Source organism: Heterodontus francisci, chromosome 16, assembly GCF_036365525.1.
Source record: "Heterodontus francisci isolate sHetFra1 chromosome 16, sHetFra1.hap1, whole genome shotgun sequence".
Classification (NCBI taxonomy): domain Eukaryota; kingdom Metazoa; phylum Chordata; class Chondrichthyes; order Heterodontiformes; family Heterodontidae; genus Heterodontus; species Heterodontus francisci.
Window position 1 is genome coordinate 91,991,054 of NC_090386.1, and position 72,089 is coordinate 92,063,142.

A 72,089-nucleotide genomic window follows, 5' to 3' on the forward strand; every position below is an offset into this window, starting at 1 on the left:
AATTATATTCAGAAAAACAGGGTTGTTAGCAGGAACATGGGTCCTCTGAAAATGGTAATGGTGATATTGTCAATGAAAATAAGGAAATGGCAGACATGCTGAATAATTACTTTGCGTTAGTATTTACAGTGGAGGATGAGGTCAGCATGCCAGAAATCCCAAGAAATCAGGGAGAGAGACTCTCCAAAATTAACATAAGCAAAATAACCATAATGAAGAAAATAATGGCACTAAAGAGTGACAAATTCCTTAGATGGTTTCCATCCCAGGGTTTTAAAGGAAGTAGGTGAGAACATTGCAGATGCCGTAGCTGTAATCTTCCAAAGTTCTCTCAATTCGGGAACCGTTCCTTTAGAGTGGAAAATTGCACATGCTACTCCAATATTTAAGAAGGATGAGAGGGAAAGTAGAAAATTATAGACCTGTTAGTCCAACATCTTTTGTCAGCAAATTGCTAGTCTATAATTAAGGATAGGGTGGCTGAACATCTTGAAAATGTTCAGCTGATCAGCTGACCAGCGGGAACCAGGATGGATTGTAAAGGGTAGATGATGCCTAATGAATCTGATTGAATTTTTTGAAGAGGTGACTAACGTAGAGAACAGGGGAATGTCTATGGATGGTATTTATATGGACTTCCAGAATTTGATAAAGTCCTTCACAAGAGACTATTAGTTAAAGCTGAAGCTCATGGAATTGAAGGCAAATTATTGACCTGGTTAGGAAATTGACGAGTGGCAGGAGACAGAGAGTAGGGATAATGGGCCGGTTCTCTAATTGGCAGGATGTGACCAGTGGTGTCCTGCAAGGATCTGTGTTGGGGACTCAACTATTCACTGTATTAATTGATGGCTTAGATGATGGGATAGAAAGCCACATATTCAAATTTGCTGATGGCAGAAAGATAGGCGTCATTGTAAGCATAAAATGACAAAGAGATATTGATAAATTAAGTGAATGTGCAAAACTGGCAAATGGATTTCAATGCAGGCAAAAGTGAGGTTATCCATTTAGAACTAAAAAAGATAAAACAGAGTACTTTCTAAATAGTGAAAAGTTAGAAACAGTGGAGGTCCAAAGAGACTTGGGGAGTCCAGCTACGTAGATCATTAAAATGTCATGAACAGGTACAGAAAATAAATTTAAAAAAGGCTTATGGAATGCTGGCCTTTATATCCAGACGACTAGTATAGAAAGGGGTAAAAGTTATGCTTCAGCTATACAAAGCCCTGGTTAGAGCATTTCTGGGCACTATACCTTAGGAAGAATGTGTTGGTCTTGGAGGGAATGCAACTTAGATTTACAAGAATGATACCTGGACCCCAAGGGTTAAATTACAAGTAGAGATTATGCAAACTAGGGTTGTAGTCCTGGAATTTAGAGGGCTAAGGGGTGAATTGATCAAAGTGTTCAGAATATTAAGGGAACAGATACCATAGACAGAGATAAATTATTTCTGCTGGTTGGAGAGTCCAGGACTTGGGGGCACAGTCTGAAAATTGGAGCCAGACCTTTCAGGAGTGAAATTAGGAAACACTTCTATATACAAAGGGTGGTAGAAATTTGGAACTCTCTTCTGCAAATAACAATTGGTGCTAGATCAATTGTTAATTTTAAACCTGAGATTAATAGAGCTTTGTTAACCAAAGGTATTAAGGGGATATGGGGCAAAGGTGGGTATTTGGAGTTAGGTCACAGATCAGCTATGATCTCATTGAATGGTGGAACAGGCTTGAGGGGCTGAATGGCCTCCTCCTGTTCCTATGTAGAATAAGGACTGCTACTTATACTTTCAGTAGTCTACAGTAAGGACCAACAGCCAGTGATCTAGAACAAGAACCAATGCCCACACTGTCATCAATGTCAAGCAAGAGGCACGGTATCATATTGGCTATGTTACTAGATTAGGGGCCTGGACTAACGATCCAAAGATGTGAGTTCAAATCCCAACATGGCAGTTAGGGAATTTAAATTCAATGAATTAAATTAATCTGGATTTAAGAAGCTAGTATCAGTAATGGTGACCAAGAAACTATTGGATTATTGGAAAAATCCATCTAGTTCACTAATGTCCTTTCTCAGTATGCCCTATATGTAGCTCCAAGCACACAGCTATGTGGTTGGTTCTTAACTGCTCTCTAAAATATCCCGGCAAACTGTTCTGTTGTATGGAACTGCTGTAAGAATGTATAATAAAAGAAAAGCCAGACAGACCACCCGGCTTAGATCTAGACATTGGATTTGGATATAACAAGCGCAGCTGGTGCATGGGAGCACCACCACCTGCAAGTTCCCCTCCAAGCCACACACCATCTTGACTTGAAACTTTATCACCATTCCTACACCACATGGACTGCAGTGGTTCATGAAGGCAGCTCACCACCACCTTCTCAAGGGTAATTAGAGATGGGCAATAAATGCTGGCCTTACCAGCGATGCCCAAATTCATGAATGAATAAAAGAAATACCCAGTCGACCCTCCATTGACATCTGGGGGCTTATGCCAAAATTGGGAGAGCTGTACAACAGATTAATCAAGCAACAGCTTGACATAGTCGTACTCACTGAATCATACCTTATAGCCAATGTCCCAGACTCTTCCATCATCACCCCTGAGTCTGTTCTGTCCCACCAGCAGGACCAGATTCACCAGAGGTGGTTGCACAGTGGCATACAGTAGGGAAGGAGTGGCCCTGGGTTCCCTCAACATTGGCTCTGGACCCCATGACGTCTCATGGCATCAGGTCAAACATAGGCAAGGTTACCATTTACCGCCCTCGCCCAGCTGTTGAATCAGTACTCTCCATGTTGAAGCACTGAGGGTAACAAGCGCACAGAATGTACCTTAGGTGGGAGGACTTCAAGGCCCAACACCAAGTAGCTTGTTAGCACTGCTACTAACTGTGCTGACTGAGTCCTGAAGAGCCCTGCCAGACTGGGCCTGTGGTAGGTGTTGAAACAACCTAGACAAAAGAAAAACCCTGTAGACTTTGTCCTCATCAATCTTCCTGTCACGGACACATCTGTCCATGACAGTATTGGTAGGAGTTACCAGGGCACAGACCTTGTGGTGATGAAGTCCCATCTTCATACTGAGGACACCCTCCGTCATGTTGAGTGGCACTACCACCATGCTAAATGGGATGGATTCAGAACAGATCTAGCAGCTCAAAACTGGGTATTCATGAGGTGCTGTGGGCCATCGGCAGCAGCAGAATTGTGTTCAACCACAATCTATACCTCATGGTCTGGCATATCCCTCATCCTACCATTACTATCATGCCACAGGACCAACCCTGGTTCAATGAAGAGTGTAGGAGAACGCCAAGAGCAGTGCCAGGCATACCTATGAATGAGGTATCAACCTGGTGAAGTTACAACACAGGACAATATGCATGCTAAACAGAGGAAGATGCATGCAAGAAACAGAGCTAAGCGATCCTACAACCAACAGATCAGGTGAAGGCTCTGCAGTTCTGCCACATCCAGTTGTGAATGGTGGTGGACAATTAAACACAAATGGAAGGAGGAGGCTACAAAAAAAACATCTCCATTATCAATGATAGGGGAGCCCAGCAAGTCAGTGCAAAAGACCAGAAGTGCTGAGTGGATGATCCATCTTGGCCTCCTCTTGAAGTCTTCATCAGTTGCAGTGCTGAAGATTTGTGCTCCAGAACTAGCCATGCCCTTAGCCAAGCTGTTCCGGTACAGCTCAACATTGGTATCTACCTGACAAAGTGGAGAAATGCCCAGATACGTCCTGTCCACAAAAAGCAAGAGAATATCGAGGGCCGAAGGGCCTGTACTGCACTGTAATGTTCTATAAATCCAATCAGCCAATTACCGTCACATCATCTTTCTCTCTACCTTCAGAAAAATTGATGGAAGCAGCACTTACTCAGCAATAGCTTGCTCACTGATGTGCAGTTTAGGTTCCACAAGACCGCTCAGCTCCTGACCTCATTACAGCCTTGGTCCAAACATGGACAGAAGAGCCGAATTTCAGTGATGAGGTGAGATTAACTGCAGTATTTGATTGAATGTGACATCAAGCAGCCCTAGTAAAATTGAAGTCAATGGGAATCAGGGGGAAAGCCCACCACTGGTTGGAGTTATACCTAGCGGAAAGGAAGATAGTTGTGGCTGTTGCAAGCCGATCATTTCAGTCCCAGGACATCGCTGCAGGAGTTCCTCAAGGTAGGTCCTAGGCCCAACCATCTTCAGCTGCTTCATCAATGACCTTCTCTCCAACAGAAGGTCAGAAGTGGAGATGTTCACTGATTGCACAATGTTCAGCACTATTTGCACCTCGTCAAATACTGAAGCAGTCCGTGCCCTCATGCAGCAAGACCTGGACAACATCCAGGCTTGGGCTGATAAGTGGCAAGTAACATTCGCGCCACACAAGTGCCAGGCAATGACCATCTCCACTGGGTGGCACAGTGGCGCAGTGGTTAGCACCACAGCCTCACAGCTCCAGGGACCCGGGTTCAATTCTGGGTACTGCCTGTGCGGAGTTTGCAAGTTCTCCCTGTGACCATGTGGGTTTTCGTCGGATGCTCCGGTTTCCTCCCACAGCCAAAGACTTGCAGGTGATAGGTAAATTGGCCATCGTAAATTGCCCCTAGTGTAGGTAGGTGGTAGGGAATATGGGATTACTGTAGGGTTAGTATAAATGGGTGGTTGTTGGTCGGCACAGACTCGGTGGGCTGAAGGGCTTGTTTCAGTGCTGTATCTCTAAATAAAAAAATAAATAAAATAAAAGAGAATCTAACCACCTCCCCTTGACATTCAATGGCATTACCATTGCTGAATCCCCCACTATCAACATCCTGGAGGTTAACATTGACCAGAAACTGAACTGGATCAACCCATAAATACTATGGTTACAAGAGCAGGTCAGAGGCTGGGAATTCTGTGGCGAGTAACCTATTTCCTGACTCCCCAAAGCCTGTCCACCATCTACAAGGCACAAGTCAGGAGTGTGATGGAATGCTCTCCATTTGCCTGGATGAATGAAGCTCGACACCATCCAGTAGAAGAGTGAGGTGATGCATTTTGGGGGGACTAACAAGGCAAGGGAATATACAATGGATGGTAGGACCCTAGGAAGCATAGAGGGACGGAGGGACCTTGGTGTACTTATCCAAAGATCACTGAAGGCAACAGCACAGGTAGATAAGATGGTTAGGAAGGCATATGGGATCCTTGCCTTTATTAGCTAAGGCATTGAATATAAGAGTAGGGAGTTTATGATGGAGCTATATAAAACGCTAGTTAGGTCACAGCTGGAGTACTGTGTGCAGTTCTGGGCACCACACGATAGGGAGGATTTGATTGCACTGGAGAGGGTGCAGAGGAGACTCATGAGGATGTTGCCTGGGCTGGAGTATTTCACCTATGAAGAGAGACTGAAAAGGCTGTTTTCCTTAGAGCAGAGAAGGCTGAGGGGGAACATGATTGAGGTTTACAAAATTATGAGGGGCGTTGATAGGTTGGATAGGAAGAAACTTTTTCCCTTAGCGGAGGGGTCAATAATCAGGGAGCATAGATTTAAGTCAGGAGCAGGAAGTTTAGAGGTGATTTGAGGAAAAAAATTTTCACTCAGAGGGTGGTTGGAATCTGGAACGCAATGCCTGAAGCGGTGATACAGGCAGGAACCCTCACATCATTTAAGAAGTATTTAGATGAGCACTTGAAATGCCATAGCATACAAGACTAGAGGCCAAGTACTGGAAAATGGGATTAGAATAGATAGGTGCTTGATGGCCAGCACAGACATGATGGGGCAAAGGGTCTGTTTCTGTGCTGTATAACTCTATGACTCTATGACTCCATGACGAAGCAACTTGCTTGATTGGCACCCCATGCACAACCTTAAACATTCACTTCCTCCACCACTGATGCACAGTGGTAGCAGTCTGTACCATCTCTCTGCAGCAACTCACCAAGTTTCCTTCGGTGGCAAACCCGCAATCCCTACCAACTTCAAGAATAAGGGCAGCAGACGCATGGGAACATCACCACCTGCAAGTTCCCCTCCAAGCCACACACCATCCTGACTTGGATCTATATCTCCGTCCCTTTGCTGTCACTGGGTCAAAATCCTGGATCTCCCTCACTAACAGCAGTGTGGGAGTACCTTAACCCCAAGGACTGCAGCGGTTTAAGAAGCCACCACCTTCTCACAGGCAATTAGAGATGGGCAATAAATGATGGTCTTGCCAGCAATGGCCACATCCCATTACTGAATAAAGAACAAATGCTCACACTGTTAATGATGTAGATGAAGAAGATAATTGGACAAATATTTGAGGAGGAGCATTTTGCAGGGCTGTGGGATAAAGAGTGGGGCAGTGGGACTAATTGGATAGCTTTTTCAAAGAGCCAATACTGACATGATGGACCAAATTGCTTCCCTTCCTCCTGTCTGATTCTGATTGTATAAATTCCCCTCCCCATCCACCCACACACCTGTGGTTATGGCCAACACTATCAGGAGGTAATGTGTGGCCACCTCTGATCACTTCCTTGTCTCCCACATCTTTCAGATTTCTCTGTCTGTCCAAAACCCCACTCCTCACCCTCTGGCTGGGGGAATTCCACTCACTAGCAGTCTCACCAGAACCTTCTAACTCCAAACTCTTCCTCCTGCATGGGACTCCATCTGAAATATCTTTGCCTCCCCGATCGTTCTACTCAACAATTGTCTTGCTTCTACTTTCACTACCCTCTCAATTCCCACCAAATCCCTAGTTTCACAGTTTCCAATGGTGCAGGCAATGTTGGGAGACCCATCAAATCTGCCTTAGGTTATACTGTGTCCCCCTCTCTGCAGCTGAAGCTGGGTCTGTCTCACTGTTATACACAACGTGACACTAAGAATTATGAAATTAATGCAGAATTTGGCAGGTACAAAACAAAGTTGCTCATACATAATCAATGATTGAAATAAGAAGCAGGAAAAGCAAAATAAAATGCAGAGGAATTCTGTATAAAAAAAATTGTTTGCATTCTACAAAACTGGAGCAGTGGTTATTTAATATACGATAATTATTATCATAGCTACATTATGAAATGCAATATGTAAACACATCTTGTTTACTTTTGTTTCATGAATACATTTGGTGTTCACGTCCAATATAATGCAAATCTTATCAGCTTCCACCCAGATTAGTCTCATTTATGTAAACTGCACAGTAGCCAGAAAAAGTGAAATCTCAAAAGTCTGGAAATCCGTTCACCTATTCGTTTAGCCCACAAGAAATCCTTACACCTCCAACTTCCTAACTCTTCCTTCTGCATCCTCACCTCCAACACCGACTGCCAGCAACCTAATGGAGTTTTTTGTCTCCAAACCAAGGCTCAGTGCTAAGTTCTTTCAACTTTCTCCTCTCCCCCAGCTCTCTTATCCTTGGCCTTTCAAACCTCTCCCCGCCTCCAACCCTGAATCTTACCATGCTGATTGCTTCTCCCACATCACTCCTCCAGCAATCATCAGAGTGATCTCCATAGGTCCCATTACCTGCATTGACCCCCTTCACCCCAGATTCTGTCCTCAGTCAGTGCTTACTGACTGTTAATGACTGATTAACAAAGCCAGTGTTGCTACATCATTAATCTCTCCATAAAGTCTTCCTCAGTCTTTCCTTTCTCTCAAGCTGAATAAGACAGTGTGGAACAGCAACTTTACGGAGAACACCAGATTGCGAGTATACGAAGCCTGTGTCCTCAGTGCACTCCTTTACAGTAGTGAGACCTGGACAACATATGCTAGGCAGGAGGAAGGGCTGAACAGTTTCCACCTTTGCTGTCTTAGACGTATCCTCGCATCTCTTGGTGGGACAAGGTTGTGGAGTATGCTAATTCCATCAGCATACACTCATGACTAAGCCAACAATGTCTGCAATGGCTCAGCTACGTTCATCAGGTGGATGACGGCCATAAATCCAAAGACCTTCTGTACAGTGAACTGGCCAATGGGTCACAACCTGTTGGACATCCATACTTCCACTACAAGGACACCTGCAAGCGAGATATAAAGATAATGGAGATGGACACAGATAACTGGGAGACAGCTGCCTGTGGCCGAGGTCTCTGGAAGCTGTGGGGAGAAACGGAGAACTGGGCCCAGAGAAAAAGAGGCCGGTGAATCCTGCGCCTTCTCAACCCACTGCCTTCACCTGCAGCAAGTGTGAACAAAGAAGAAAGAACAAAGAAAATTACAGCACAGGAACAGGCCCTTCGGCCCTCCAAGCCTGCGCCGATCCAGATCCTCTATCTAAACATGTCGCCTATTTTCTAAGGGTCTGTATCTCTTTTCTTCCTGCCCATTCATGTATCTGTCTAGATACATCTTAAAAGACGCCATCGTGCCCGCATCTACCACCTCCGCTGGCAACGCGTTCCAGGCACCCACCACCCTCTGCGTAAAGAACTTTCCACGCATATCCCCCCTAAACTTTTCCCCTTTCACTTTGAACTCGTGTCCTCTAGTAATTGAATCCCCCACTCTGGGAAAAAGCCTCTTGCTATCCACCCTGTCTATACCTCTCATGATTTTGTACACCTCAATCAGGTCCCCCCTCAACCTCCGTCTTTCTAATGAAAATAATCCTAATCTACTCAACCTCTCTTCATAGCTAGCGCCCTCCATACCAGGCAACATCCTGGTGAACCTCCTCTGCACCCTCTCCAAAGCATCCACATCCTTTTGGTAATGTGGCGACCAGAACTGCACGCAGTATTCCAAATGTGGCCGAACCAAAGTCCAATACAACTGTAACATGACCTGCCAACTCTTGTACTCAATACCCCGTCCGATGAAGGAAAGCATGCCGTATGCCTTCTTGACCACTCTATTGACCTGCGTTGCCACCTTCAGGGAACAGTGGACCTGAACACCCAAATCTCTCTGGACATCAATTTTCCCCAGGACTTTTCCATTTACTGTATAGATCACTCTTGAATTGGATCTTCCAAAATGCATCACCTCGCATTTGCCCTGATTGAACTCCATCTGCCATTTCTCTGCCCAACTCTCCAATCTATCTATATTCTGCTGTATTCTCTGACAGTCCCCTTCACTATCTGCTACTCCACCAATCTTAGTGTCGTCTGCAAACTTGCTAATCAGTCCACCTATACTTTCCTCCAAATCATTAATGTATATCACAAACAACAGTGGTCCCAGCACGGATCCCTGTGGAACACCACTGGTCACACGTCTCCATTTTGAGAAACTCCCTTCTACTGCTACTCTCTGTCTCCTGTTGCCCAGCCAGTTCTTTATCCATCTAGCTAGTACACCTTGGACCCCATGCGCCTTCACTTTCTCCATCAGCCTGCCATGGGGAACCTTATCAAGTGCCTTACTGAAGTCCATGTATATGACATCGACAGCCCTTCCCTCATCAATCAACTTTGTCACTTCCTCAAAGAATTCTATTAAGTTGGTAAGACATGACCTTCCCTGCACAAAACCATGTTGCCTATCACTGATAAGCCCATTTTCTTCCAAATGGGAATAGATCCTATCCCTCAGTATCTTCTCCGGCAGCTTCCCTACCACTGATGTCAGGCTCACCGGTCTATAATTACCTGGATTATCCCTGCTACCCTTCTTAAACAAGGGGACAACATTAGCAATTCTCCAGTCCTCCGGGACCTCACCCGTGTTTAAGGATGCTGCAAAGATATCTGTTAAGGCCCCAGCTATTTCCTCTCTCGCTTCCCTCAGTAACCTGGGATAGATCCCATCCGGACCTGGGGACTTGTCCACCTTAATGCCCTTTAGAATACCCAACACTTCCTCCCTCCTTATGCCGACTTGACCTAGAGTAATCAAACATCTGTTCCTAACCTCAACATCCGTCATGTCCCTCTCCTCGGTGAATACCGATGCAAAGTACTCGTTTAGAATCTCACCCATTTTCTCTGACTCCAAGCATAAAATTCCATTTTGTCCTTTAGTGGGCCAATCCTTTCTCTAGTTACCCTCTTTCTCCTTATATATGAATAAAAGGCTTTGGGATTTTCTTTAACCCTGTTTGCTAAAGATATTTCATGACCCCTTTTAGCCCTCTTAATTCCTCGTTTCAGATTGGTCCTACATTCCCGATATTTTTTCAAAGCTTCGTCTTTCATCAGCCGCCTAGACCTTATGTATGCTTCCTTTTTCCTCTTAGCTAGTCTCACAATTTCACCTGTCATCCATGGTTCCCTAATCTTGCCATTTCTATCCCTCATTTTCACAGGAACACGTCTCTCCTGCACGCTAATCAACCTCTCTTTAAAAGCCTCCCACATATCAGATGTGGATTTACCTTCAAACAGCTGCTCCCAATCTACATTCCCCAGCTCCTGCTGAATTTTGGTATAGTTGGCCTTCCCTCAATTTAGCACTCTTCCTTGAGGACCACTCTCGTCTTTGTCCATGAGTATTTTAAAGCTTACGGAATTGTGATCACTATTCCCAAAGTAGTCCCCTACTGAAACTTCAACCACCTGGCCGGGCTCGTTCCCCAACACCAGGTCCAGTATGGCCCCTTCCCGAGTTGGACTATTTACATACTGCTCTAGAAAACCCTCCTGGATGCTCCTTACAAATTCTGCTCCATCTAGACCTCTAACACTAAGTGAATCCCAGTCAATGTTGGGAAAATTAAAATCTCCTATCACCACCACCCTGTTGCTCCTACATCTTTCCATAATCTGTTTACATATTTGTACCTCTATCTCACGCTCGCTGTTGGGAGGCCTGTAGTACAGCCCCAACATTGTTACCGCACCCGTCCTATTTCTGAGTTCAGTCCATATTGCCTCACAGCTCGAGTCCTCCATAGTGCCCTCCTTCAGCACAGCTGTGATATCCTCTTTGACCAGTAATGCAACTCCTCCACCCCTTTTACCTCCCTCTCTATCCCGCCTGAAGCATCGATATCCTGGGATATTTAGTTGCCAATCATGCCCTTCCCTCAACCAAGTCTCAGTAATAGCAATAACATCATACTCCCAGGTACTAATCCAAGCCCTAAGTTCATCTGCCTTACCTACTACACTTCTTGCATTAAAACAAATGCACCTCAGACCACCAGTCCCTTTACATTCATCATCTGCTCCCTGCCTCCTCTTCCCCTTAGTCACACTGACTTCATTGTCAGTGACAGAGACTGCCATGCCAGAGTGGGGCTCCTGAACCACACCAGGCAATGTTTAACACAGAGTTCACCACCAAGGTGCAAACCATCGTCTCACAAGATGGACGGCTGCCAGTGTTCCTCCCCCCTTCAAAACTGCATCATTAGTCGCTCCATGATGTCATCCGCAATCCTTCCTTTCTCTCAAACTCTTACCCCTTCTCCAAGAAGGAATTTGCATTTATATGGCGCCTTTCCAACCTTATGATGTCCCAAAGCGTTTTACATCCAATGACTTACTTTTGAAGGGTAGTTACTGTTGTAATACAGAAAATGCAAGCAGCCAATTTGTGCACAGCAAGCTCCCACAAACATTAATGATCAGATGTTCTGTTTTTCAGTAATGTCGGTTGAGTGATAAATATTGGCTGGGACACCAGGGAGAACTCCCCTGCACTTCTTTGGATCGTGCCTTGGGATCATTCACTTCCTCCTGAGAGGGCAGGTGGAATCTCAGTTTGATGTCACATTTGAAAGATTCGCTGAAGTGTCTCTTCTGCCTTTCTCAAGTCCTTGACTGTGTTGTGATCACCAAATGTTAACTTGCCCTTTCTACATCACTTCACTCTGGTTTCTGTCCACACACAACACTAAAACCATCTGGGTAAAAGTCACTAACAGTATCCCTCTCGGCTGCAATGAACTATTTGATGCAAAAACTCCAAGAAACCACAGCAGGTGGAGGTTTCCAATGAGAGGAATGACCTACTGGATACCTATTGAAAGGAATACAAGGGTTGCTAGAGTTTGGGAGGAGTTCAAGTTAGGACAGGATGCAGATGTTGCAGATGTCTGTTACCTTCCCTCCAAAATCCATGTTAAAGATGCTATATTAAATGCAAATTGTTATGGATTGACATTCTTTTGAACTGGGGCAGGAGGGCTCTTTTTATTAATCCAAAAAAAAAGCAAATTAAATTTGGTTACGATTTCAATTCCTTGCTAATAAACCCAACCGGTCAAGAATTTTGTTTCCATTTAAACAAACCCAAGTTTCACCTTGCCAGTTGGGAGACGTGAAGGATGTGGCGTTTGTAATGAACCTCTCATTGCTCTCATACTGTCGGTCGGATTGTGGAGATTAAGCCTATATATTATTTAGCAGGGATATATTGCACCCAAACAGCTTTGGACAGGCTGACTGCTCAACATCAGCAAGTAATTAAAGAGATTTTTCTCTCTCTCTCTCTCGCAGTGTTGTTGAAATTCTCTCGCCGATTGCTAAGAGCAGGTTTAGAACGATGGCCAGCACCTGCCCCCTGGACGCAATCTGAGTGTGAAATATTTTTACTGGAAGTGATTCAAAGTTTGGAAGTTTTTAAGAGAGAGGGCGCTGGGTAGGATTACGCATTTGTGCCTCTTGGATGAGGGATTTAAACAGGACTGAGTCACCCCCTGGGCTGGAAAAAGCAGTAAGAAGAAAGCCTGGCAAAAGAGAACCTGCTTCTTTCCCTCCGTGCCCCTGTCTCTCTCTCTCTCTCTGCTTTCTTCACTGGCTGATAGATCTGGGATTATCTGTAATCAGCCGAGTCCACTATGGGACAGTTTGATAAAGTTCGGAGGAAAGTTTTGGAGAAGTTTGTCTGGAAGTTTTGGGAGTCGTTCCATTCTGAGCTTGGAGTTGATCTGGAAGGAATAGTGCCCGGTGAGTTGGGAGCATGGAACTATTGAGGAGCTTCGCCCTCCTGATCTGCAGTCTGAGCTGCTTCGGCTACCTGCCCCGATCCCACACCGCCGCCCTGCTCCCTCACTCCGCCAGCACCGGCAAGAGCCACTCGGGGCTCCGCCAGGGGCTCCTGCCCTCCGGGACAGGCAGAAAGCACCCCACCGGCAAGGGCCAGAGCCCCGGAGCTGGCAGATGGAGCCCAGGGGCTGGCAGAGGGACCCCCGGAGCTGGCAGAGGGACCCCCGGCGTTAAATCAGGAATGTCTGTGAACGGGAAGGGGAACCGCAGGGCTGGAGAGGGCAAGAAAGCCGAGGGAGGAGCGGCCAGCAGTCTGAGAAGATCCAGGAAGACTGGGAGCCCCCAGGTGACTCCTCACGATTACATGCTGTTCCTGTACAAGACCCTGTCAGTGGCAGAGCGGAGAGGCTTCAACAGCAGCTTGCGGCAAGCGGCAGGACTGGCCAACACTATCACCAGCTTCGTGGATAAAGGAGAAGGTGAGAATGAAACTGGACTTTGTCCACAGGGGAGAGGGAGAGGGACAAGAGAACGAGGGGGAGGGACAGGAGAGAGGGAGAGGGACAAGGGAGAGGAAGAGGGACAAGGGAGAGGAAGAGGGACAAGAGAGAGAGGGAGAGAGGAAGAGGGAGAGGGACAGGAGAGAGGAAGAGGGAGAGGGACAAGAAAGGGAGAGGAAGAGGGAGAGGGACGAGAGAGAGAGGGGAGAGGGAGAGAGGGACAAGAGAGAGAGGGAGGGAGAGGGACAAGGGAGAAGGAGAGAGGGACAGGGACAAGGGAGAGAGGGACAGGGACAAGAGAGAGAGGGAGAGAGACGAGGGAGAGGGACAGGAGCGAGGGAGAGGGACAAGAGGGAGAGGGACAAGAGAGAGAGGGAGAGAGACGAAGGAGAGGGACAAGGGAGAGAGGGAGAGGAAGAGGGAGAGGGACAAGAGAGAGAGAGGGAGAGGGGAGAGGGAGAGAGGGACAAGAGAGAGAGGGAGGGAGAGGGACAAGGGAGAGGGAGAGAGGGACAGGGACAAGGGAGAGAGGGACAGGGACAAGAGAGAGAGGGAGAGGGACAGGAGCGAGGGAGAGGAAGAGGGAGAGGGACAAGAGAGAGAGGGAGAGGGAGAGGGACAAGAGAGAGAGGGAGAGAGACGAAGGAGAGGGACAAGAGAGAGGGAGAGGGACAAGGGAGAGAGGGAGAGGGAGAGGAAGAGGGAGAGGGACAAGAGAGAGAGGAAGAGGGAGAGGGACGAGGGAGAGGGACAAGAGAGAGAGGGAGGGAGAGGGACAAGGGAGAGGGACAAGGGAGAGAGGGACAGGGACGGGAGAGGGAGAGAGGGAGAGGGACAAGGGCGAGGGAGAGGGACAAGGGGGAGAGGGAGAGAGACGAGGGAGAGGGAGAGGGAGAGGGACAGGAGAGAGGGAGAGGGACAAGAGAGAGAGGGACAGGAGAGAGGGAGAGGGACAAGAGAGAGAGGGAGAGAGACGAAGGAGAGGGACAAGAGAGAGGGAGAGGGACAAGGGAGAGAGGGAGAGGGAGAGGGACAAGAGAGGGACAAGAGAGAGAGGGAGAGGGACAAGAGAGAGAGGGAGAGGGACAAGGGAGAGGGACAAGAGAGAGAGGAAGGGAGAGGGACAAGAGAGAGAGGAAGGGAGAGGGAGAGAGGGACAGGGACAAGGGAGAGAGGGACAGGGACAAGGGCGAGGGAGAGGGACAAGGGAGAGAGGGAGCGGGAGAGAGACGAGGGAGAGGGAGAGGGACGAGAGGGAGAGGGACAAGAGGGAGAGGGACAGGAGAGAGGGAGAGGGACAAGAGGGAGAGAGACGAGGGAGAGGGACAAGAGAGAGAGGGAGAGGAAGAGGGAGAGGGACAAGAGAGAGAGGGAGAGACGAGGGAGAGAGAGGGACAAGAGGGAGAGAGGGACAAGAGGGAGAGAGGGACAAGAGGGAGAGAGGGACAAGGGAGAGAGGGATGAGGGAGAGGGAGAGAGGGAGAGGGACAAGGGCGAGGGAGAGGGACAAGGGAGAGAGGGACCGGGGGAGAGGGACAAGGGAGAGAGGGACAAGGGACAAGGGAGAGAGGGACAAGGGAGAGAGGGACAAGGGGGAGAGGGACAAGGGACAAGGGGGAGAGGGACAAGGGACAAGGGGGAGAGGGACAAGGGGGAGGGAGGGAGAAGGGAGGGGGAGGGAGGGAGAAGGGAGGGGGAGGGAGGGAGAAGGGAGGGGGAGAGAGGGACAAGGGAGGGGGAGAGAGGGACAAGGGAGAGGGAGAGAGGGACAAGGGAGAGGGAGAGAGGGACAAGGGAGAGGGAGAGAGGGAGAGGTGAGAGGGAGAGAGACAAGAGAGAGGGAGAGAGACAAGAGAGAGGGAGAGGGACAAGAGAGAGGGAGAGGGACAAGAGAGAGGGAGAGAGAGAGAGAGAGGGAGAGGGACAGGGGAGAGGGGCAGAGGGAGAGGGACAGGGGAGAGAGAGGGAGAGGCACAAGGGAAAGGGAGAGGGGGAGGGGGAGAGGGACAAGGGAAAGGGAGAGGGACATGGGTGAGGGAGAGAGGGAGAGGGATAGGGGAGAGGGACAAGGGAGCGATACAGGGAGAGGGAGGGAGAGGGACAAGGAAGAGGGAGAGGTACAGGGGAGAGGGACGAGGGACAGGGAGAGGGACAGGGGAGAGGGAGAGGGACAGGGGAGAGGGAGAGGGACGGGGAGAAGGAGAGGGAGAGGGACAGGGGAGAGGGAGAGGGACAGGGGAGAAGGAGAGGGAGAGGGACAGGGGAGAAGGAGAGGGACAGGGGAGAAGGAGAAGGAGAGGGACAGGGGAGAAGGAGAGGGACAGGGGAGAAGGAGAGGGACAGGGGGACAGGGGAGAAGGAGAAAGCAGGGTGAGAGAGAGGGACAGGAGAGAGAGAGGGAGAGGTAGAGGGACAGGGGAGAGGGAGAGGGCAGGGAGAGGGACAAGGACAGGGGAGAGGGAGAGGGCAGGGAGAGGGAGAAGGACAGGGAGAGAGAGAGGGACTGTGGAGTGACAGGGAGAGGGAAAGGGGACAGGGGAGAGGGAATGGGGACAGGAGATACACAGTCCAGCTCCGTGCAAATCCACAGGCATAGTGACACATTCCGACCCACATCGCCACATCCTGTCCCTTAATTTCCCTTTCGCCTTTTCAATCTGGCTGTTTACTTTCACACCAAAAGCCTCTTTTTTTGCAAGGGAGGGAGATGTTTTGAGATAAACACACACACACACACACACACTCAGCATCAGATTTCCACCCGGAATATAAAGATTCAGGAGTGTCTGAGGCAGGTAAGGAGCTGGCATTAGACTGGAACCTGGAGTCCAGCTGGCTTTTTGTCACATCCAAATTTTAACATTGGCTCCTGACTTACAGTCAGTTGTGTGGGAAGCTATTAATAGATAGAGGCACTGTCTAGAGAATTCCAACAGGTAATGAGTTACCTTTAGTGATTAAAGCACATTACTGCGGATGCTGGAAATGTGAAATAAAAACAAAAAATGCTGGAAATACTCAGCAGGTCTGTGGAGAGAGAAATAGTTATTGTTTCAGGCCAATGAGTTGAAGTTCTGATGAAAGGCCACAGACCTGAAACGTTAACTCTGTTTCTCTCTCCACAGATGCTGCCAGACTTGCTGAGTGTTTCCTGTTTATGTATCATTAGTGATAAGTTCTGTTTATTTTTCACTCTACTCCTTTCACTAACTTATTGAAAGAATTTGGAGAGTTTGATCAGGATAGTAATTGCAGCATGCTTAGAGCTAAAAGTTGATTTTAGACCCATGGTTCCCACTGCTCCCCACCACTTTTCTCACTTCATGTCTGGGTTTGTTGTAGACTAACTGACAGAGACTGATTGCTGTGATTAATCAAAAACTCCAATATCATTGTCTAATTGGAGAGCAGAATGGTAGAAGGAAAACTAATTGTTCTTGCTTATTTTTAGAGCAACATTTCCTCTATGACCAAGCTTTTTGACACCTGTCCTATCTCTTCATGTGACTTAGTGTCAAATTTTATTTGATAAGGTTTCAGTGAATGGACTTGGGACGTTCTAGTATGTTAAAGGCACTATATAAATGCACATTGTTGTTTTCTGAAAATATATGCCCAATTTTCTGAGTGGTTCCTTGTTTGCCCATGACCCCCAACCTGCCAAATGTCTAGTTCAGTGTAACAAATTCCCCCATAACAAACCCACCCAGTTATCAGTGTCTGAGTTACTCCTTATGTAATAGAAACCAGGGTCCCGGACAATCTGCTGCCACTTCAGATTCTGCTTGCCTGTATCTTTGAGAATCTATCAGCATCTCAGCTTTATAAAATGTTCATTAACTGATCAGCAATTAGGAACTCACAGAGCAAAGTGTTACTTTACAAAGCTGAGCCTCTACAGAAAGAACACCCACGATAACCAGCACTGACAATACTTGAGTTTGTTTAGTGTAAATCTTAAGTAAAAAGTAAATTGCATGACACCTTTCCTTTATACCTATTCAAATTTCTAAAGAAATGGGAACATATTTAAAATAAATATATTTATATATTAAATATATTTGAAACAAACATGTGAAAACTTAAGTATACAAATGCTCAACTGAATGTGTTATTTTTGCTTTGATTTTCAGTAAAGTGATTTTTTGTTGATGGGGCAGATGATGCATATCACTGGGCTAGGAATATCAGACAGCAAGGAAGGAGTAAGGGACAGGAATTCTCTCTTGGGATACGAGGCTTGACTGTCTCACCTGTAGCTTGTGGGTGGCGGTGAGCGAGAGGGTTAGGGCGAAGGTGGAGTGAGGGCAAGGTTGCAGGTGGGGGTGAGTGGGGTCAGGGATGAGAGTGGGATGAGGGTGGCGTTGGAGGTGAGCGTGAGGAAGGGATGAGGGTGGGGTGGGGTTAAGGTGAGGGGCTGAGTTGTGAGCGTGTGTATGTGAGTGTGTGTGGGTGAGTGAGGATGGGGGTGAGGTTGAGGGAGAGGGTGGGGCCAGAGTGAAGGTGGGGTGGGTCGGAGTTGAGGTTGCAGTGATCGGGGGTAAGGGTGGGGGGTCAGTGTGAGGGCAGATTTGGGGTCGGAATTGAGGTAGGGATTTCGTGAGTGGGTGAGTGTGAGGGTGGGTTTGGGATGAGGGTGAGGCCTAGACTGTGAGATTAGACAGAAGGATGAAAAGACGATTGAGGGAGGAATGAGTTGAAGATGTGAAGCTTCCTTTAGGAAATGATGAACATCTCTCCCGCTCTTTATCTCTCTCTCCTTTCATCTGTTCACTGGTTTCCCCATTTCCTTACCCTTGTTTTCTTCTGATAATGAGATAGGAAATTAGACAAGGAATTGGAATGCACTGTGCATGCGTGGAAAGACCTGTTGCCATGTCGATGCATAGACTTGTTTAGGCATGTGTCAGATTAGGTCTCCAGACACCACATGATTTGAACAGAGATAAGGTTGGATAAGGCACAGTGTTGACATGGGGTGAGCTGTATTATAAGGCCACTTTCATGGAAAATACTGTGTACCTCATCTTCCTCTTCAAGATGTAACATAAAACCTATCCCTTTGACAAAGCTTTTGGCCATCGGTCCTAATATCTCCTTATGTGGCTCAATGTCAAATTTTTTTCTGATAATCAATCCTTTGAAGCATCTTGGGACATTTTATACGTTAAAGGTGCTATATAACTGCAAGTTGTTGTCTGTTGCTGAATATTATCCAAGACTAGGACCAGAAGCCCATGTAATAAGAATGGAATTTGATTTATTTTGGCCCTGTGAGAAAATGATCTCCATTCTTGGGATTGCCAGTCCAATCATAGGCCAGGGTTTCAGTTTCATCGACAAAAAAACTAGACCTTTTTAGGAATGTCACCTCTGAGACAGCAGCAAGAATCCTGAACCGTGTGTAATGAAAACAGCATTCCAGGGAGGTCTCTTTAAAGCCTGCGATTTATAGGGTGCTAGCTTTCTAGGTCAGGGGAAAGAAGATTGATCAACAGTGAGCCTGCAAGAGTGGGACATTTTGCTTGGATTATTTTATCTGGTCAGGACACAGCAGGGGACAGTGGGGATGGTGAGTGAGGACACGCCCCACATGGTTGAAGAGTTCGCTGTTTCGGCTCGCATGTTGAGGAATGGGCACTTCGGTGAAGTGGCAGAGGGCAGCTGGCACGTGTGAACCTCCACTCCAGAACTGGTCAGCTCCTTCAGTGGAAGCAGGGAGATAATTAGAACAGATTTGCAGACTGTAACTAAAATAAATGTAAAACCACTTACTAAAATCATTAGACAATGAGACAATTTTAAACCAAATGTGTCAGATGTGTGTCTTCACCTGGACTTTTTGACGGGTTTTTAGGCTTTGTCTTATTCAAAGTTGGACCTTTGTACATTATGATAAATGTATACTTCCTCATACAAAGTTCAACAGACAGTTCAGCTTTAATGCCCCTACTCTGAATAATAACTGAAGTTCTGTAAATTTTTAATACAATCAATAATTTTAGGATTTTTCTTCAGTACTTTTCCTGTCCAATCTTCTTCGCTTCTTTTCTGGACACATTAACTCATCCTGGAGCAATGGCTGCTTCATATTATTTCCCAAGTGGATAATCAATACATTTTAGTCTAGAGAGTGCGTTTGTGTATGTGTGTGGGGGCTGGTGGTGGTTGCCTGGTTTCCTGTGACCGGCACCAGTGGTCCACCTGATCCTGTTCTCATTTGATGTCGGCCACCATGCATTTTCCAGCAAGGGTCAGTCATTGGGTAGGACTCCTGGTTGAAATTTCACTTCCTAATCACAGGAGTTAAAGTCAGTTGTGGTGCCTCTACAGCCAGCTTGAGTGAGAACAACTGACAGAGCTTCTGATCCAGAATGGAACCTGCCTCTTCCTGCTCCGTGTTTCCTTGCTACTACTTCATGCGGAGTATTTACCTGACGCAGTATTCCCAACTCGGAAAAGGGCAGGCAGTCAGGAAGGTTGAGTTTGTCAGGGATAAAAGATTCTGAAATCTTACAGTAGTTTTGGCCCCCTCCTGTGGCCTTATTTATTCTCAGATTTTAAGAGACCTCAATTAACCTTGGAGGTTTGGTAAAGCTTCCTGTGGTGTGTTGTGTCTTGTGATCCAGGTCTAGCGTGCCCAACAGACACATCACACCACAGGATAGACAGTGGGCACAACACAGGTCAAGTAAAAGCAAAATACGGCAGATGCTGGAAATCTGCAACAAAAACAAAAAGTACTGGAAATACTCGGCAGGTCTGGCAGCATCTGTGGGGAGAGAAGCAGAGTTAACGTTTCAGGTCTGTGATCTCACTGATGAAAGATCACAGACCTGAAACGTTAACTTTTCCTCTCTCTCCACAGTTTGGGCAGCGCAGTGGCTAACACCGCAGTCTCACAGCTCTGGCAACCCAGGTTTGACTCTGGGTACTGCCTGTGTGGAGTTTGCAAGTTCTCCCTGTGACCGGGTGCTCTGGTTTCCTCCCACGGCCAAAGACTTGCAGGTTGATAGGTAAATTGGCCATTATAAATTGCCCCCAGTGTAGGTCGGTGGTAGGAGAATTGTGGGGATGTGGTAGGGAATATGGGATTAATGTAGGATTAGTATAAAATGGGTGGTTGATGGTTGGCACAGACTCAGTGGGCCGAAGGGCCTGTTTCAATGCTGTATCTCTAAATAAGTAAAATAAATAAGATGCTGCCAGACCTGCTGAGTATTTCCAGCACTTTTTGGTTTTGCAACATAGGTCAAATTGGTACACTGTTCAACATTTTAAATTCTTTTAGTCCAATGCAGTGGTAACTTTCTCAATGTAGCATCTAATCTTCTGTTCAAATCTTGGACAGTCAGGGTGCCAACTTAATGTCCGATATCATGTATCTGTTTGCCCAAAGCCACTGCTGGTGAGATCAGTGAGATCACAATGCAGCACTGGAAAATATAACCAACTGCAAAAAAGGAACCCGAAACCTATACGTAACCTGCCTTTTCTCTTTACAGATGCTGACTGATTTGCTGCATAGTCTGTTTACCTTTTTAAATTCATGGCAGTAATGAGGTCAAAGGTGGGCAGTTCACATACGTCTTAGCACATCAGGGTTTGTTTTAACGCTTAGCTATATCACTTGCCTAAGTGAATGCTGGTGGCGGAAGTAATCAACAGTATAATCATGACCTTTTCTTCAATTATTTCCCAACTTTAGCCCTTTCATTATGAAAGAAAGAGCATCATGAGGGTAATATTTTGATTGCTGCTAACATGCTATGCATTGCTTCCTCTCTTTGTCTGTTGACACTGTGCATTTGTTATAAAACTGCCCTGAGGTTTTTGTCACTGTTGCTGCACATCTCGGCCACTAGAAGGAGCTCAAGACCCTTCACCTGGATCATAGAGCAGAAGGATGTGATGATGCAATTAGTAGGGTGATTACACCATGGATTAGCCAATTAGCATTGGACAATCTTCACTTTGTACCAGTGACCCAGGAGCAAGGTCTTCCAAGCATGGCATTCTGGAAACTGAGCAAGTATCACCTGGCTGAAGTAATATTGACCCTTCCTCCTCCGTGGGCTCAGTTTGGAAAGGTTCCGCAGAGGAAACAACACAGCCAGGTAGAGCAGAACCTGGTGGCCCCAGGTTTAGTGGTTGAGGCTTCATCATAAAGCAGTAATGAGGAATGTACTAGCTATCAGTATCTATCTGTAAATGAAGAACTAAAGAAGTAGGGAATAAGGAATGACTGATTAATCCATTCAGTCCATTCATTCAACAATTCATACGCAATTTGTTCAGCATTCATTTTATTTCTTGAGGGGAAATCCTGCAAAATTTCTCCCTGATCCCAAAGGTAGTCAAGAAAAACCCCTAAATATTTTAACTAAACTCCAACTGACATTATCCAGACCTGACTAGTTGCTTTTTATAGATTATATGTTCATGGCCCCAAAAAGAACAGGAGCCAACATTCCTTCATCATTTGATTATCTTAGCCCAGAGCGCTTCATTATTCTATACATAATGTACATTGGAGTCCCAGTTCTCTTTGACTGTTATTTAGAATATTGTTCTTATACTCTGCTCTGAATTATCACCTTTATACTCTACCGTAACAGCACTCAAATATCTTTTTCTGTCTCCAAACAATATCATTCCAATTTAACTTTGTGTATCCTCAAGGTGTGACGACTGTGATCCCGCAGGTGGCTCTCTCAGAGCTGCCCGTGCTCCATGTGTAAGCCAAGAGGGTGAGAGTTGGCAGGCTGAATTCAGACAGAAGTGTCACTGCTGAGTATAGGCCTGACGAATGGATATTCATACATAAGCCCTTCCCAGCCGGAGAAATCAGGGGTCAGAAACCTGGCTAGTTTCTCCCTCGACTGTGTAGCCCAGGAGTAATCATTAACTCTAGTAAGTAAGCATTAATGGACTGGGGCAATGGTTAGGGGCTGGGTAGCAGTTAGGGATTGGGTGGCAGCTAACTGCTACACCCTGTCTTAACCTTGCATAGCTGAACATGACTTTAAATGGTATGAAGGATGTCCTAACACCAACCCTGCTATTTAAAGGGATCATGAACTTCTTACAGGTTGGTTACTGGATTGTTCCTTCTGGCTGCTGGTGCATTTTTGGAGCTTTCCTATGCTTGGACTATTAGCCCAGCTGAGGGCAGCCACCTCAGTAAAGCTGGTGACTGAGCCTGCAACGGAAGGAGGCCATTTGGCCCATCGAGTCTCTGCTGGCTCTTTTGAAGTGCAACTTAGTTAGTCCCCTCCCCCTGCTCTTTCTCCATATCCCTGCAATTCTTTCTCTTTGAAGTATTTATGCAATTCTCCTTTGAAAGCCACTATTAAATCTATATCCACCACCCTATCAGACAGTGTATTCCAAATCCCATTTATTCTTTGCGTAAAAATGTTTTTTCTTGTCGCCCTTTGCGTCTTTTGCCAACCACCTTAAGTCTGTGCTTCCCTGGTTATCCACCCTTTAGCCATTGGAAATTTTGCTCCCAACATTAAGCTTGAATATTGGGATGATGGGATTATGAATTTACTTGATTGTGTGCGACAGTCCCTTTTACTTATCATTGGTTGTATTTTTAACTGTTGCGAACAATGATTTATTTTATAGACCAATGGACATACATTAGAATAATAATGAATGGCTTGACTTAATAATGAGGTTGCCATGGTTCAGACAGTTTCTCTAAGGTTCCTTCTCATGGCTTATGACATCATTTGAACCCAGGGATAAATTGACAGCTCCATTAGTCACTTTCCACTATCCAGAATGCTTTGTATATTTTAAGTGCTGGCACAGAGCTGAAACTCATTTTCCTCTTTAGGAAATGCATTCATCTTTTCTTTTGTGTAATATTTCTCAAGAAAAACCCCAAAAAGTTCTGGTAGGTCAATGCTGAATCTGGTAAATTGGACGTAGATCTATACAATCCTATGAGCCAGCTGAGGAAAGACTCCCTCTGCCTTAGGTATTGTGCCCTGCCCCTGAATCCTACCCATCTTCTGTAACCTGTGGTGTTTTTTATGGCGGGGGGGGGGGAGGGAGTGTCTCAGAATGCCTTCTTCCAATCATCTCCATCTCTCTCCAGTCAGCAGTGACTCATTACAGCTGCCAATAGCCCCCTTAGCTACCTTGGCCAAATGGCTATTTCTCATGTGTGGCATTAGACATGGACTGACGGTGTGCTATTCCACTCTGGAGCTCTTCAAAGTCAATCCTTACTGTGCCATTAGTTGATATTCACCCTTTGCATGCTTCTGGCAGGTGCCATTCACTAGTGGTGGGGACTGGAGATTTTGGGAGCTATTTTGTGTCTGCCATGAGCAAATGTTGGATTTTCCTGTGGATGGGACAAAACCATGGTGTCTGCAGTTATTAGAATCAACCTGAATTCAAAATCTAATCACTATCCGAGCAGTTACTCCCGTAAATTATTGCTGTTTCTTGTTGAAAAGGGATGGAAGAGCTAAGTAATACAGTGAATTAATACAGTAGAACTGGCGGTGGAGGGGGATAATGGACTCTGACCTTAAATCTAACCCAGATTGAAGGTGATGACTTTGGCGTGGTCACTCTACCCAGTCCTTAATAGATGCAAGTACACAGCATGAAACTGAGGACAAACTGACAATCTCATTCAGATGATGACAACTATTGAACGGTTTCTATGTGAAGAATGAAATGTCACACTTTGGTGCTAGGGTTGGAGGTATCTTGTTTGGGCAGAGGGGAGGACCTTTTATAGAATGATGCAGCACAGAAGAAGACCACTCGGCCCACCGTGCCTGCTCTGGCTCTTTGAAAGTGCTATCCAATTAGTCCCACTCCCCCCTCTCTTTCACTATCACCCTGTATTTTTCTCCCCTTCAAGTATTTCTCCAATTCCCTTTTGAAAGCCACTACTGAATCTGCTTCCACTGCCCTTTCAGGCAGCGCATTCCAGATCATAACAACTTGCTGCATTAAAAAAAATGTTTCTTCATGTCACCTCTGGTTCTTTTGCCAGTCGCTTTAAATCTGTGTCCTCTGGTTACTGACCCATCTGCTACTGGAAACAGTCTCTCCTTATTTACTCTATTAAAACTGTGATTTTGAACACCTCTATTGAATCTCCTCTTAACCTTCCGTACTCTAAGCAGAGCAACCCCAGCTTCTCTAGTCTCTCCAGAGAACACAATACTCCAGCTGGGGCCTAATTTACAAAGGTTTGACATAAGTTCCTTACTTTTATACTCAATTCCTCTATTAATAAAGCCAAGGACTTCATATGGTTTTTTTTAACTGCTTTCTCAACTTATCCTGCCACCTTCAAAGATTTGTGCCCACAAATTGCCCGGTCTCTGTTTCTGCACACCCTTTAAAATTAGATCAATTATTTCATATTGCCTCCCGTTCTTCTTCCTGCCAAAATGTATCACTTCACATTTCTCTACGTTAAATTTCATTTGCCATGTGCCTGCCCATGTCATCAGCCTGTGTTGACCTGAGGTCTGGTACTATCCTCCTTATTGTTTAGTACATTTCTTAGTTTTGTCTGATCTGGAAATTTTGAAATTAAGCCCTCCATTTTCAAGTCATTAATGTATATTAAAAAGAGCAGTGGTTCTAACACTGACCCCTGGGGAACACCACTGTAAACCTCCCTCAAGTCTGAAAAACAACCGTTCACCACTACTCTCTGCTTCCTGTCCCTTGGCCAATTTTGTATCCATGCTGCCACGGTTCCTTTAATCCTGTGGGCTTTAATTTTGTTAAAAAATTTACAATGTGGTACTTTGCAAACACCTTTGGAAAGTCCATATACACATCAACTGCACCACCCTCATCAACCCTCTCTGTTACTCCATCAAGGAGCTTGATCAATTCAGTCAAACACAATTTGCCCTTTAACATATCGAGGTTGACTTTCGATTTATGAACCCAGATTTTTCCAAATGCCAATGAATTTGGTTCTGGATTATTGTCTCTAAAAGTCTCCTCACCAGCGACGTTAGGCTGACTGGCCTGAAGCTGTTGGGTTTATCCCTCTCCCCCCTTTTTAAACAGGGGTGTAAAATTTACCATCCTCCAGTCCTCTGGCACCAGCCCCATATCCAAGGAGGATTGGCAGATTATGGCCAGAGTCTCTGGAATTTCCACTCTTACTTTCCTCTGTAATCTAGGATGAGTCCCAACTGAACTGGGTAGCTTTTCTATTTTGAAAACTGCCCACCTTTTTAGTGTATCTCTATATTTTTATCCTATCTGATATCGCTACTGCTCCCTTTACTGCTAGCATTGGCAGAATCCACTTCACTAGTGAAGGCAGATCCATTTAATAGCTCAGCTATACCCTCTGCCTCGATGAGGAGATTTCCTTTCTGGTGCCTAATTGGCCCTGCCCTTCCTTTGACTACCCTTTTACTATTTTCTTTGCATCTCATCCATAGTTGCAAGCATAAAGATGAAAAAGGACGGCAAAGGGCCAGCTAATTCATCAAACCTGCTCTATTGAATATTTAACCTGTCTCGCTAATGCCTCTCCTCTCAACCAACACCTCCCCCTGCCCACTCCCGAACCCACCTACCACTGGTGGGAAATAAGCACTTCCTGGCATCTCTCTTAACTCTTTGCTTCTTTATGCTGATTCCCCCTACTTCTCCTTTGCTATCCTACTTCTCTACTGTACCAACCCGGAAAGAATCTATTCCCTTCCTGACAGAATGTGACGTTAACTCTGGGTGTTCAGATGGAAAGGTCCTTATTCAGATGAAACGTTAAACTGAGGCCCCAACTGCCCTCTTTGGTGAATGTGAAAGGTTCCATGGCACTATTTTGGAGAAGAGCAGTGGAGCTCTCCCTGGTGTCCTGGCCAATATTTATCCCTCAACCAACATTAATAAAATGATAGAAAACCTGGTCACTATCGCATTACTGTGTTGTGGGAGCTTGCTGTGAACAAATTGGCTGTCGCGCTTACTACATTACAACAGAGTTTACACTTCCAAAGTACTTCATTGGCTGTAAAGGACTTTGGAACGTTCTGAGGAACATAGGAATAGGAGGAGGACATCTGGACCTTCAATCCTGTTCTACCATTCAAGAGATCATGGCTGATCTGTGACCTAGCTCTGAGATCATGAGAGGCACTATATAAATGCAAGTCTTTCTTTCTTGAATTTACTCAGTAGTAGCATTCCTCACCCTGATGAGGGCGAAAAATCACCAAAAAGATAAACTGGAGAAAAAAGAAGCCTGAAAACCGGGAATTGCATTGTGCGAGATTACTGTATGGACGCTGAGAGATAAATTTCTGTCTTCACCACTTTGGTGGGGGGTGGGGGGAATCTCATGGTCATCCTCTTGTTGTGGAGTAGCTGATTTTCACTCAATGTCCAGGCGATCTACTCCCAACCGATTACGCCCAGGTGGAAGAGGAAAATTTACCCCTTAATGTGTATCAAATTCCTCTATCTTGGTAGAAGCATTAATCCATTTACTGCAAAACAGTTCAGCATTCATTTGGTGAGATTGCACCTTGTAATTTCCAGGAAAATATAACATTCCATAAAACAGATACAATGAACTGCTATTACACCACTGGCACAGCAAGACTTTGAAAGGCAGCACAAGCATTGAGGGGTCTTCAATAACCCTTTAAATGGAGATTGTAAGTAGGGACAAATGATATCATCATCACCAATGGCACTTATATCATCAGTAAAGTCTAATGGGGAGGGAGGGTTGAGCCGTTAACAAGAAACTGGGTGTTACGCTGTTTAAGTATTAGATTTTTAGTTTTCAGGATAGACTTCAAGAGATATGGATAGATGATACTTCTAACAAAAGCATGTGAATTTAGTTTGCGGGAATACAACCAAATCTAATACCCAGCCCCATCACTCCCTGGCTTTGCCCCTCTCTAGGGGATAGTGGCAGGACTGTGCAAATCGTACGGAGCCCCCAAGAGGACACAGTGAAAGGAACTACGCAATGGTGATAGCTGATTCCTGATCATTTTGCCCAACATTACCTGTTGCAAAGAGGGCTTGTTACAATTGTGTGTGTGCAGATTTGACTCCAGATTACAGAGGTGGTATTTAGTATCATCCTCTAATTAAATAAAGGTGCCCTAAACTGAATCGTTGCTCTGGTGCTCTTGAAAAGCAAATGCCCCTCCTGCCACCCTCAATCCTTCTGTGATCCAACAGATTATATTGATGTGGTTAAGATAACGTTAAAGACCTGAGCAATAACAATGACGGACTGGATTTTAAGAGCCCATTGCCAATCATGGCGTCGAGCTCAGAAAATGCGGGCCGCACACCAAAGAGCCACCATGATCCCATGCGCGGTGGCTCATTTAAATAGCCGGGGCGGCCCACCTCCCCCCCCCCCCCCCCCCACAATCTCATGGAGGGGCCGGACTGTCCGTCTCTGCCAATGGCTGCGCCCAGGTGCTGGCACAATTTTTAAAGGGCAGCCAGCCCTGCCTCATAATTTAAATTTTTAAAGACATACCCCCCTAAATATATTAAATAAATTTCTAACGTCCCTTTCCCACCCCTAAATAACAAATACGATAACTATTTGCCCTTCCCCACAAAAACACTTACTTTTTTACATCTGACCTTCCTTCACCAAATTGCACAATGTTTGAAGTTCAACTCTTCCCTCCGCCCCCTACACCCTTTATATTTATTTGACCCCCACCCACCGCACTGAAAATCTTAACCCCTCCTCCCGCCCCCCCCACCAGTGTCACGCCGGCTTTCCCCAAACGGGGAATTGAAGGTGCGCGAGTGGCAGCCGCCACCCCAAGATCACGGCGGGTCTGTAAGATCCAAGGTAAGTGAATTTAAATGCATTCATTTTATTAATTTAAATATTTAAATCGAGCTCCTGTTGCCCAGCGGCGGGGGTGGAGGTGGGGGCGCTGCCACTGGGATGATTGGGCCCTCCCGGCATCAAGGTCTGTGGCAGGCCTCTTCCTGGCCCATCTTCAGCCCCCATCTGCACCATGGAGCCTAATGTCAAAGGCTTGGTAAAATCCAACTCAACAACTCACATTTAGACAGCACCTCTAAATGTCGTAAAATAGTCCAAGGCACTTCACAGGAACACTATCAGAGAAAGAAATAATTGACACAGAGCCACACAAGGAGACATTAGGGCAGGAGACCAAAAGCTTGGTCAAAGAGGTAAATTGTAAGAAGTGTCACAGGAAGAGAGAGGTGGAGAGATTTAGGGAAGGATTCCAGAGCTTAGGGCCAAGGCAGCTGAAAGCACGGCCGCCAACGATGGGGTGACGGAGGTCGAGACACCCAAGAGGCCAGAACTGGAGGAACACAGAGTTATCCATCACCTTTGATTGGCCGAGAGGGAGCCCTTATTCATGCCTTTAGTGTTCTTTGCATTGCTATGTACTTCCTGGCAGTCATAGATGTAAGTAGTGGCAGTGATGTAGGAGGGAGCTTCCTGACCTGAGGCCTGGCTAGATTGCGGAGTAGCTGGTTTATTTTTTTAAGAGCAGATTTCAGGAAATTTTAGTACCTTGTATATAATATCTATTTATATTACATGCTGACTGTTATTTCCTGACAATCAACCATGGATTTGTCATCTGATAAACTAAATTATATTAAACTCATTTATCCTTTAGTGCGACATCATTAGAGATTGGCTGCAGGGTTGTGTGTTGGCCTGTTCGTGTAGCAGTGTGGACTCCAGAGGCAGTGCCTCAACTCCACTTCACAGGGTGGGTTTCCAAGGACAACCTCCCTTCCCCGCCCCCTACCAGACGCCAAGCAGCGACAACAAACAGCTGCAGCGTTGCTGCGGGTACTACTGCAAGGTCTGCAGGCGAATTGAGTTTTCAACCTAGCCATATGGGCCCGTGTGCAGTGTTTGCATTGAGAAGCTGTAAGGAGCTATCCCTGGCATGGAAACAAGCAGTTTGACCCAACTGGTCCATGCCGCCATTTATACTCCACACGAGCCTCCTCCCAACCCTCTCCATCTAACCCCTATAGACATTAAGGTTGTTTTTGTTTGAGTCATTGTTTTGAGGGGAGACCTCTAAGGTCCCATTACGATTTCCAATAACTGCGTGCTCATAATTTTTGTGGCTCCATGTTTTTGTGATTATTTAGCCACCCTTACTTTGAACTGCAGTGACTGGTGACTGTCGATACGTTGGCAAACATGTCAGCCGTTCTGCATGGGCAGAATTCCAGCCGGCAATTCCCCAAAGGAACTACATGCAGGTTATTTGCTGAGATTCTCATATGAACCCACAGACAAACGAGTGAAATTGGAAGTGGGAAGCCAAGTTGTTCCCAATCAAAAAGAGCAAAATTTCAATACAGGTTTTCTTGTGGTTGTGTGTGATTGAATACCAACATGTCTGCAACTGAAGCAAGTAGCTCTCCAAGCCAGGGTGAAGTAACTTGGGATAAGTTAAAAGTACTGTCTAAGGAGGAGTTGAGGAAAATGGCTGAGCAGTGTGGGATTACTGTATGTGGCAAGGCTAGGACGTCTGAACTCCTAAGGCTAGTGGCCAACCATTTTTCCCTTGAATCTGAAGAAGCAGAAGCAGGGTTAGAAGCAGACCCAGACAGGGTATTGTTAGCAAAGATACAATTGGAACAAAGGAAACTTGAATGAGAGGAAAGGGAGAGGGAGAAAGAAAGAGCATCCAGATGGAACATGAAGAAGAACAAAGACAGGAGAGGGAATGAGAGAGAGAGGAGAGAGAGAGAGAAAGAATATTCCAGAAAGAATGCAAAGAAAGAGAATTGAGGTGACTTGAGTTAACCAGGGGGCTACAGAGTAACCCCAGTGAAAGCATGGCCAATATGGAGGTGCAGAAATCAGGACTGGGTACAAAATTGCTAAAACTCACTCAATTAATTCCAAAATTCAATGAGGAAGATGTGGAAACGTTTCTCGTGTCTTTTGAGAAACTGGCAAGGCAGCTAAAATGGCCAGCTGAGACCTAGTCTCTTTTAATACAAAGCAAGCTAATTGGAAAAGCCCATGAGGTTTATTCCTTGTTGCCAGATGAGAGTTCATCAAATTATGAACTGACCAAAAATGCTATCCTCGGGGCATATGAATTAGTACCTGAAGCCTATCGCCAAAAGTTTAGAACCCTCAAAAAGCAAGCAAATCAAACTTATCTGGAATTTGACCAGTGGCTGAGGGCTTTAAAAATACAACACAGCTATCAGACTCTCAGAGAAGTAATCCTGTTGGAGGAATTTAAAAACTCTCTTCCATTCTCAATAAAGACCCATGTAGAGGAGCAAAGGGTTCAGGGAGCCCAGCAAGCGGCCATTCTGGCCGATGAGTTTGCTTTAATTTATAAGTCAGTTTCCCAGGGAGGAACCTTTCCTAATCACCCCCACAAATCCCAAAAGGACAAAGGGTGGGAAGGTGATAGAACCCCAGGCAGACCTGGAAGAGAAAGGAAAGCGGGAGACACAGGGGGCCCTCCTCCAACCAAAAAGGAATGTGTTGTGAGCAAGAGTGAGACCCGGAGACCTGTGTGCTTCCATTCTAATAAGGCAGGGCATTTAAAAGCTGACTGCTGGCAACTAAAGGGAAAACTGGTGGGGATGCTCAGTGAAGGAGAAGGGGCCCTGATGGAAAAAATAGAACAAGCTGTGACTTTAACTGCAGTAAGAGTGCAACCCAGGAAGTTTACGGCAGCCAATGTAGGAAAAGTTAACAGGAGTCCTGAAGGTTATCAGGGTTTTGTGTTTGAAGGGAAAGTAACCCTTAATCAAGGAGAGTATTACAGCGACAGAAAGGACGTTTGAGGACTCGTCTACGGAGGTAGTATGGGCCGAGGTTAGAAACAGGAGAGGTGAGGTCACCCTGTTGGGAGTCTTTTATAGACCTCCAAATAGTTCCAGAGATGTAGAGGAAAGGATAGCGAAGATGATTCTCAACAGGGGCGAGAGTAACAGGATAGTTGTTATGGGGGACTTTAACTTTCCAAATATCGACTGGAAATACTATAGTTCGAGTACTTTAGATGGGTCAGTTTTTGTCCAGTGTGTGCAGGAGGGTTTTCTGACACAGTATGTAGACAGGCCAACCAGGGGCGATGCCACATTGGATTTGGTACTGGGTATTGAACCCGGCCAGGTGTTAGATTTAGATGTAGGTGAGCACTTTGGTGATAGTGATCACAATTCGGTTAGGTTTACCTTAGCGATGGGCAGGGACAGGTATATACCGCAGGGCAAAAATTATAGCTGGGGGAAAGGAAATTATGATGCGATTAGGCAAGATTTGGATGCGTAGGATGGGGAAGGAAACTGCAGGGGATGGGAACAATCGAAATGTGGAGTTTATTCAAGGAGCAGCTACTGCGTGTCCTTGATAAGTATGTACCTGTGAGGCAGGGAGGAAGTTGTCGAGGGAGGGAGCCGTGGTTTACTAAAGAAGTTGAAGCGCTTGTCAAGAGGAAGAAGAAGGCTTATGTTAGGATGAGACGTGAAGGCTCAGTTAGGGCGCTTGAGAGTAACAAGCTAGCCAGGAAGGATCTAAAGGGAGAGCTAAGAAGAGCAAGGAGAGGACACGAGAAGTCATTGGCGGATAGGATCAAGGAAAACCCTAAGGCTTTCTATAGGTATATCAGGAATAAAAGAATGACTAGAGTTAGATTAGGGCCAATCAAGGATAGTAGTGGGAAGTTGTGTGTGGAATCAGAGGAGGTAGGGGAAGTGTTAAATGAATATATAGTAATTATAGACCTGTGAGCCTTACTTCGGTTGTGGGTAAAATGTTGGAAAAGGTTATAAGAGATAGGATTTATAATCATCTTGAAAAGAATAAGTTCATTATCGATAGTCAGCACGGTTTTGTGACGGGTAGGTCGTGCCTCACAAACCTTATTGAGTTTTTCGAGAAGGTGACCAAACAGGTGGATGAGGGTAAAGCAGTGGATGTGGTGTATATGGATTTCAGTAAGGTGCTTGATAAGGTTCCCCATGGTAGGCTATTGCAGAAAATACGGAAGTATGGGGTTGAAGGTGATTTAGAACTTTGGATCAGAAATTGGCTAGCTGAAAGAAGACAGAGGGTGGTGGTTGATGGCAAATGTTCATCCTGGAGTTTAGTTACTAGTGGTGTACCGCAAGGATCTGTTTTGGGGCCACTGCTGTTTGTCATTTTTATAAATGATTGGAAGAGGGTGTAGAAGGGTGGGTTAGTAAATTTGCGGATGACACTAAGGTCGGTGGAGTTGTGGATAGTGCCGAAGGATGTTGTAGGGTACAGAGGGACATAGATAGGCTGCAGAGCTGGGCTGAGAGATGGCAAATGGAGTTTAATGCGGAAAAGTGCGAGGTGATTCACTTTGGAAGGAGTAACAGGAATGCAGAGTACTGGGCTAATGGGAAGATTCTTGGTAGTGTAGATGAACAGAGAGATCTTGGTGTCCAGGTGCATAAATCCCTAAAGGTTGCTACCCAGGTTAATAGGGCTGTTAAGAAGGCATATGGTGTGTTAGCTTTTATTAGTAGGGGGATCGAGTTTCGAAGCCACGAGGTCATGCTGCAGCTGTACAAAACTCTGGTGAGACCGCACCTGGAGTATTGCGTGCAGTTCTGGTCACCGCATTATAGGAAGGATGTGGAAGCTATGGAAAGGGTGCAGAGGAGATTTACTAGGATGTTGCCTGGTATGGAGGGAAGGTCTTACGAAGAAAGGCTGAGGGACTTGAGGTTGTTTTCGTTAGAGAGAAGGAGGAGGAGAGGTGACTTAATAGAGACATATAAGATAATCAGAGGGTTAGATAGGGTGGATAGTGAGAGTCTTTTTCCTCGGATGGTGATGGCAAACACGAGGGGACATAGCTTTAAGTTGAGGGGTGATAGATATAGGACAGATGTTAGAGGTAGTTTCATTACTCAGAGAGTAGTAGGGGCGTGGAACGCCCTGCCTGCAACAGTAGTAGACTCGCCAACTTTAAGGGCATTTAAGTGGTCATTGGATAGACATATGGATGAAAATGGAATAGTGTAGGTCAGATGGTTTCACAGGTCGGCGCAACATCGAGGGCCGAAGGGTCTGTACTGCGCTGTAATGTTCTAATTCTAATTCTAACCCCATATCGCTTGAGTGGGGCAATAAAGCCCATAGTAATTCTCAGGGACACAGGAGCCACTCGATCCCTTTTACTGGGAAAAGGCCTGACCTTTTTCCCAGAGAGTGCAGTGAATACCAGAATGGTGGTGAATGGTATTGGAGGGCAGTGTATGCCTGTACCTGTACACCGGGTGCACCTGGAGTGCGACCTAGTTTCGGGACTGGTAACCATAGGGATTAACCAAAGGGGGAAGCTCAAAACACATTGTGTTTAAAGTTAAACCCTGTTAAAATAAGACTAGGCGAAGACAGTAAAAGACCCCTAGATGTCTTTCTCACCTGGTCGTAACATAGTCATGAGCAGCATGGTGGGCTGTGCTGTGTTGTGTGGGTTCTCTCCACATTGTGCAGGCTCTCTGGTGGAATCCGGACTCTCTGCAGTGCTGAGGTCAGGTTGGGTGACTCTCCCTTCGTCCTGGCTCCTGGATTCTTCTTGTTTATCTTATTCAACTTTCTTTATAATACGAAGGTCAATACAAGCTTTTCTATTTATAAGTGAGAACTCCTGATTTGTTAGGAAATACAGTGTTTCTAATATCTGCTTTCCATTAAATTGAAGCGTTGCTTGTAACTTCCCCTTTACTTCAAGTCCAACACCTCCTGGGCCATGTAACTGAGTTTCTGTTGGTTGCAGAACGTGGATAGTCAGGGCTCTTTATCTGACAGAACCGACACATTTGCTCAGGTGTTGAGTTTGAAATTAGTGGTTTGTCCATTGACATATACGTCTGCTGACCAAAATGCTTGTTTCGGATTGTTGACCTTGCCCAGAAAAATATTTTGATTGGTCTGCTGCAGGAGGTTGCTTAACTTCATTTACCTCTCTATTCTTAACTACTTTTCCTTTAGAGCTTGAGATAGTTGAAATTTTATTTTGGCACATCTTACTGAAATGCACAATTTTTCTGCAGTAAAAGCATTCCGCTGTATTGGCGGGACATTGTTCACGCCTGTGGGAGGTTTTTGCACCACAGCAGTGGCAGGGTTTAAAGGCGTCTTTCATTCTCTTTTCCCCCCCCCCCCCCCACCCCTCCCAAGTTGACCTTTTTTTCCTGGTGCTTCTTGTTCAGCCCTCTGGTGAAGGAACTGAATAGTTACAGGACGTTTCCTGTACTAAGGTCTTTCCTCACCTCACAGGATTGATCTGTTAATGCTGCGCCAATTGAAATAGGAATCATAAGCTTTTAAGACTTCTTCGAATTTGGTTGATTTTTCATCAATACGTTATCGTCCTATTATATCACCAACTCCAGCACCAATTAAATATAATAATGTATGCACTTGCTCTGTTTCAGACCTGCTGTCTAATTTCGATACAATTCTATATCTGAGGAACCTTTTCCTCCATAGTTCCCAGTTTTGAGTCTGATTGGATCCCTCGTGACTTTTGAAACTCTCTGGCACTCCCAAACCTTGATCCATTTTAAAATATTTTTATAGACTTTTTAGAATGTTCCCCTTTAAGAAACTCTTTTTTTCAGGCGAGCTTGCTTTGATGGAGTGTGACAGGTGTTTGACAGTGTTCCCTGATTGTTTATTTATATAGGCTTCTAGTAGGGACTGCCCCTTTCGGCAGTTCACTGAAATGTTTACACAGCTGCCTATTGGAATTGACAGAGCTTTTCGATAAACAGTTGAAATTGCTTTTTCTGAGCTAGAGTTTGTTTACCTTCTTCATGCTTGACTGCTGTAATGATTTTTTTCTCAGCCTAGCTGTGTTAATGGATGCTCTGCTGTGTTCGGGGGTTTCCCATGCTTTTTTTTCACTTCACTATCAGACGTTTTTCTTCAGTTCACGTGCTTTTCAGGGTTTTCCCTTTTTTTTCTCTTGCTCACATGGAGCTGTTAAAAAATTAATTTTTTAAGTTCTTCAAAGGCATTTTTTTACCATGATTTCTCGATCGTCGTCGGCACAATGACTGACCCGTTTGCTTGCTTTTCAGCCACGCTTCCGTTCTATGGAGCTTTTCTCTGCCTTTTAAGGTATGTCGTTTATTTTTTTTCTCTTCAGCTATTTGTTTTAAAGTTTCTTTCCTTCTGGCTGAAGGATGATTGTTGTTTCAAATTTTCTCTTCTGGGTATAAGACTTCGAACCCAGCGCTGCTCACCATGTTATTAAATTGGCTCTTTATGCTGCCACCCTATAAAGTCGAGCCCGAGAGGTTCTTAAACTGTACTGTTTAAACATTAATCTTCATTGTATAGTAACTATATACACTCCACACTAGCCTGTGTGTCTCCCTCAAAAGCCATGTTCTCGAGTCTCTCCCACATGATCTCTTACCTCATCCTGGTGGGTGGTAATCTTTACATTCTCTCAAGATTAACCCTTATACTATAGGAAGGAGTCCCAGAGCTTAGGGCTCAGACAGGCTGAAGGCACGGCTGCCAATGGTGGAGCAATGAAAATTGGGAATGCTCAAGAGGTCAGAATTGGAGGAGTGCAGATACCTCGGAGGATTATAGGTCTGGAGGAGATTACAGAGATAGGGAGGGGTGAGGCCATGAGGGATTTGAAAACAAGAATGCGAATTTTAAAATCGAAGAGGTGCTTAACTGGGAGAACAATGAGGGGTCATTATATGAGTGCAATCAAACGTTGCCCATAATCACATGATTAAAGGGACAGGTGTAACATGTCTATTGATTGCAAACCACTAGCTTTGAATCTGTTGATCATCGCCTCCCAAGTTCCCCTCTAAGTCCTGTGAAGGACCTATCCATCTGCTCCTTCAGTCAAATCCCCACCTCATACTATCGCCACATACACTGCAGCGGTTCAAGCAAAGAGTTCACCACCACCTTCTCAAGGCAACCAAGAATGGGTAATGTAAGTGACCTTGCCAGTGACACCACACTCTGGGCACAAACAAACAAAATGGAGAAAGGTTTCTTTCCCCATTAATGAGATCATAAACAGGTTTATAAAGAATAAATTATGTCGATGGGAAATGCTCCGCCTATAGTCACTGCTGATTGCCCGTATATAAATGTTTTTGGCTTCTGGGTTGAATTCACCATAGGGCAGGTGACACATGAGCTATGGCCAGCTTTGATCAGGTGAATGGCATTCCCAATCCCTGTTTTATGTTCTCAATTACCGCGCAGACTGATAAGCCTCACATTTCTTTTTTAAATTTTTCTCCATTCTTCAATCTCATCTTTTAAAAAGGAAATCAAAGCATTGAGGTGGAATTACCATGGGGGTTTGCCCAATTTCCCACTGTAATTTCAGCAGAAGATCAGCAGGAACCCCCAGAGAAAATGACTGTTTATGCCATTTCTGTTGAAGTTACAGTGAGAGATTAAGACAACCCCGATATAATTATCAAGCTAGCCCCATAGCATTCATTCCTTATGTGTGATCCTAGGCAGTGTGCGTTAATAGGGAATTTTTCCATGGGAAGGATTCACACACTTTGATAGCGGTAAGTTTGCTAATAACAATCTGGAAATTACACTGAATTATATCCCCATGCTATTTTAATGGGGGTATTAAACTATTTCTTATAAAGTGGTAAGTGTTAAAATAGAAAGCAGGGGTGTGATCCTGACATATTTACACACCAACATTGCTTACAGTAATTCACATTTCTGTTGTTACCCTCAACAATCTGGCAGTCAAATTTTTAGAACATAGTGAATATATGCATTTCATGTTGTGGGACTGGTCCATTCAGACCATGAGTGTTGTAGTTTTAACCATTGATCTGTACTGAGTTAGCTCATTTCAGCTGGGGCAATGGGAGGAGCGGTAGAATTGATCTTGGTATCCTTGAGTTGGGGAATGGACAGAAACCAGAGGATTGTTCACAGTCGCCATCTGGTGACTCCCATTGGAAGTACGATGGGGGAAGCATTGAGCTCAGTTGTGACACCTTCCCCCAGCTATTCCGCACACACAAGCACTATCACAATTGTCACTGCTCACATTAGTAGTCCAGATCAACTTGTTAATGCATCACACAAGTGCTGGCTCCCGGTTTAGCAATGCTTTGATTTTAAAATTCTCATCCTTGTTTTCAAATCCCTCCATGGCCTTCACTCTCCCTATCTGTGTAACTTCCTCCAGCCTCTACCTCTCTTTCCTCCCTTTCCTCCTTTATGACCGTTATTAAAATCTACCTCTTTGAACAAGCTTTTAGTCATCTATCCGAATATCTCTTTATGTGGATCAGTGTTAATTTTTGTTTGAGAGCTCCTGTGGGGCACCTTAAAACTGTTGTTATTTAGTACCACACTCACCCAGCTGTGTACCACTAACACTGTCAGAGAGGTGACCTGTTCATAGATCTCAGCCAGTGCCCGTCCTTAACCTCTTGTAAGCATTGAGAGTGACTCCCTCCAAATCTCTGAACTACTCTGTGTGACAGTGAGTGTTGCATGAAGGTTCATGTTTGTATGTTGGAAGATGAACCTAAGGACCTGGCAGGGAAAACAAAATAAAACAGAGGGGAAAGTGTTGTATGTTTGTTTTGTACGCTGCCACCTTAATATGCTTAGTTAGTCTAGTTTAGTGAGATTCCTTAGTCTGGAGTAATTAAATTTAACTATGCACAGCTTCTCACCAGTCTGTGTGACTCCTCCAAAGTCACGCTGCATCTATCTTTAAGTCTCTCTCACATGTGAGCTCTTGCATCATCATGGTCGGACGTATTCTTTACACTCTCTCACCATTAATCCTTTCAGATGCTACAATGGATGATATTGGTTAACATGTTTGCCTAATTTTTTAATCAAAGTGTTCATTTTAAATTTCACATGAGCGTGGGAACCAATACATTACAAATGGAACTTCAACCCCAAAACCTTGTGAGAAGCTGAGTGATGTATTTTATCCTACATAAGAGCAGCAGAAGTTGGAGCAGGAGAGAGCCTTGAGACTGCTCCATTATTCATGGCTGTTCTTCTACATCAACTCCACTTTCCAGTCCTATCCTCAAGTCCCTCGATTCCATCAGTGCTCAAAAATATATCTTGAATATACTCTGGGGTAGAGAATTCTAAAGATTTGCAACCCTCTGAGTGAAGAAATTTCTCCTCATCTCAGTCCTAAAATGATTGGCCCCTTATCCGGTTAGTCAGTGCATTAAGTGCTGTAATACTGAGCCATTCAGGTATGGTCTACGTTGAATTGGTGAATTTCACTAAGATGACAAAAGAGGTTCTGCAATTGAGCATCCTGTCTCTGCCTCTCAGGGATCCTCTTCCATGATCACTGTTCAGTGATTCCTACTGCAGAATGCATATGTCAGAGTTCAGATATTGACAGGACCAGGCTCAGATGTGACGCACCCTACAGCTTACTAGCATGCTATAGTTTATTGAATAAACTCATAGATCATGAACAACCACTGGGAGAGATGCCAGAGGACACTTAGTTGTCTGTAGAATCAAACAGCGGCGATGGTACAGTGCCTTCAGAGGAGCAGCTGAGAGAAATCCCAGAAACAGCAAACTCGACTTGGGTGAAATGACACAATGAAAGTTTACCTGTACTTTAACAGTGGGATCTCTCACCCAGTCAATGAAACTAGTATTGAATAAACCCATAATTCTTGAGAGCAGAGATGCTGTAATACAGGGGGCTACCGTGGTGACAAGAGTGTCAACATTGTCCTTTCACAAATACTAGTGCATTTCACTTCTGAGGCTTTTTGTACACACAAGAGAACAATTGTAACTGAAATACTTACTTTGATCTGGCTCCTTATCACAGCAAAAAGCCTCAAAGCACTTTATTGAATTACTTGACAGAACTGCCCATTGCCTGGGCCAGTGTCCAGTGTTTTGTGCATTTACCCAATCTACTTCCCTCCTTCTCACTTTCTAACACCTCCTGGATGAATATCTCTGTGCTGATGCTCAGGAGGGAGAGTGTGAATGAGGAAGTGCCGGTAGGTTTGGATAAAGGGCCATCTTTCTTTTCTGCTTCTTCCTGGGCACATATAGAAGAGAAAAAGAGATAAGTTAGAATGTGTTACAGAGGATCAGCAATATCACTTGCATTATGAGGGAAATGTCATTTTGAACCTGCAGAGGTCACTTGCCCTCCAACCTGTGCTTCTCCATCGGTAGTCTCTCTCCTCTCTACCCCTGGATCTGCAATGCTTCCTCCCACAGGGGGTGAGGGGGCAGATGTTTGGGGGTCTGCCACCTCTCTCAGCTGTTATCGTGTCTCATCCCCTCTAAACAGAATGTAGAAAGTGTAAGTAACAATTTGTAATGAGATACTGGTATCAGTGTGTGGGTCTTAATAGGTAGGTTGAAAGGTGCACCTAACAATTAATTACATTCCATGACAGCTCAGATGTGGAGGTAATGTAAGAAACGATGTGAGTGAAAGTTTGGGAGTGTAAGAGGCATCACACTTCTTTCCAGGCATTCTTGTAAGCAATTCAAACACATGAAAAAAAGAACTTGTATTTATATAGAACCTTTCATCTCTTTAGGACATAAAGTACGTCACAGCAATAGATTACTTTTCAAGTATAGTGAGTGTTGCTATGTAGTAAGATGGGGCAGTCAATTTGTGCATTCCAAACAGCAGTGAGATAAAGAATTGGTTAAGCTGTTTTGATGGTCATTGGTTGAGGATAAACATTGGCCAGGACCTGGGGAGAACTACCCTGTTCTTCTTTGAATAGTGCCATTGGATCAGAAGGTAAATAGGCAGATAGAACTTCAGTTTAATATTTCATGTTGATAGACAATGGGCTTGATTTTGTTGTCCTGCTGCTGCTCCCGGTGGCGGCTGCAGAAAATGGCGGCCGCCCCACACGGGATCCGCACCACTGTGCTGCCACGCAACTGCGATTCTGCAGCGGGCCGCCACTTAACATACTGACACGGGCTGCCTCCCCTCCCCAATCACGCGCTGGGGTCGGCATTGGCGACGCCAGGATAGGTGTCACCTGATGTGGGAGCAAATGCTGGCACCATATTTAAAAGGCTGCCAGCCCTGCAAACAAAATGCAGAGTTGACCCCTTTCCCCCCCATCGAGACACAGAATGCAGAGTTGACCCCTTTCCCCCCCGATCTATAAGCAGAATGCAGAATTGACCCCTTCCCCCCAACTATACATAGAATGCAGAGTTGACCCCTTCCCCCCATCTATACACAGAATGCAGAGTTGACCCCTTCCCCCTCATCTATACACAGAATGCAGAGCTGACCCCATCCCCCCCATCTATACACAGAATGCAGAGCTGACCCCTTCCCCCCCATCTATACACAGAATGCAGAATTGACCCCTTCCCCCCCATCTAAAAGCAGAATGCAGAATTGACCCCTTCCCCCCAACTATACACAGAATGCAGAATTGACCCCTTCCCCCCCATCTATACACAGAATGCAGAGTTGGCCCCTTCCCCCCCATCTATACACAGAATGCAGAATTGACCCCTCCCCCCCATCTATACACAGAATGCAGAGTTGACCCCTTCCCCCCCATCTATACACAGAATGCAGATTTGACCCCTTCCCCCCCCATCTATACACAGAATACAAAGTTGACCCCTTCCACCCCCATCTCTACACAGAATGCAGAGTTGACCCCTTCCCCCCCATCTATACACAGAATGCAGAGTTGACCCCTTCCCCCTCATCTATGCACAGAATGCAGAGTTGACCCCTTCCCCCCATCTCTACACAGAATGCAGAGTTGACCCCTTCCCCCCCATCTATACACAGAATGCAGAGTTGACCCCTTCCCCCTCATCTATGCACAGAATGCAGAGTTGACCCCTTCCCCCCATCTCTACACAGAATGCAGAGTTGACCCCTTCCCCCTCATCTATACACAGAATGCAGAGTTGACCCCTTCCCCCCCATCTATACACAGAATGCAGAGATGACCCCTTCCCCCCCATCTATACACAGAATGCAGAGTTGACCCCTTCCCCCCCATCTATACACAGAATGCAGAGTTGACCCCTTCCCCCCCATCTATACACAAAATGCAGAGTTGACCCCTTCCCCCTCATCTATACACAGAATGCAGAGTTGACCCCTTCCCCCCCCATCTATACACAGAATGCAGAGTTGACCCCTTCCCCCCCATCTATACACAGAATGCAGAGTTGACCCCTTCCCCCCCATCTATACACAGAATGCAGATTTGACCCCTTCCCCCCCCATCTATACACAGAATACAAAGTTGACCCCTTCCACCCCCATCTCTACACAGAATGCAGAGTTGACCCCTTCCCCCCCATCTATACACAGAATGCAGAGTTGACCCCTTCCCCCTCATCTATGCACAGAATGCAGAGTTGACCCCTTCCCCCCATCTCTACACAGAATGCAGAGTTGACCCCTTCCCCCCCATCTATACACAGAATGCAGAGTTGACCCCTTCCCCCTCATCTATGCACAGAATGCAGAGTTGACCCCTTCCCCCCATCTCTACACAGAATGCAGAGTTGACCCCTTCCCCCTCATCTATACACAGAATGCAGAGTTGACCCCTTCCCCCCCATCTATACACAGAATGCAGAGTTGACCCCTTCCCCCCCATCTATACACAGAATGCAGAGTTGACCCCTTCCCCCCCATCTATACACAGAATGCAGAGTTGACCCCTTCCCCCCCATCTATACACAAAATGCAGAGTTGACCCCTTCCCCCCCATCTATACACAGAATGCAGAGTTGACCCCTTCCCCCCCATCTATACACAGAATGCAGAGTTGACCCCTTCCCCCCCATCTATACACAGAATGCAGAGTTGACCCCTTCCCACTCATCTATACACAGAATGCAGAGTTGACCCCTTCCCCCTCATCTATGCACAGAATGCAGAGTTGACCACTTCCCCCCATCTATACACAGAATGCAGAGTTGACCCCTTCCCCCCCATCTATACACAGAATGCAGAGTTGACCTCTTCCCCCCCCATCTATACACAGAATGCAGAGTTGACCCCTTCCCCCCATTTATACACAGAATGCAGAGTTGACCCCTTCCCCCCATCTATACACAGAATGCAAGAGTTGACCTCTTCCCCCCCATCTGTACACAGAATGCAGAGTTGACCCCTTCCCCCATCTATACACAGAATGCAGAGTTGACCTCTTCCCCCCCTCCCCCCCATCTATACACAGAATGCAGAGTTGATCTCTTCCCCCCCCATCTATACGCAGAATACAGAGTTGACCCCTTTCCCCACCATCTATACACAGAATGCAGAGTTGACCCCTTTTCCCCCCATCTATACGCAGAATACAGATTTGAGCCCTTCCCCCCCATCTATACACAGAATGGAGTTGACCCCTTCCCCCCATCTATACACAGAATACAGAATTGACCCCTTTCCCCCCCATCTATACACAGAATGCAGAGTTGTCCCCTTACCCCCACCATCTATATGCAGAATACAGAGTTGAGCCCTTCCCCCCCATCTATGCACAGAATGGAGTTGACCCCTTCCCCCCCATCTTTACACACAATACAGAGTTGACCCCTTTCCCCCCATCTAGACACAGAATACAGAGTTGACCCCTTTCGCCCCCCATCTATACACAGAATGCAGAGTTGTCCCCTTCCCCCCCATCTATATGCAGAATACAGAGTTGAGCCCTTCCCCCCCATCTATGCACAGAATACAGAGTTGACCCCTTCCCCCCCATCTATACACAGAATGCAGAGTTGACCCCTTCCCCCCCCATCTATACACAGAATGCAGAGTTGACCCCTTCCCCCCCATCTATACGCAGAATACAGAGTTGAGCCATTCTACCCCATCTATACACAGAATGGAGTTGACCCCTTGCCCCCTATCTTTTCACAGAATAGCGTTGACCCCTTCCCCCCCATCTATACACAGAATACAGAGTTGACCCCTTCTCCCCCATCTATACACAGAATACAGCGTTGACCCCTTCCCCCCCATCTATACACAGAATGCAGAGTTGACCCCTTCCCCCCCATCTTTACAGTGAGTGCAGAGTTGACCCCTTCCCCCCATCTATACACAGAATGCAGAGTTGACCCCTTCCCCCCATCTTTACAGTGAGTGCAGAGTTGACCCCTTCCCCACCTCAGTGGTACCAGCTTCTCCTGGATGGGAAAGTGAAGGTGCGTGAGTGGTGCATGTCTTGCTCAAGATCTGGAATGGACAGGAAGATCATGGTGAGATATTGTAAACATTTAAACCAGGGTCCCACCGCAGAGTGACGGAGGTGCCGCCACAGAGCTTCCCCACCTCTGGGAAAATCAGGCCCGGCAGTCCCGGTGTTAGGTTCCATGACGGCCACTGCTGCTCCAATTCTCTGGCCTCCCCCCCACCCCCGCCACAGAACCTGATGTTGGGCTGAGCACAGGATCTAGCCCAACATGTGCAACAAAGCAGCACATCCTTAGTACTGCACAGAAGCGTTACTCCAGGTTATGTGCTCAAAACCTTGAATCGGGAATTGAATCCACAGTCCTCCAGCTCGGGGGCAAGAATTTAAATTGACACTTTAACAGAGTGAGAGGGGAAATGGTTGCAAGTGACTGACATGTTTTGTACAGTACATTCTTGGATACTATGGTGTTCCTCTCACCTTGCCTGACCTGGTAAGGCCATTAAACATTTTGTTGCCCTGTATCAAATTGGCATGCGGTGCCATAGTTACCCACTTTTATTTCTGTGTTGTGCAACTTTTGTCAGTTCTGAAGAAGGCATCTCCTCCGGGCATTGTGCCCAGCAGATATTTCTGACTAGCAGCCGAAAAGACTTCTGTTGATGCTCCGCCCACCCATTCAAGCTGCCACAGCCAAGTGCCAGTCAGAAGCATTTACAATGCCTGAAGCTGGTTACAATATTCAAGCTTACACTGATCCTAGAAATGAATGGTAGAGTCAGCGGTCGTGCCGTCAGAAGTCATTGCCTGCAGCACATCTGGTAGCAATATCACCACAGAGGAAAATCTAATCTAGTGTGTCCATCCAGACTGGCCTTCGGTACAGACAGGCCTTCGGTACAGACAGGCCTTCGGTACAGACTGGCCATCGGTACAGACTGGCCTTCGGTACAGACTGGCCATCGGTACAGACTGTCCATCGGTACAGACTGGCCTTCGGTACAGACTGGCCTTCGGTACAGACAGGCCTTCGGTACAGACAGGCCATCGGTACAGACAGGCCATCGGTACAGACTGGCCATCGGTACAGACTGGCCTTCGGTACAGACTGGCCTTCGGTACAGACTGGCCTTCGGTACAGACTGGCCTTCGGTACAGACTGGCCATCGGTACAGACAGGCCATCGGTACAGACAGGCCATCGGTACAATTGACAAACAAGACTTGATACTCTGTCAGTAGATGTCACTAGCACATACAGTGACAGTCAGTGAAATTGAGGTGTTTAAGATGATTGAAGGGTAGAGAGAGAGAAATTATTTCCTCCAGTGATGGAGTCCAGAACAAGAAAGCATAACCGTAAAATTAAAGGTCGGCAGTGCAAGGCTGATGCCAGGAAACACTTCTTCATATAAAGGCAAGTGGAAATCTGGAACTCTCTTCCCCCAAAAAGCCGTTGAAGCTGGGAGATAATTGAAAATGTCAAAACTGAGATTGATAAATTTTTGTTAGGCAAGGGTTAAGGGTTACAGAACCAAGGTGGGTAGATGGAGTTAGGATACAGATCAGCCATGATCTAATAGAATAGTGGAACAGGCTCGAGGGACTGAATGACCTACTCCTATGTTCCTACCAAATTGTATCAGATTTCAAAGCATTTTTCTTTTGGATTGAGAAACTGAGGTGAAGAGCCAAGACACACAGTGCAGGGCAGCATGAAGTCCGCAAACAGTAGGGGAGAAGCTGAGGTAACTCAGAAAGCAGTGATTAACGAACTGCCAAAGTTGTAGATCATCAGAGCAAGGAGTTAAAGGAAGTGTAGAGATCCACAGTTTTGAGGTCCTGGAAAAGAGTGGTCGCTTAGGATGATTCATTAAACCTTAACCTTAAAACAGTGAGGATGCAGAGAGAAGGAAGAGTATGCAGGAAACTGACTTGTTCAAATGAACAGGAGTACCATATTTTGGAAATGGATGTTTGATTAGCTTTCCAGTCTCAGAATCCATGGTCTACAATTAATACTGTGCTGCCAGCACAGAAAACCAAAGTAATTGTATAAGTATGATAAATGCCAGGCATTCCCATGGTAACGGACCATCATATGAAGGTCATGAGTTGTGGTTTACCACAATATACTGCAATACCAGTAAATGTCTTAATGGGGACATTTTTAGGGACTGCACCAGCAGCAGCAATGTCCAAAGAGCCAGAAACAAGAACTGGCCTGGAGTTAATGCTCAGTTAATGGCCCACACAATGCAATGTATTCTGCATTGTTCCTTTGGTTTGCTCCTGTGGTTGATGACGTCCTCTGAAAACACTCAGGCTGCGCACTTATCCATTATTCCAGAATGATGGAATGTGTGAGGATTGTCTCAGTAGTTACTTTTACAGCCGCCAGGCACCACCGCTGATGTCACCTCCGAGAACGGCAGCCTCATTACCAAAGGCTGATTGCAGTTTTGTGTCAAAATGTCTATCATTTGTTTTACTGGTGAACTGTGCCTCTTCAAGCAGAATATAAAATGGAGTACTCCACCACAGGGAAGGATAGCTTTCTGTAAAATTAAACCAATGGGCATCTTGGCACCCAGGTGCACAAGGCTGAAGGGTTGTAGTTTGCAAGGGAGTGGGGGGTGGGGTGGGGGGGGGGGTGGGAAGCAAATTTAGTTAACCATTTTAGTGCTGGTCTTAAATGATTATTTTCCTTGGGGGTCCCTGATAATCCAGCATTGAATGATTCAAGGAAAGACAGCATCATAAAATGAGGTTTAGCATAACTTCATGCTCAGGCTTACAGCTTACAACCTCCACATTTCCAGCAACTATTTTTAAGGAAATGTCTCTCAATACAGCTGCTCAGGGAGGGACATCTATCAATGCTTGTACTATACCATTAAGGTACATTTTCCGTGATTGCGTTCCAGTTGGAGTGCCAATTGATGAACCAGGTGAGGGTGTAGGCACTCCTCATTCACAGCACACCCAATTGCATCGTATTTTCTGTCATCAAGATCAATTGTCGCAAAGTTGGAAGTGCCACAAATTGTCTGCATTGAGCTCCACACTGCATCTCCACTCATCTGTTCCATCAAGCAAGACTACACAATGGGAACAAAGTCGAGGAAAACGTCCCTTTCTAATCTTTCAGAATAGATCCCTCTCTCCCAGTGGCAATCTTTTTAGGGCTAAATTACTTTGCCTTTGCGAGAGTTTATGATAGAGTAAATAAGGAAAAACTTTCCAATGGCAGAAGGCGGGGGGTGGGGGAGTAGGGGGGGGGGGCGCGGTTACACAGGTTTAAAGTGATTTGCAAAAGAACCAGAAATAAATTTCAAGAGGGAATTGGATAAACACTCGAAGGGGAACAATTTGCAGGGCTATGGAGTAAGAGTAGGGGAGTGGGACCAATTGGATAGCTCTCCCAAAAAGCCGGCACATGCACGATGGACAGAATAGCCTCCTTCTGTGCTGTATCATTGCACGATTCTGTAATTTCTGCCTAAGGAACCATCAGTTTCCAGCCGCAAAGAAAAAAATAAGGGATGGAGGCACACTACACTGTCACCACACCTTTTGAGTTGTCCAGTGATAGCCTAGGCATTCCCTGAGTAGTTATATTCGAGGCATGTATGTGAGATTAGCGGGGACAAATGAGGCTTTAGTGGCATTTTTGTGCATATTTTCTGCTTGCACACCCTTTAGAAAGGCCACCAAGAAGGTGTAGGCATTGGGTCCCAACCCTGAGCAATCTCAGGTTGGAGAAGCTGAGAGGAGCAGGCACCAAGGCCATAAAAGACCAGAAAAGGTAAGTGTTGTTTTTTTAATTTTAAAGGAGTCCCTGCAATTTTGGACCCCAAGGCCTATTTCTGGACAGGAGCCAGAAAACCCCAAAGCTAGCCAGCACTTGGATTAACTCAAGTGTGGGCCCTTGTGCCTCAAAGAGTTTTGTGGAATGACAAAGGAAGAGAAGTGGCCTATTCAGCCCCTCAAGCCAGTTCGTTATTCTATTAGATCATGGCTGATCTGTATCTTAACTCCATCTACTCACCTTGTTTCCATATCCTTTAATACTCTTGCCTAACAAAAATTTCCGTCTTGAAATTTTCAGTTGATTCCCAGCCTCAACAGCTTTTTGGGAGACGAGTTCCAGATTGTGTGAAAGAAAATGGAGTATTTTGAATAAGAAGTATTCCCCTTTCAGTAAATCAGCCATTAGTTAATTATAAAACATTGGCGCTGTTCATTGATGAATGGACTATATTACATTCGAATTGCTGTGCAATAACCTGTAATACAAATTGTCATATTAATGTAGATATTGGTACTCCCAATTTATATTGATTGCTTTGCTTTAGAAAAGTTTAACCTATATGAGAATCCAAGTTAGAGTCATCAACATGAAGAAGTCTTTTGATAGTTTTTTGAGATAGGACCTGCGCATGTGATGGTTAACAAGACAGGACCTGAATTATTACAGTCAATTTTATTCATAGTGGATTTTATGCAACTGCCTGATGTATATATCATAGAGAACAGTGGATGGCTGTGAATGATTGTAAGGCTAGGGGTTCTGATGACTGCACATTGCAACAACAAAGCTGGTAGCTTACAATATCATTTGGATACCTTATAATTCACCTTGTTATCATAGAATTATAGAATAATGCAGAAATCAACAAGCGCATGGGTAAGGCTTCCACTGCTATGTCCAGACTGGCCAAGAGAGTGTGGGAAAATGGCGCACTGACACGGAGCACAAAAGTCCGAGTGTATCAGGCCTGTGTCCTCAGTACCTTGCTCTATGGCAGCGAGGCCTGGACAACGTATGCCAGCCAAGAGCGACGTCTCAATTCATTCCATCTTCGCTGCCTCCGGAGAATACTTGGCATCAGGTGGCAGGACCGTATCTCCAACACAGAAGTCCTCGAGGCGGCCAACATCCCCAGCTTGTACACACTACTGAGTCAGCGGCGCTTGAGATGGCTTGGCCATGTGAGCCGCATGGAAGATGGCAGGATCCCCAAAGGCACATTGTACAGTGAGCTCGCCACTGGTATCAGACCCACCGGCCGTCCACGTCTCTGCTTTAAAGACGTCTGCAAACGCGACATGAAGTCCTGTGACATTGATCACAAGTCGTGGGAGTCAGTTGCCAGCGTTCGCCAGAGCTGGCGGGCAGCCATAAAGACAGGGCTAAAATGTGGCGAGTCGAAGAGACTTAGTAGTTGGCAGGAAAAAAGACAGAGGCGCAAGGGGAGAGCCAACTGTGCAACAGCCCCGACAAACAAATTTCTCTGCAGCACCTGTGGAAGAGCCTGTCACTCTAGAATTGGCCTTTATAGCCACTCCAGGCGCTGCTTCACAAACCACTGACCACCTCCAGGCGCGTATCCATTGTCTCTCAAGATAAGGAGGCCCAAAAGAAATAGAATAATGCAGCACAGGAGGCCATTTGACCCATTGAGTCTGCAGCATCTCTTTCAAATACCAATCCAGTTAGTCCCATTACTCAGTCTTTTTCCTTATCCCTTTGAGTATTTATCCAATTGTCTTTTGAAGGCTACTATTGAATCTGTATGGACCATCCTATCAGATAGTGCATTCCAAATCCTAACCACTCACGTAAAAAGGTTTTTCCTCATGTTGCCCCTGGTTCGTTTGCCAATCACCTTAAATCCCTGCTTTCTGGTTATCGACTCTTCAGCCATTGTAAACAGTTTCTCTTTAGTTAATCTATCTAAACCCTTCATGATTTGAAACAGCACTATCAAATCTCCTCTTAGCCTTCTCTGCTCTAAGGAGAACAACCTGGCTTCTCCAGTCTATGCACACAACTGTAATCCCTCACCCCTGGAACCATTCTAGTAAATCACTTCTGTACCCTCTCCAAACCTTCACATTCTTCCTACAGTGCGGTGCCCAAAATTGGACACAATCCTCCAGCTGGCACTGAACTAATGTTTTATAATGGTTCAGCGTAACATCCAGGCTTTTATACTCTACGTCTCTATTTATAAAGTCCAGGATCCCATATGTTTGATTAACTGTTTTGTTACCCTACCCTGCCCTGCCACCTTCAAAGATTTTGTGCATAAACACCCCCAGGTCTCTCTGCTGTTGCACCCCCTTTAAAATTGTACCATTTAGCACATGATTGTCTTTCCTCATTCTTCCTACCGCAATGTATCACCTCACACTTTTCTGTGTTGAATTTCATCTGTCATGTGACTGCCCATTCCACCAGCCTGTGGTGAAATAGGTGAAACAGCGATTTATGTGTTCTTCTTTCAATTTAGTATATTGTATTCACTACTCACAATGCTGTCTGATCTACATTTGGGAGACCAAATGCAGATCGGGTGATCGCTTTGCAGAACACCTCCATCCTGTCTGCAGGCGTGACGGCGGGCTTTCAATGGTCTGTCGTTTTAATTCTCCACCTTGCTGTCACGCTGACCTCTCTGTCCTCTGCCTCCTGCAGTGTTCCAATGAAGCTCAATGTAAGCTCGAGGAACAGCACCTCATCTTTTGTTTAGGCAATTTACAGCCTTCCTGACTCAGCATTGAATTCAATAAGAGGATATAGGTTGGTGGAATGGGCGGACAAGTGGCAGATGAAATTTAATGCAGAGTGGTGTGAAGTGATTCATTTTGGTAGGACGAAGTAGGAGAGGCAATATAAACTAAAGGATACAATTCTAAAGGAGGTGCAGGGGCAGAGGGACCAGGGATATATGTGCACAAATCATTGAAGGTCAGATTGAGAAAGTGGTTAATAAAGCATACAGGATGATGGGCTTTATAAATGGGGGCATAGAGTACCAAAGCTGGGAAGTTCTGATAAACCTAAATCTAACCCTGGTATAGCCTCAACTGGAGTATTTAGGCCAGTTCTGGCACAACACTTTCGGAAGGATGTGAAGGCATTAGAAAGGGTGCAGAAAAAGTTGTGAGAATGGTTCAGGGGTGAGGAACTTCAGTTATGTAGATAGATTGGAGAAGCTGGGCCTGGCCTGTTCTCCTTGGAGAAGAGATGATTAAGAGGAAATTTGATAGAGGTATTCAAAGTCATTGTGGGTTTTGAACAGAGTAGATAGGGAGAAACTGTTCCCATTGGTGGAGGGATCGAGAACCAGGGGAGACCGATTTAAGGTGATTGGCAAAAGAAACAACGGCAACATGAAAAAAATCTTTTTTTACACATCGAGTGGTTAGGATCTGGAATACACTGCCTGAGAGTGTGGTGGAGGCAGATTCAATCATGACTTTCAAAAGGGAATTAGATAATTACCCGGTGAGAAAACTTTTGCAGGGCTATGGGGAAAATGCGTGGGAGGGGGACTAGGTGAGTTGCTGTTGGAGAGAGCTAGGACGGCCACAATAGGCCACATAGCTTCCTCCTGTGCTGTAACCAATCTATGATTCACTATCATTTCTCAGGGTAATTAGGGATAGTTAATAAATGCCAGCCTTGCCAGTGATGCCACATCCAGAAAATAAATAGATAAAGGCTAGCCAATCAATGCAACTAAATAACATAATCAAGAAGTCCAATTTTAACATAAAGCCCACCCTCAGTACTAATCTTTCAGTATTGCAGCAAGCAAGGTTCTATACATGTGATGCAATTCCTTTACAGCACTCATGCCCCCCCATGCCCTTGTGTTTTAGGTCAAGTTTTACGATAAACACACTACTGTGTAATAGTTTATTTGTATCATAACCCTTCCTGGGTTTTGCTTTCAGATATTGATTGCAGGGCTATGTATAGATTTAATGTTTTAACATTTATGGGTATGTGGGTTGAATTATTATTAGTGACTTTTCACAGCTTTTCACCATCTCCTTCCCTTCTCTGTTTCTCCTCACTGCTGTTTTTCGTTGCTTTCGTGCTGTCCTGCATATTTTATTCATGAGTGGATTGATAAGGCAGTGCCAGTACTGGTGGCCATAGATAGGAACAGACCCAAAAAAGCTTTCATGTGCGTTATGTATGTAATTTTTTTTCCCATTAAATTATTTATTTCTTACACGGTAAAAGGTTTAGAAAGGAAGGACTCGCATTCATATGGCAGTTTTCACATGCTCAGAACATCCCAAATCACTTTACAACCGACAAAGTACTTTTGAAATGTAACTTCTGTTGTTATGTAGAAAAATGCAGCAGCTAATTTGTGCATACCAAGGTCCCACAACAGCAATGAGATAATGACCGGATCATCTGTCTTAGTGATGTCAGCTGAAGGATGAATATTGGCCAGAGCACCAAAGAGAAAGCCCTGCTTTCCAAATATAGAAACTTTTAGATCTATCCAAAAGACAGCACCTGTGACAGTGCAGCACTCCATCAAGTACTACACTGAAGTGTTATGTAGATTATCAAGTTTCTGGAGTAGGGCTTGATCCCTTAACTGTTTGAGGCAAGAGTCCTTCCATGGAGCCAACGCTGCTGCCATCAATGACTGTACATTCCCTCTCCTTTACGTAATGTATTTTGGCACTAAGCATAATTAGAATGCAGTCTTTTGCCTTCACAAGTGGTCGCATTGGGATGGAATCATAGAATCTTACAGCACAAAAGGAGGCCATTTGGCCCATCGAGCCTGTGCCAGCTCTTTGAAAGAGCTATCCAATTAGTCCCACTACTCTGCTCCTTTCCCATAGCACTGCAAACCTTTTCCTTTTCAAGTATTTATCCAATTTCCTTTTGAAAGTCAATAGTTTTTATTTATTTTCAAGTGTTTTTAAACTGCAGGATTCAACTTCTCAAAATATCCTGGTGGGATTTGAGCTCACCATTATTGCCTCTAGATTACTAGCTCAGAAAAATAACCACTCCACTGTTTAATTTTTGTATCCCTTAATCTTTATGGTTTTTATTCCTTTTGAACGTCAACTGTTTCATTTTTTCTTTTCGCAGATGACCGCCACCCTTATGTGAGGAAACAAAGATATATCTTCAACATCAGCGCTATGGAGAAAGAAGGGTTATTGGGAGCAGAGCTGCGAATCCTGCGGACACGGCCAGTAGATTTGAGGAGGGCACGAGCTCCAGGAAGCGTGTACAATCTCAGATTATCCAAGTGCCCAGTAGACAGACAGAAGCCGATCATACTCGACTCTCGCTCTGTTGACGTTTTAGATGCACCCAAATGGGAAGTCTTCAACATTTGGAAGCTCTTCAAAATGTTCAGGAAGGAGCAGCATTTGACTCAAGTGTGCTTTGAGCTGGAGGCCTTAGACAGAGGAAGGACAGTGGATTTAAGAAGCTTGGGCTTTGGCAGAGCAGGACGCCAAACCAAAGAGAAAGCTCTACTGTTGGTGTCTGGCAGGACCAAAAAACGGGATCTATTCTTCAATGAAGTCAAAGCCAGATCTGGGCAGGATGACAAGACTGTTTATGAATTCCTGTTCAACCAGAGGAGGAAGAGAAGAGCCCCTCACACATCCCGCCAAGCAAAAGGCAAGAAGGCCAAGCCAAGGTGCACTAGAAGACCTCTCCATGTGAACTTCAAGGAGATGGGCTGGGATGACTGGATCATTGCTCCATTGGACTATGAAGCATATCACTGTGAGGGGGTTTGTGACTTCCCTCTCCGGTCTCACTTAGAACCCACAAACCATGCCATTATCCAGACACTGATGAACTCCATGGACCCAGAATCCACTCCACCCAGTTGCTGTGTACCCACAAAACTAAGCCCCATTAGTATTTTGTACATAGACTCTGCCAATAATGTGGTCTATAAACAGTACGAGGATATGGTTGTAGAGTCCTGTGGTTGCAGGTAGCATTGGGTTGAATTATCAGGCAATCAGTAATAGGTGCAAATATGGGACTTATGCCATAGAGTATTGCAGGTACAGCTGGTTTTCTGGTGATGCTATTTGCTGTCAAGACACCACAGACCTTTGGTAATAAGTCAAGCATGAATATTCAATGGTGCAGAAATTAAATTGCTGCTGAAGCCAAGAAAGCATCAGCTTTGGCTCCAAATTAACTCAGCAACCACATTGGCTCCAAAGTGTTTTCCTCTCGATGGCACGCCCTATCACTGGAGTGATCCAGCGCCAAAAATCCGATTGTTGACTTATACAGTACGTGCTACTGGTAGTTCATACTACCACCACAATCCACTCATCCATCACTGCCTGCTTAACTCAGACAGACAGGAGACGGTGCTTGGGGGATAAGTAATCCTGAGAAGAAGGGGGTGGGATGGGGGAGGGGAGGGAGGTTAATCTGAGACATGGTGTTAAATTCCAGAAAGCATATTGCGGAAGGATAATGCTGGAGCCTATCTTTACTCAGTTTCACATTTGTTGTGCAGAATAAAAGGATTACAAACATGTAACTCCTCTCTCCAAAACTCTCCACCAGTCTCAGTAAGTGTCTGCTTATAAGTGCTCAAGTAAGACCCCAATTAACACCCTCCACCTGCATTTATTTAAAAAATTGATACACAATTAACAGATTAGCACATGGCTCCAGAAAGATTTTTTTTTACTAATTTGGGGCAAATTGTAATCCTTGCCCTATGTTGAGTGGCTGATGTTGCAGCCAGTTCATTAGTTTCAGAGCATTAAAAATTGTCTCTTCATCAATGCAAACAAGTACTATCCACAATATTGTCCACTGTATCCTCAGTGTCACTGAACGAATACCTAGAGAGAAATCGAGATCAATTCCCCGCTAAATGTTCGCATCTTCTGCTATGATGATGACCAATCTGATGGCACCATTTAGTCATGACCCTTCAGGGAGTAGGGGACATGTGATGTTACAGAGATCCTTCTGCAGGTTGCCAGAACTGCTAGCACTCACCCTCTTAGGGGTGGTTACACAAATACCTGTTATCGATGGGCACAAAGCTTGTTGCTGGCAGCAATAGGCTTGGAAAATGAACCCCTAAACCATTCGCATACGACTTGAACTCTCCAGTCTGTGATCACAATGTTGTGTCAGAGCCCCTTGCCTGATATTCTAACCTTTTGTTATATGAGGGAGCAAGTTGAGTAGGTGGCAGTCGAGCCCTGCACAATATCTCTTTCAATCAGAACCACCTGCAAATTCTTGTCAATAGCAATGCATTAAACATATGTCTTCTTGTTAAAGTGAACTTATAAATCATGCAGCTTTCAAACTTTCATCAAGACACAAGCACTCCTATTTAAACCAACACGATTCAGAGGTTTGAACTCCAAATAAATGGATTTCTAATCTTAGACCTGTTAGGAATAATTAAAAAAGTTCTCCCAAGAAAAAAAAAGGTAAGGATAAACACTCAGAGGCTGAGGCAGGCAGATCACACATAAACCTCCCCTTTCCCTGCAGAACACTATATAATTTAACTCACTCAAAACCCATTGACTTACACAGAGGAACTATTGGGCTCTTTAAATGACAATACCAGTGGCCTAAAAATAGGCAGTTCTTGTTTAGGCAATGTTGGACATTGTGACTGAAAAAATAAACAGGGAGAAAATATATAATGTCTTTTAAAAGCAGCAAGAAACTTTAAAATCCCGTTAGTTTTACTATTCCGTAGGGATATCATCAGATGAGCAGCACAGGGAAAAGAGTAATACAGGTGACCTGAGGTTTATATTAATTTAATATTATTTAGGAATATGATTAAAGTCATGGTAAAGGTCACTCAGCCCATCAAAGCTCAGCCCATACTGAAAACAGATGCCTATTACTTAGGCAATGAGGAAACAATGACTCTTGGGACAACAGGTGCTGGAAGCTGTTACCTGGAAGCCAAATAAGAACATAGGACATATATATCCAAGACTGTGTTGCAAAAAAGCAAATAGCTGCTACCAAACCTTCTCACTTCCAAATGGGGGATGATTTGCCTTTCAATGGTATGAATGCATCCATACCATGGCCAAAAGGATTGTCGCAGTGCACTTGCACATCTTATGGCCATTTGTGTCACTCACTGTGCCACTCAGAAGGGGCTCCTCATACCTCTTGGGTTCAAACCCACAGTTGTCAGTTGTCTGACAATCAAATAGTGACTACCCTCCTTGAAGACAATGTAACCGTCTCCTTGTATATCATTGGAGGTTCCTTAGCCTTGGCTCTGCCAATTTGTTTTGGCTAAGCTCTCCACTCTTAAAACAGATAGAAATATATTTTAGCACATTTTCTGTTGGAGATCATTTTGTCCTTAGTTATGGCTACGTATCTTTCCATTAGGCTCCATGATCAGTTTCAGAGCCATCTCTCTTATTGTACCCCTTCATCTATTGAAATCATCTAGTAGACAATCCTAAATTGGGTGTTACTACCTTAACAGGAAGATTTTGGTTAGGCACAATTCCTCAGCTACTTCAAAAAATTCCACGACACTCGCGGTCATAGCGATTGATGTAATTATCCAACCTTAACTCTGCTTCAAGCCCTCTGCAAACATCTTAAATTGTGCTATCCCTTTAGTTGGGAGCAGAATACCTGCACAAACTGGACTTGAGTAATTGTAAATTCACAAACTTTATTCACAGTTTTTGTGAGGGAAAGTGTTAGACTTCATTGACTTCTAAAACCAATATTTCTTCATAAAGCATCTGCAAAATTACTTTTCTGGACATCATTCCTTGGAGAGGAATGTACAAAAGCACACACTAGTGTATGGCGAAAATATTCTGGGTAACAAGAGATAATGCTATAATTTGCTTCTATTTTTGCATTTGGTGTTAAGATGTTCCTAGTTCAGGATTACGGAACGTGTTTAGAAATTTTAAACATTAGTAGCAAATCAGCTGTCAGAATTTGAAGTATGCTCCTCCTCTCCCTTTCCCCTAATGCTGTAATTAGGCTCAATCTAAGCACTGATTAGTGTGAAGAACAATAAACAGAATTGTGAGATTTGAAAAGGAGAAATTGAAACATTTGCTTAATGGTGAGAAACTAGGAGCTGGGAGAAGCAAAGGGATTTGGATGTCCATTTACACAAATAAAAGTTGGCTCACAGGTACAAAAAGTAATTTGAAAACTCTGATGGAACTTTGATCTTTTTCTCAAAGGGGTTAGACTACAGAACCATAGAAAAGTTACGGCACAGAAAGTGACCTTTCAACCCATTGTGTCCGTGCCGGCTGAAAAATCTAGCCGCCCATTTTAATCCCACCTTCCAGCACCTGATCCATAGCCTTGCAGGTTACAGCACTTCAGCTACAGGTCCAGGTACCTTTTAAATACGTTGAGGGTTTCTGCCTCCACCATCGATCCGGGCAGTGAATTCCAGACACCCACCACCCTCTAGGTGAAAAAGTTTTTCCTTATGTCCCCTCTAATCCTTCTACCAATCACCTTAAATCTGTTGCCCCTTGGTAATTGACCTCTCCGCTAGGGCAAACAGGTCCTTCCTGCCTACTCTATCCAGGCCCCTCACAATTAAATCACCCCTCAGCCCTCCTCTGTTCTAAGAAAAACAAACCTAGCCAATCTAATCTTTCCTCATAGCTGCAATTTTCAAGCCCCGGTAACATTCTTGTAAATCTCCTCTGTACTCTCTCCAGAGTAACTATGTCCTTCCTGTAATGTGGTGACCAGAACTGTACGCCATACTCTAGGAGTACAAAAGTGAGGAAGTGACACTTCAGTTATACAGAGACTTGGTCAGACCCCAGCTGGGGTACTGGGTTCAGTTTTCGACACCTCAGGAAGGATATATTGGCTTTGGAGGACATGCAGGGCAGAGTCACAGAATGGTACCAGGGTTTAAAGGGTCAGATTGTGAGGACAGGTTGCATAACTGTGGTTGGTATTCTCTTGCATTTAGAACATTGAGGGATGATCTAATCGAGATATTGAAAATAGTTAAGGGATTCCGACAGGGTAGATGCAGAGAATATATTTCTTCTGGGGTGAGAGTTCAGAACAAGAGGGCATAATGCTAAAATTAGTGCAAAGCTAGGAATGAAACCTGGAAGCACATTTTCACGGAAATCTTGAACACTCTCAAAAGGCTGGGCTGAGTTAATAATTTCAAGACTGATATCGATAGAGTATAGAGGCAAATGGAACAAAGGTGGGTAAATGGAGTTGAAATGCAGATCAGCCATGATCTATGTGAATGGTGGAACAGGCTTGAGGGGCTGAATGGTCTTTTCCCATTCCTTTGTTTCCATATTCCATTCTTACTGTCGCATCCTACATTGGCATCTGTGGTGCAATGTTGGTAACAGATGCTAATTTGCAGAGCATTCCCACTTATGATAATTGTGATCCCAAACCGTCAGCCCTCGTTGGCAGCCGTCCAGATATGTTAGCCCGCCGAAAAGTCAGGAAGGGGGCAGGCTGAAGCAGGGAAAAGGAAATTCAGAGTTATTGATGAAAAGTCTTGGTAGCTCCCAACCTAACTGGCTGATCGAAAAGCATTTGGTTGTCTCACAGTAAAGGGTTTGGCCACCATTTTCTTTCCCATGTCAGCCAAAGGACAGCATGTTCCAGTTATCTGTTGCTAAAGCCTTGGGACTCTACCAATTCTGCGCTGGTGCCAAGATATTAGCACGGGGAGGGTGAGGGTCGGGTCGGGGGGGGCGGTGGGGGGGGGGAAAGTATTCACCATCTAAAACCGACATGCTTAGACATCACTGCTCAACTCTGTGTCATACGTGTGCACCACAGTGCATTTTACAATTAGTAGTGGTATTCATCCTATTGGCATCATTGGGTATGTGCCCATTAGAAGGCTCAGTGTGGCAGCCCACCCTGTAAGGAAGAATCTAATACTGTACAAAATTTGCTTTGGGAGGGTGGGAAAATTCACTATAACTTTCGGCAACAGCCATGGACGTAATCACCACATGTTGGAATGAAATCAGATTGTTTAATGTGTATGAAGAGGAACTTGTTTCCGGATTATAAATGTTACTGTAAATTAGCCATTGTTGCAATTTTCCTGAACGCGTGTACCCTACAAAGAAAAATGAACAAATGAGATGCGCTTGAGACAAAAAGAACCTTGAACGCTGAAAATCTGAAATAAAAACAGAAACAGAAAATACCAGAACTGCATAGAATTACATCAAATATACAGCACAGAAACAAGCCAGTCACACCAACTGGTCTGATCAGTGTTTCTGCTCCACACGAGCCATGTCCCACCCGTCTTCATCTCACCCTATCAACATATTCTTCCATTCCTTTCTCCCTCGTAATTAACTAGCTTCCAATTATACTATTCACCTTAACTACTCCATGTAGTAGTGAGTTCCACATACTAACCTCTGGGTAAAGAAGTTTCTCCTGAATTCCCTATTGGATTTATTAGTGGCTGTCTTATACCTATGTCTCCTAGTTTTTGGTCTCCCATCCAAATGGAATCCAATATGCAAAGAAGATTCCTCAGCATCGGAAAGAGAAAAGAAAAGTTGTTGGTTTAGGTATTACCTTTCTCTGGGCTTTTTAACACGGTATTGATACCACAATGCCTCTTGCGGGTCACTGATTTTAATCACTCAACCCGTGGCGGCTGTGCCTTCAACTGCCTCGACCCTAAGCTCTAGAATTCCCTCCCCCAAACCTCTCCATCTCTCTTTCCTCCTTTATGATGCTCTTTAAAACCTACCTCTTTGACCAAGCTTTTGGTCATCTGTCCTAATATCCCCTTATGTGGTTGGGAGTCAAATGCTATATAAATGCAAGTTGTTGTTTTTTGCTGTGACTCCACATGCGAAGACCGCTCCTAACCAGCGCTGTCAGCACTGGGCAAATCTCAGGTCTGAGATCTTCAGTTTCGAGGGGACATACTCGAGGCATTGTCCTCAGCCAAAGACACAAGTGTGGTACGATACAGTGAAGGTCACAGGGTAGTGGGGATGGGGTAGAAGGAAGAGACCTCTCACAGACTTTTTGGGAGACATAATTTTTTTATTTTGTTCACATCATGTAATTGGGAAAGAGGCAAGTGAACTAGGAAAGAGAGCAAAGCAAACCAGTGTACAAAGGTACCAAGGAAAGGTCCACACACACCCTGCTATCCCTTTCTCTCTGATCTTCCCTTCTCCCCATCCCATCCCCGCACAACAATCACCTTATCAATATCCACTAGCCCCCGGTGGATTTAGATCAAGGCCCTTCTTTCCACGGTCACACAGAACCACATTTGAGTGAGCTTCTCTCGATGTAAGATGCAGTCATCCCAAATTGTTTCTCTTGTTTGCTCCCTGCTCTCTCTGCCATCAGTGGCCGATTTTTTCAGTTGCAGCATTTTACTTCTGGGCTTCTTTCCAAGGCCCGTATCCCCTTCCAATCTCTCACCCTTCCTTCAAAAGCCACTTACAAAACCTACCCATTCAACTGGAACATAAAAGAAAAAAGAACTGAATTTATATAGCGCCTTTCACAACCTTCCCAAAGCATTTTCCAGCCAATGAAATACTTTTTGAAGTGTAATCGCTGTTGTCAGAAACGGGGCGATTTTGCACGCAGCAATCTCCCGCAAACAGCAATATGATAATGACCAGGTAATCTGTTTTGATGATGTTAGTTGAGGGATAAATATTGTTCAGGACAATGGGGAGAACCCCCCTACTTTTCTTTGTAACAGTGCCATGGGAGCTTTCTCGTCCACCAGAAGAGGAGATGGGGCCTCAGTTTAACATTGCATCTGAAAGAAGGCACCTCCGACAGTGCAGCACTCCCTCAGTACTGCACAGGGAGCTTCAGCCTGTATTTTGTGCTCACATTCTCTGGAACAAGGCCCGAACCCACAACCTTCTAATTCTACCTAATCTTTCCCTACGTGAAAGACCCCTCTCCTCTTTGCAAAGCACTCTGAGATACCTGTCTGACTGTGGGCACTATATAAATGGAACTTGCTGTTTCTTGCCCCCTTCCCCACACCCCCCCCCCCAACCCCTTTATATTTCCCCTCTTTATTTTTATCCTCTATTCCGAACCAACATATCGTCCCAAGAGAAAGGGGCCTCTGTGGAGCTGGGTATCTCCTGCTTTTCCACAGAATGTAGGGTTAGCTGCAAAACCCGACACAAATAGGATGTACCCGCTGGAAAATTATTACACACAGTCCCGGTGAGCTTTGGCACAGCCGATGTCCCGTGACAAACAGCGCTATTTAGTACGCTCATTGTGTGTGGTGCCGTTTGCAGAGTAGGGACTGCAGTTTGGCATAAACAGCCCCAGAGGCTGGAAAAAAAATGTTGCTGGTTTCTCTGCAGACCTGAGTGGTTAGCCTTACCTACTCAAACAGAAAAATCACTGAGCTTGTATAGCAGGTTAGTCAGCATCTGTAACAATGCAGACCTTATTTAGACAACCTGCTCCCATCTAGGATTCACTGTGTTTTTCCAGTTAAAAATCATACTACACAACCACAAGAGGAAAGTCTGTGCAAGAAGGGTGGCCAAAAATATTAAACTTCATTGGCAAATTTCTTTTTTCCAATAGGAATATTGTTAATAACCGCAGCAAAACTGGTGTTAATCTGCCCCTGATCACAGGTACACTTCAGAATTTAAAGCTTCTTTTTAATTACTTTCCTCCTCTCTCTGTGTAGAAGTAATGCTTTTTCACTGAAATAGGTGTAGTTATTTTAGCCAATTTTTTGTTTCACTTTTGCATTCCTCCATGTGAGGAAACATTAAAAATACTCATTAAAAATACCACAAAGTAGCTGGAGAGGAAGTAACACTATTTGCAGTTGGGGAGTGGAGAAAAAGAGATTGCAGCCAGGAATAATATCAAAAGATGCTGCGTGAAGGATTTACCCCATATAATGACAAATCAAATATGACTGCTTCAGAATGATGCTTTTCATCCTTAAAGGAGCAGTCCTAACAAGACTCCTGACAGTCAAACAGCCGCAATGAATGAAAGTATTACAAAATATTTACAGTACAGAGACAGACCATCCAATCTAACTGCGCAATGTTGTTTATGCTCCCTACAAGCCTACCTCCCACCCTTCTTCATATAACTCCATCAAGATTTCCTTCTATTCCTTGGCAGCCCCACAGGTAAAGGTGGGACACGAGGGTGACTCAACAGCTAGGCACTCTCGGAGGCCTATTGGAGTGGAGGGGAAACCCTTCTGGGTGCGTCGTTTGGGCAGCGGGTGTGGCATTTCCTGCCTTTGGCCCCTCCATTGGGGCCTGGAGCCTCTGGCTCCGATTTACCGCTGGCCTGCTGCAGGTAGGCTGCTTCCAATGCGATGGCTGCCTCCAGACGCAACAGGGGAGGGGTCCACTGTGCCAGCCGCTAAATGACAGCTTGCCTCCAAAATTGGACCTAATTCAGACCGTAATTAGCTTAATTGGCTGCTCGCCTCTGTGGTGTGGACAACCCATCGGGTCCCTGCCAGCCCATGGGAAACGTCCCTGGTGCTGGGAAATGCAGGAAATTCCAGCCATTTCCCCAGCCCCCCAACTAAAGGCCAGCTCGGGACTGCAAATGAAACTCGATCCGAGCCCGACAGAACCACATCCGACCCCAAGCCCGACCCGGCCCAAGTCCTTCCATTTATTCCCACGCCCGACCCCACCGGACCCAACCATCAGTTAACCTAGCTTCCGATTTTCACTTTGTTGCTGATCTGCATAAGCTTAAAAAAGCTGTAACTAAACCACTTTTCTAGTCCAAAAATTACATTAACAGTGGAGCCACTTACCTGAGGTGTTGATAGAGCATGTCCGACCCGACCCGACCTGAATGCTGGACCCGGAAGTGCGACCCGACCCGAACCCGACACATGTCGTTGGGTCCCGTCGGGTTCGGGACGGGTAGCCAGCCTTTACCCCCAATCCCTGACTCCAAATCCGCCATCAAGGGACCAGGAAAATTCCTCTCTCTGTCTACCCTCTCAAACCCTTTCATAATCTTAACGACCTCTATCAGGTTATTTATGATCAGTATTATTTGTCTCCCCTATTTTTGTCTTGCACAATATCTTTCCCTAAACTGAAATTGCTGCCAGATGTAGCACTAAATCATACTAGCCAGAAAATCCCAGATTGGATTCCAGGTCTGTGCTGTGCTGTGCTGTGCTGACTGATCTCTATAGAGGAGCAGAAGTTGGGGTCACAAGCACCCGTGAACTTGGAAAGAGAAAATCAGCCAGGGATCCCAGTGCTGGCCAACATCCACTGTTGATGTGGACATTGGATTGGGGCAGGATCAGGGGAAACTATGAAGACTTCCAAAGTCGAATAGCCTGGAGTTCAGGCTTGTTCAAAATAAATGGTTACTTGGCTGAAGTAGCAGAGGAACAGTGCCCTTCCAGACAGGAGGGGAGAGAATAGAGGCAAGGGAACATTGAATCATAGAAGGAGGCCATTCAGCCCATCATGCCTATGTTGTCTCTTTGAAAGAGCTATCCAATTAGACCCACACCCACTGCTCCTTCCCCAAAGCCCTTCAAATTTCCCTCCCTCAAGTATTTATCCAATTCCCTTTTGCAAGACATTATTGGATCAGCTTCCACTGCCCTCTCAAGCAGTGCATTCCAGATTGTAAGGAAATTATAACAATCTAATAGTCGAGTTGGCATCACTGGGGGAATGGCTTGGGAACAAGGTTCTATGCAACACTGTTAGGGAGCTGAATTAACACGTGTCCATACACACCCACAGTTACACACAGTCCCACACATACACTGAGAAGCAGCTCCTCTCAGTACAGCTCTGCCAATATCAGTTGGGTCTCTTCACATCATCAACCTCATAAACTCCACTCAGCCAACAATCAATCAATGTTTAGATAAATGAACTGAAATTTTAAAAAAGTTACAAGTTAATAGCAATAGATGATTAATAATAATTGATTTTTGGAAGTGAAACTGCTTAAGAGACTGCTCTCTTTAAAAGGAATCCTAATGGAAGACCCCTGCTCCTTCAATTTCTTAGTATAAGATCCAGATCTCCACAACTGATGGAGAAAGCTTAAAGGTGATGGTGTCAAAGTTTTTGTTATGGAGGGCAGAAAATTCCTGTGTTCCCACTACCAGCAGACAGCAGGATCCTTTCACAAAATTAGAAAGGTAAATTTATATATGAATTTGTGCTGCCAAAATGTTTTACATTTAACAATACTAATATCTTGGTGATTCCATCAATTTTTACTGCTGGTTTAGGAGCATAAGAACTGGAGGAGACCATTCAGCCCCTCGAGCCTGTTCCGCCATTCAGTTAGATCATGACTGATCTGTATCTTAACTCCATCTGCCCGCCTTGGCTCCGTCACCCTCAAGTCCTTGCTTCACTAAAATCTATCAAACGCAGTTTTGAAATTTTCAATTGACCTCCAGACTCGACAGCTTTTGGGCGATGGTGTCTCTCTCTCTCTACAGCTTTTCAATCTAATCTTCTGTGTGGATGGTCAACCATCCATGATCATTAGCACAGGGGCGGCCAATATGCCTTTGTTTCCAAACTGGGGGGGGGGGGGAGGGGAGATATTGGAAGGGGGATGTGGAAGAAGTGAATGATTGTACTGAAATAACCCATTTACAGATAGCTGAGCACTTAAAACAACAGCATCTTGCATTTATAAAGAGCCTTTAATGTAGTAAAATGTCCCAAGGTGCTTCACAAGAGTGCTATCAAAATTTGGCACTGGGCTATACAAAGAGATTAGGACAGGTGATCAAAATCTTGGTCACAGAGGTAGGTTTTAAGGAGCATCTTCATGGAGGAAAGAGAGGTAGAGAGGCAGAGTTTTAGGGGGAGAATTACAGAGCTTAGGGGCTTGGCAGCTGAAGGCACGGCTGGCAATGTTGGAGGGATTAAATTGGAGATGCTCAAGAGGTGAGAGTTGGAGGAGTGCAGGGATCTTAGAGTTTGCAGGGCTGGAAGAGTTTACAGCGATAGGGAGGGGCGAGGACATGGGTAATGGGACTTGGTCTGAGTTTTGGATGCCTTTAGGTTTATGGAGAAAGCCAAGTGAACATTGGAATAGTCAAGTCTAGTGGTAACAAAGGCCTGGATGAGGGTTTCAGCAGCTGCTGAGCTGAGGTGGAGTACCCAGATACTCTGAGAGCATGGTAAATTACAGTACGTTAGATGAACCACAGCTTCCGAGTTAGCTAGGTATCTCGTGTGAGCTCTTCATCATGTGACATTGTGAAATTCCCCTTGTGACATTGCGAGAGAACCACTTCTACACACAACTTGCACTCTGCATCGTAATTAAAGCATGAAAGAAGGTGAATACAGGATGGTCTGGGCACAGTGGTAATACGACATGTGTTTTCCCTATATTATTGCTAAGTACAGTTTTCATGGAGACATTAGTAATGAAACTGCACAGTAGCTGAAAGATCTGGAGACTGGGATCTTTTACCGACTGCACACTGTCTGACTGATCTGAAACCTGCTCTCTCTGCTTAAGTATTGAAGCACAGCAAGCAGATTACCTCTGCACCAACTGGATGGGATGTAACAATTCAAGTCCTCCAAACGGGCACATTAGACATTACACACTTGACAAGCAGTAAAATGCAGATCCTCTCTAAGGAGAGGTGAACTGAAAATTAATGGATTCATTTAATTGAGGTGTTTAAGACATTTAAAGAATTTGACAGGGTAGATAGGGAGAAACTATTTCCTTTGATGGGGGAGTCCTGAACAAGGAGACATAACCTTCAAATTGGAGCTGGGCTGTTCAGAGACGATGTCAGGAAACACATTATCACACAAAGGGCAGTGGAAATCTGGAACTTTCTCTCCCAAAAAGCTGTTGAGGCTGGTGGGGGAGGGGGGAATTTAAAATTTCAAAACTCGGATTGATAGATTTTTGCTGGGAAAGGGGTATGAAGTGTTATGGAAACAAGGCGGGTAGATAGATTTAAGAAACAGGAGAGCTATGATCTAATTGAATAGTGGAACAGGCTTGAGGGGCAGAATAGCCACATCTTGGTCCTATATTCCTAGATCACAAGAAGACATCACAGATATCATATATCTGGTTTTGTGTGACCTATGCAAGCATTTGAGGGAATGCTGCTTTGTTATTTATTCTTTAACTGAGGCCCCGTACCCACCTGCGAGAGTGAAAATTAAAGATGCCAGAACACCATTTTAATAGCAGGAAGTTCTCTGGCCAGCTTTCCTCCTTCAACTGACACCACCCAAAACCAGAATAACTGGTCATTCCCTCTCGTTGCCATTTGTGGGATCTTGCTGTGCACAATGTTTGCCTCTCAATGACATCGCCAAGACCTGACATGCATAATGCAGAAATGGACCCCTTGGAGAGCAGGTGAATGTTGTGACAAGCCAGATCCCAGGAGGAGGGTGTTGATCTTGGTGGGGGATGTTAACTGCTTGTTCACCCCCCCCACCCCCCCCTCAGCGAGTAGGGTTAAAACTGTCCCCACTCATTCTGCATTAAAATCACTCCCCACCTATTACATCGGGGTCAGCTTAATAGAAGTGACTGATAAATTGGGGCATTTGGTTCACCAAAGGATGTTTTGTTTAAGAGTTTCTTATTGTACAATATTAGATTTCCCGTTTCTCCAAGGCTGTAATGTAAACCCAGATCGGTTCCACATGTCTGCGATTTTTCTCATTGCGGTCCGTGAGATCCACAATTATGTCTTTATCCCTCAATACCATTTTAGCATGGAACACATAATGGGAAACACGTCCTGGCTCAGGACTCTCCTTCCAATCTGAGATGGGTTAATGGGGTTAAAAAATCAGAAGTGGAGACTGGGTAGCCTGGATATGTGTTGGCAAGCACCAGCATTGTCTAAACACTGCCTTCTCGACCAGATGGCCCTTTAAAGTCATAACTAGATAGACCTGCCCGTCAGTCACACACATGACTCAACAATGGGCAAGAACACCAAGGGTATGACATTGCGCTGAGTTTGTGTGGGCGGGTGAGGTAATGAAACACACAGACTGATGCCCCATCACACATCTATCAACGTGGAAGCTTTCCTGGGGCTTGCTGAATACGACATGTGGAATGTGGAGGAACCAATGTGGAGGAGGAGGTGGAAGGCGATTGGAGGGGAGGGAAGGGTTTAGTTGAATCTGGGCTGCACTTAAAACAAAAGGCCCTGATCCAAATGGGCCATTTGATACCCTCTGATAGCTTTCCATCCTATTCTATACAAAGCAGCGCCCACATATAAATACAGGCACTATGCAATACCTATATAAATAAGTCTTTATTTCTAAGCAGTACATGTAGTGATATAAATACAAGGTGAAATACTGGGCTGTTAAATAAAGTACACAGTGGTAGCACTCTCGCCTCTGAATCAGAAGGTTGTGGTTCAAGCCTCACTCCAGCGACAAGAGTGCAACATCTAAGCCAACACTCCCAGTGTAGTGCTGAGGGAATGCTGCACAGTCAGAGGTGCTGTCTTTCAGGTGAGATATTAAAATGAGGGCTTGTCTGCCCTCTCAGGTGGACATAAAGGATTCCACAGATCCCACTATTTCAACAATGATTGAGAGCATTATCAAACACAATTTGACAGTGAGTAACATAAGGAAATAGGTGTTAATACCTGTGTGCAGACAGGTGGTCAAAGCTTGTTCAGAGGTAGGTTTTAATGAGAGTTTTAAAGGAGGAAAGCGAAATAGAAAGGTGGAGAGGCTTAGGGAGGGAATTCCAGAGCTTAGGGGCTAGGCAGCTAAAGGCATGGCGGCCAACGGTGGGCCAGCTGCAGCAACTTGGCAACGCTTCTTCGGCAGCACCTCTCAAACCCACGACCTCCACCTTGAAGGAGAAGGGCAGCAGGTGCAAGGGACCACCATCATCTCCAAGTTCCCCTTCAAGTCATCATGACTTGGAAACACCTCACCGTTCCTCCACTGTCGCTGGGTCAAAATCCTTGAACTCCCGCCCGAACAACACGGTGGAGGCACCTACACCACGTGGACTGCAGCGGTTCAAGAAAGCGGCTCACCACCACCATCTTAAGGGCAGTTAGGAATAGGCAATAAATAGCAGCGATGCCCACATGCTGAGAATAAAAGAAGATTTCCACTTGGTTGAATGTGAGGGTCCTTTGTGAAACAAGTTACTTTGTGACCTAGAATGACCTGCAGTGAGAAATTGCCTCAAAGTAGAAATCTGACTCAAATAGAGCACAGGGTAACTAAATCTAAGAAATGGATAAAACGGCAGGATGTAACATGGGCTTGTTCTCACCTGTTAGGATTAAGGCAGATCACTGGGGCAGAGTAGCGGGAGGTTTACCCTGTACTACACATGAACTTGAACATGCTTGACTCTGACGTTGCACGACTGCAATAGGAAAAAGTTCCAGCTCCTTTCACATTGGTGGGCACAAAATGTCACTGGAAAAGGGTAAAATTAATTCACAACCACATGAGAAGCCCGTAGAGCAGATGAAGCCAGGTGGGGAGCTGTCTATATTTTTTGCAAGACTGAACTTTGTGATATCAGAATGGCATGTTCGAACATTTAGAATAGCAAACATGCATTAAACTCAATAAAGACACTACTGACAGCTACTGCTAATGTGGCCTGGTGTGGCCAACAAAGCCTAAATCTAGGGGAAGTGCCAGCCTGGCGAGGGGTAAAGGTGCCACCAGCTGGTTTCAAAAGCAGCTTGGCTTCAAGAAGCAACATCTTCCAGCTTTTTTTTCTGTCAGTTGCTTGGAGATGGAGATCTTTCTCTACTTTTACTGTTCATTGGAATAGTGCAAGTTCAATTAGAACCCAGTCTATTCCAAAGGAAAACTATTTACACTGCAGGTCTTGAACTTCTTAAATCATCAAATCATCCTGGCCCTCTTCTTTGAGGGTGAACTCCTACACTCAGCTCCATGGATAGGCAACTGGATTTCGCCATTCCCCTCCTCCCCCATCCCAGCTCCCCAAGCCCCACCCCTCACCTCACCAATTGCAAAGCTCCCTATCCAAGCTCGTTTAGTACAAGCAGCTTGCTGATTCTACTCAAATGTGATCCCAACTATGAAACTGGTTCTAGCCTCCAGTGGACCAGGTAGTCTCTGCCCATTGACCAACCAATGGTAGGAACCATCCTCACAGACCAACCAATGTTAGAGACCATCTCCACTGACTATCCAATGGTAGGGACTATCCTCACTGACCAACCAATTGGTAGGAACCATCCTCATTGACCACCCAATATTAGAGACCATCCCCACTGACTATCCAATGTCAGAGACCATCCCCACTGACCAACCAATGTTAGGGACCATCCCCACTGACCATCCAATGGTAGGGACCATCCCGACTGACCATCCAATGTTAGGGACCATCCCCACTGACCATCCAATGGTAGGGACCATCCCGACTGACCATCCAATGGTAGGGACTATCCCCACTGACCAACCAATGGTAGGGACCATCCCCACTGGCCATCCAATGGTAGGGACCATCCCCACAGATCATCCAATGGTAGGGACTATCCCCACTGACCACTCAATGCTAGGGATCATCCCTAATGACTGATTGTAGATAAAGGGATGGACAAATTGTAGGGCTTGAAATCAAGGAAGAGCTGTACTAGAGGATTAATGTTAGAGAATAAACAGAATGAAGAATTGGGGAGGTAGAGCTAAACTCTAGCTAAACAGGCAAAGGAGGGATAGACACACATTTCTTGAAACGCCTTAATCATACAGCACAGATGGAGACCATTCAGCCCATCAACCCTATGCTGTCTCTTTAAAAGAGCTATCCAATTAGTCCCACTCCCATGCTCTTTCCTCACAGCCCTGCAAATTTTCCCTTTCAGGGGCATATCCAATTCCCTTTTAAAAGTTAGTATTGAATCTACTTCCACCAATCTTTCCAGTACTGTACTCCCAAACATAACAACACACCGCAAAAAATAACACTCTTCTTCTCCCCCTTGGTTCTTCTGCACATTATTTTAAATCTGTCTCCTCTGGTAACTGACCCCCAACCCCCCCATCATGGAAATAGTTTCTCCTTATTTACTCTGCCAAAATCATCCATGATTTTGAACACTTGTATTAAATGTCCCTTTAACCTTCTCTGCTTGAAGAAGAACACCCCAACTTCTCCATTGTCTCCACATCACTGAAGCCCGTCATCCTCGGTACCATTCTGGTACATCTCCTCTGCACCCTCTGCAAGGCCTTGACATCTTTCTGTTATGAACATTGGTCTTTGCAACATGATTATGTTTTAAAAACAGTGATTTTTAAAAGTTTAAGATGGAGTCCAGAAAGACAGGTGACCTCACATCCACTCTCGAAAGGACAAAACAGAATTCTTGGTTACCAGGACAACAGCGAACACAGATCAAAGACTTTTTAAAAAATAAACAAGGAGTGCAGCAGTAACACCTGAAGAACAATGGGTTTCACCTTCTTAGACTTTGGATAGTAAACAAAGGGTCAGTGATCGGGAAGATGCAAATGTACTAGGCAGCTGTTAACAATGGAACAATGGAAGGCCCAGGTGGCTCTATGAAACCAGACTTCTGGACTTTACAGATTGAAACAGGACAATAAGCTACTGACTTTTGAGTCCAGATAAATTTAACAGATTTTCTGAAGGCAGGAAGGCTGTAAAAAGAGAACCCAGTGGTTGCAGCCTCAGAGCAGGCTGTAAGGAAGACAACAAGTGGTGGCAGCTAAAGGCCTGCTACCCGACCTGAACCCGAAGGGACCCGACGACATGTGTCGGGTTCAGGTCGGGTCGCTCCTCCGGGTCCAGCTTTCGGGCTCAGGTCAGGTCGGGTCGGGTCGGGTCGGGTCGGGTCGGGTCGGGTCGGGTCGGGTCGGGTCGGGTCGGGTCAGGTCAGGTCGGGTCGGGTCGGGTCGGGTCGGGTCGGGTCGGGTCCGGGTCGGGTCGGGTCGGGGTCGGACACACACAGGAAGTCTTGCATTTTGATCTGCTGGAGTGGAGAGTATAAAAGTTAAAAAACTTACCTGAGCTGGAGTCCGGGACATCAAGGAGGGAGACTCTGAGTCTGCCCAGTGAGCATCTCAATGACGTCATCACGCTCACGCTGCAGCTTCCTGAATCCATCCATCCAAAAATGGTACAGTGAGTGAGTGCACTATGGAATCGAGGTAGGTAACAGTTCCGGTGGTTGGGTTGGGCCGGATCGGGTCGGGTCGGGCGCGGGAAAAAGTGAAGGGACTCGGGCTCTGGTCGGGCTTGGGTCCGATGTGGTTCTGTCAGGATCGGGTGGGGTTTTTATTTCCTGACCTGAGCAGGCCTTTAGTGGCAGCCTTGAGAGAAAGAGAGAGAGAGAAGGAGAGGGAACACTTGCTCTCAGAAACCTGAGACAGCTAAAGTCTGTTGTCATGCTAGGCCCCCACCTGCCAAGAATGAGGCACATTAATTTTGTCATGAACATTGATTTTAAACTGTTACTGGAGTGAAGAAAGGACTTGTTAAACAGATCAGCCGTGGCTGGAAAAGACATTTGCATATTAACAGACGGTGTTTGGAAGGACAAAGCAGCCATTCCCTGGCATTCAACCCACAATGGACTTTTGATTACCAGACATTGAAGATGGGGGATCTCTCATTCCAGGTTGACTGATAACATGGCCGAATACACAAAAGGACCTGGTCAAACCAGCTAGTCACATGACTAACCTGCTGGGCAACCTGAGTTTTTTGAATTTGTGCAAACAGTTTGGGCAGAAAGCGGAATGCTCCTGGACTGAAAAGATCTCTCTCCTGTCTGCTCCTATCTCTTTCTCACAAGCCTTTGAATCCACTGAAGACACATGAACCCCAAGAGAGAAAAGTCTCCTACAGTGAACAAGGTTTAAGAAGAATACTGGGCCCCAACGAAAAGCAAGATCTACCTACAATCGAGGACTCTACAGTGAGCTTAAATAACTGTAACAACAACTCTTCAGAGATTGCCTCAAACTTTTCCACTTTATTTTTCTTCTGCTCTTTTCTGTCTCTATTTGAATGTGTGTATTGTGTATGTATGCTAGTGTGGGGCCTGGTATGTGTCCATAGGCATGAACTGAATTAGAGTTTAAGTTTAATAAATTTCAACTTTGCTTCTTTAATCCTAAGAAAGCCTGTTTGTGCTGATTTCTTTGCCTTATAATTGGAAAGCAGTGAACAAGGATCTACCAAGGGGGAGCTGAAAACACGGTGTGTTTAAAATTAAACCCTGTTACAGTAAGACCAGGTGAAGGCTGAAGGGGATTCCTAGACACCTTTCTCACATGGTCGTAACTGAAATTGGGGGTAAATCTGGGATTTACCCTCGACAAACGAGAGAAATTGGAAGTGGGAAGCCAAATTGTACCCAATCTAAAAGAGCAAGATTTCAATACAGATTTTGTTGTGGTTGTGTGTGCTTGATACTAACATGTCTGCAACTGAAACTAGTAGTTCCCCAAGCCAGGGTGAAGTAACTTGGGATAAGTTACAAGCACTGTCTACGGAGGAGCTAAGAAAAATGGCTGAGCAACATGGGATCACTGTACATGGCAAGGCTGGGAAGTCTGAACTCCTAAGGCTAGTGGCCAACCATTT

At 45.3% G+C, this 72,089-nt stretch overlaps 1 protein-coding gene across 1 annotated transcript; it reads left to right on the forward strand.

Annotated features, from left to right (window-relative positions):
• The first annotated feature begins 12,634 nt into the window (after positions 1-12,634).
• gdf5 (growth differentiation factor 5) lies at positions 12,635-53,439 on the forward strand. Its single transcript, XM_068048857.1, has 2 exons — positions 12,635-13,361; positions 52,536-53,439. Exons 1-2 carry the CDS (start codon positions 12,857-12,859, stop codon positions 53,405-53,407), a joined length of 1,377 nt encoding a protein of 458 aa, XP_067904958.1. The 5' UTR covers positions 12,635-12,856; the 3' UTR covers positions 53,408-53,439.
• The last annotated feature ends 18,650 nt before the right edge of the window (positions 53,440-72,089 follow it).

Coding starts and splice junctions, on each gene's coding strand:
- gdf5 (XM_068048857.1), top strand. CDS start 12,857: ATGGAACTATTGAGGAGCTTCGCCCTCCTGATCTGCAGTCTGAGCTGC. Junction 13,362..52,535: donor CTTCGTGGATAAAGGAGAAG/GTGAGAATGAAA, acceptor TTCTTTTCGCAG/ATGACCGCCACCCTTATGTG.